General features: G+C 39.8%; 1 protein-coding gene across 1 annotated transcript; it reads right to left on the bottom strand.

Moving 5' to 3' along the window:
* Positions 1-5,890: 5,890 nt before the first annotated feature.
* On the bottom strand, positions 5,891-46,249 carry LOC140845297 (disintegrin and metalloproteinase domain-containing protein 18-like). The gene is given in 10 exon segments (XM_073219281.1): positions 5,891-6,481; positions 8,734-8,857; positions 13,656-13,743; positions 16,207-16,389; positions 17,332-17,437; positions 32,634-32,832; positions 35,900-35,998; positions 39,066-39,249; positions 45,414-45,550; positions 46,160-46,249. Coding segments are annotated over 10 exon segments (1,374 nt in total). The 3' UTR covers positions 5,891-6,317.
* Positions 46,250-66,638: the final 20,389 nt, after the last annotated feature.

Genomic DNA, 66,638 nt, shown 5'->3' with positions numbered 1-66,638 from the left:
ATAAGAATACATTATTAAACAACCAAAATCACAACCAAAATAACTTACATCAATGAATTTAATATCCTAATTAAGAGACAAGGATTCTGTAACTTAAGAAAAACATCATATGCACAATTTGATTAGAAGAGATTTACTTAAAAGAAATTAGGAAAGTTTTATATAACATAGAAATTAACTGGAAATAGTCGTGCAAAAACATTGTGTTTAAGCTAATGTGAAGCAGTTACGCTATGGTAGATAGAGCTTGTTTCATGGCTCTCTGCTTCCCTGCCTCCTCCGTCTCCACTAAAGATATATCAGAGCTGGGGTTTCCTTTTTATTGCCTTAATTACTCCGAAAGCAAATTTAAAACTGAACCTAATTTTTCTTGGGTCAATTATGAGATACCTGTTATTATAGGAAAAGGACGTGACTTCTACTTCTGGCCATTAAGAATTTAACTGTGCCACCCACTATAGAATTTATAAAACATCACACAACAGTTAAAAATTATATAAAATATTGAAATACACATAAACAGTCCACACTTTATATCTTTAAGTTAGAATTGTGATATTCCCGCAATGTTAATTAAAAACCAGTACTTTCTGATATAAATCTAGCTTTTATGTAATATGCATGTATAGAGTGAATTATCAAATCAGCTATTTGAGATTAAATTTCAAAATTGGGATATTGGTGTATTTTTATTTTCACATTATGCTAGACTTTACAGGATTTAAAACAGTTTGACACAGGCACTGGAAAAATTTTAAAAGCATAAGAAACGTTATTTGTTAGAACATATCTGGGAAGTATTTGGACATGGTGACTCAGTGAAGAGTAAATGGGAACTTTTCTGTTTTTGTTCTTCAAAAAGTTTATTTTTCTGTAATTATTAAATTCCTTGGATTTTTCTCCTTTTCCGAAATAAATTTATTTTTTAAAAGACGTTTGTTCATAACTTTCACAGTGCTGCAATAAACATAGAGGTGGGTATCTTTTCAAATTAGTGGGGGTTTTTTTCTTCAGGTAAATTCCCAGAAGTGGCATTTATGAGGTCATATGGTCTTTGTATTTTTAGTTTTATGACAAACTGTACTGTTTTCCGTAGTGGCTGCACTGATTTATACTCCCACCAACAGAGTACTTATTTCCTTATTCTTCACATCCTCGCCAGCACCTGCTAGTTCCTGTCTTTTTGGTACCAGCCATTCTAACAGGCGTGAGGCGCTGTCTCATCCGGGCTTGGGTTTGCATCTCCCGGAGGACCAGTGATGTGGAGCACCTCTTCCCGTGTCTGTTGGCCATCTTCTACGGGAAATGTCTGTTAGGTCCTTTGCCTGTTGTTTAACGTTAAGTCACTCTCACTTCTGAGCGTCCTTTGATCCTTTGTGACCTAGAGAAAATAGAATCTTCTCGGATGAGTTGCTTTTAGAATTTAAGATGATCTATATGAGAGATCTACATACTTCCCCTTGAAGCAATGAATGATTCAGCATTAGCTGACTCCGTGTGGTGGGACTTGATACAGAACCTACCTACCCCAAGAATCAAACGTGTTAGTATAATCTCACTTATGTAAGAGTATTTAAATTATACATTTTTTAGAGAGAGAAATTTTTGTCACTTTTTTTCCTGAGTCTGTATTTTAAAAATATTTCCACTACGTTTATATAGTACTTGGTAAAAATTAAATTACCAAAACGATTGCTCTCATTCATACAGCGTAACTCATTAACAAAGTAAATATGAACACAAACAATCTTAAAGAATGGATATGTATCCATTTATTTAAAATACACCGAAAATATACAGAATGTGTTCTTAATGGCATGCATGTAAGAAACATCACTGGTGTGTGTCTCGATCTTCTGTGATTCTGTAACTTGCAGAAGTGATGTTCCAGCGTCTGCAGTAAGGAAAACGTGTGTGAGCGTCCCCAGGGCCGGACAGCACCCTCCGAGGCTTCCCCAGAAGGGGCGTAGGTGAAGGGCTGGTCTCAGAAGCCCCCGACCGGGTCCCCCTCCGCAACTCCGCAGAGGGTGCGCGCCCTCTCCCGCGCAGGGTCAGGCCAGGGCAGGACACCGCGCCCAGGCCCGAGAGGAGCCCTCCGGCCGTCAGGCTCCGCAGACCCCGGCGAGCGGCTCTGCGCGGATGCGGAGCAACCCCGCCCGCCTGGAGGCCCCCCCCAGGAGCGGGCTCCTGTGCTCACGAGGGCCCAAGGGGGTCAGCCGGCCCAGGCCTGAGAGGGTCAGCAACACAGGAAGCACCGTGCGGCCGGCCAGCCCCGCCACTGTGCAGGCGGTTGTGGAAGAGGCAGGGTTGAGCTTCCCAGCGGAGTGCGGCGGAGGGACGTGGCCTGCACCCCGGGAAACGGGGCTCATACGGGGATACAGGTGAGGCGGCGTGGTTGCCCTTGGAGGCGGGGCATAGGGAGGGGCCTGCGTCCTGTGCCGGGGGAAGGGCTGTGCTCCAGAAGCTCTGAGGAGCCGGACACGCAGGTGCAGCCGCCGGCCCCTCCACCGTCCGCGGCAGGAGATAACCGCAGACCCGCTGTGCTCCTGCCCACGTGGTGTTTGGTTTCCAAACATTTGACGTTTTAATCGCATTCGGGGGTAACGCAAGGGTTATTGAGCTCACATTCTCTGGAAACAGGACATTCGCTGGTCAACTTCTTGGCATAGTCCAGGTCATGGTTTTCTGGCACAATGACTGAATTACTGTAGTGAAGGAGAACAGAAAATAGAAATTCACAGTATTTTTAGTGGCAGACCACTGCCTATGTCAATCAGCCTACTGCCAGAGTTCTAATTTAAGATGCAGCTCAAAACCACACTCACACTACAAGGATATCAAAAATCAATAGTATTTTAGATGTTTCTTAGAACAGTAAGTAGTCCAACTAAAATGCTAAACATTACATGATTTACTACTTTAGTACCGATTTATAATTTAAGTATGAGGCGAAATAATTTCACCCATGAAATGACTGGAAAACAATTGAAATCCACTTATTCAGTTTGGTATGCTTTTGTTTCTTAGAAAAACCTATGGCTTAGGGAGTCCATGTGAAAGGCTAAACGAATTTTTCCCAGTTAATATGGACTTCCACACTAAACGGCAAATAGAGTTAACTTGGAAAGAACTTAAATGTTTTAATATGCAGGTTGGTGGCTTACCTAGTTTCAGGTTTTTTTTTTCCAAAATATTTTTTAGTGTGGTTAAAATACACATATCCTAAAATTTACCATATTAATCACATTTAAGTGTATAGTTCATTGCTACCAAGTAAATTCACAGTTACCCAATCACCACCAACCAGCTCCAAAACTCATAAGGCTGAAACTATATACCCATTAAACAGGAGCCCCCATTCCCTCCTCCCCACAAGCCCTGGCAATCAACATTATACTAACTGTTTCTAGGAATGTTACTACTCTGGGTACCTCATGTAAGTGGAATCATACAGTGTTTGTCCTTTGTGACTGCCTTATTTCACTTAGCATGATGTCCTTAAAGTTTATCCATGTTGTAGCAGTTGTCAGAATTTCCTTCTTTTTATGGCTGGATATTGCACCCCCAAATTTCCAGTGTCTGTCTAGACCACCACATCTTGCTCATCCATTCATCTATCATGGACACTTGGGTTACTTCCACCTTTTAGCTATTGTGAGTAATGTTGTGATTAACACGGAGGTACAAATCTCTCTTCAAGACGCTACTTTCAATTATTTTGTACCTCAATAGAGTAAAAGGCAAATTTAAAAAATGGAAGAAAATTTCCCTTATAAGGGATTAATACCCAGAATATACAGAGAACTCCCAAAACTCAGCAACAAAATCAAAACTAAACAAACAAAAGAAAAACCCAACCTGATTGACCAGGATTTGAATAGACATTCCTCCAAAAGAAGATTTAGAAACGGCCTGTCACCACATTAAAGGATGCTCAAATCATTAATCATAGGGAAATATAAAAAACCACAATGAGCTACAACCTCACACGCATTAGGATGTTTAGCATTTTAGGTGGACTACTTACTCTTCTAAGAAACATCTAAGAATCATCCATCGTCCCACCAAAAGGGAAATCTATCTGATGATGATGGTTTGAACTGAGACTAGAGAAAAGGAGATACTCAGTCTTTTCTATTATTTTCAACCAAAATTATCCTAAATGTACCAGGCCATAAACCAGATATGGATTTTCTCAAAACTGATTAGCAAAGCATATAAAAAGCAAATTAATTAGGAATATTACATTGCTTATATATAAGGAAGTGTACATATATGTGTGTGTTTCTGTCTATCTATATATATAGTTAAATAATTCTTTATGTAGTTATATATATGGTTTTATAGATATGTAACTGGTGTGTGTGTGTATATATACACACATATATATAAAACAAAAGAGGGACATAATTTCTTGAACCCAAGTGGAGACCAACAGAACATGTTATGTATGAATGGAATTGTATTTCTCAGAAATTTCTTTCACTAATTATTTATTTACTTATTTTAAAGTACCCACCTGTCTATCTGTTACCACGTAACACTTTGTCGGTCACAGTCATCCATTATTTCCAGGTTGTGTGTGAAGCCAAAAAGATTAATGAGGATCTCCTAGTATCCTTCTTTAACTCTCCCAGCCCGGCTGGCCCTTTCCCCACTTTGTGATACCCAGTGTGCTCCTTTCTTAGTGTCTTCAGGGTTTCACTTAACATAAAATTTTCTTAGTGTGTTATAGTGTTAATTTCAATGACTGTTTTCGTGACAAGCAGAAAGACAAGTGAATTAGATTCGCATATTTTATAAGAAGGCCCAGTATTTTGTCTATTAATATTTTATGTTAAGTTCACTCAAATGAAAGATTGAGAGTGTTGTGAAGAGCAGGACTGAGAGGGTGTGTTTGCAGAGGCCATCCAAAATTATAACAAAAAGATGGATAAAAAGTTCCCTTGGAAAACTAAGAAAATAAAACAAAGGGGGAAAACCAGGTAATTCAGCTCTCATACACTCCATATATACAAAGTAGTGGTGGCAGTACTTCAGAGGTAAGATTGTCTTACCTGTAGCATCAAGTATCACAAAATTAAGTAAAGGGAGGGAAATAGGACTTTGTAAGGTTCCAGCCTAGTTGCCCTGCTAACTAAGTCCCTCATGACTCCAGACAGGACAGATGGTTCTATGCTAGCTATTCCAGAATCAGCTAAGCTTGAAGTCCTTTGTAAACTTAAGAAGGAAATACATGATGTAAATGAATATATTGCCGCAAGGTGAAATACTTTTATTTCCAGCTGGTTAAAATAACATTTTCAATGGCTCCAATATATATATATATATATATATATATTACTTGTAGAAGAAATAAAGATGCAAGGCCTGAAGGTGCACCTCCCAAGTCTGCTGGGAGAGGTCATAAGGGGGCATCACTAAGGCTCAGCAGGGGGAAGTTTTGGATTGGGGAGATGTACTAAGCATGGGCATTACTCAGATCCCCCCAGTGATATTACCCATGAGGCCATTCTTTGAATTTTCTTTTCTCTTTTTCTCTGCAAAGAATCATGACAGGCCAAAATTAAGTCACTTCTGCTTTCAGAGACTACGTACGGTCCATTACTTCCCTCAACAGTATACATGTAATGTGTGTACAAATGAAAGTTTTTTCATTAAGTGGACCACTTAATGGTGGTAGCTTTCAAGAAAACTGACATTTGTAAGGTTACTTTTAGGTACTTAAATGAGGGTTTCTTGCCTTCAGTGAGTTAAATGTTTGGTCAGAAGAGACACAGATGTAAGAATGGCAGGTATAAATTTGTAAGAAATAGTATCTAATTTTAAGGGAATACTGAAGAGAGATTTTTTTTACAGCATTTGAGAATACTAATAGGAAGTGTTACAGTGTTCTGAGACTTTAATAGAAAAATTGTGAGGTTCAAAGAATTTATTAATGAAAGTTTTCACACGGCTTCTAAATTAAAAAAAGGGTTTCCCTAAAGAAAACCAACGCCAAAACGTAATTTAGATCCCACTTGGAAAGGAACTTAAAATCATGCACCAAATAAATTCTTCTCTGATATACTAAGTCCCTAGCACAGTGTGGAACAGTCATCAGGAAAATAGCTCTAGGATAGTCCAGATTTTGACTTGCTCCAACATGCTAACAGCAAACGATTAGAAAACAAAATAGTAAAAATGGCATTTACACTAGATTAAAAATAGCACAGACTTAGGAATAAATATAACAAATGTACAGTACAACTATGAATTTATGACACTGGTCAGTGACCGGTGCAGTTTAAGATAATACATTATTTGTATATTTATATTTACCCTTCATATTCTGTGTTTTCTATTTTGCATACTTTTCTCATTTCATTTCGCTTCATAATCATAACGGTGAAAATTACACAAAAGGGCAGAAGAATGAGGAACCTCAGAATAAGCCAGTTGTTCTTTTGTGCATTGTAGCCTTTTTTAATAAAAATTGTATCTAGAAATGAAACATAGAATTCAGTGGATATTCACTGAGTATTTCAAGTGTGTTTCTTTTCATGTATTTGCATAAATACCCATAAAAACATAATCGAAACTTCAATATGCTGCAAACTCTTATGGGGGAGATAGAACCATACCTAAGCCCATGACCCAAAATGACCATGGTACGTTTTTCATAGATCTCCTGTTTGTCTTTTACGCATATTAATTTTATGGTATTGTATACATGTCTTGAGTTTTGCTTACCACATTCAGCTTATTTATAACATCAATATTTTGAAGGGTAATACATTAACAGGACTTAAGTTAAAAACTGAGAAGGGAATGGACTGTGGGAAAACCCCCATCCCTCTCCCGCCAAATTCACAGTTTCCCTCCTTAAAGGAAACCAACGGAGAGCGACGGCAAAGCTCGCGGCTTTCACCTCTTGCCGCGTCCTGGCTGACCTGCCGCGGTGACAGAGCTGGGCCTGCGGAGACGGGGCGGCCGCAGCGCAGGAAGCCACGGACTCACTCTTGCTAGCTGAAGTGGTTTTCATGAGGAAACAACTTTTTAGTGTGGTTTTGGTTAGTTTCCATAGAACTGAAGTGGTTCGTTTGACAGGTGGCCCGTCCTTTCGGCGGCTTTTGGAGGAGCGGTTTTCTTGATCTCCTCCCTCTACATTGCAGGACAACAGAAGTCCAGCTCAAGCTGCTCTAAAATTTTTTTCTACACCATTGGTTTTCAGAAGCCTGATTATGATTTTCTTAGGCGTAAAGTTCTTTATATCTATCCAGCTTGAGGTCCGCTTAGCTTCTTGTAACTGAACGTTGGTGTTTTCCATCTTGTTTAGGAAATTTGTGGTCATTATTTCTTCAAGTGTCTTTCCTGCGCATTCTTTGTCCTTTTCATCTGAATCACCCATTACACGGTAGGCAAGAATGGCTAATACTGTCTTAAAGACACAATGCTGAGTCTTATGCATGTCCCTTATCTCAAGGGTCATAGTCCTATACTATTTATTATCTGGTAACAAATACCTCATCTAATTCTCTAGCATTATTCTGTCATGGCCAGAAACAGAAGGCCTTGGGACTACTCCTTTTTATTATCTTTCTTTCAAGAATCAGCCAATAATCTAGAAATTATGTCCCTGAAATTATACCCAAATCTCTTATGCCACATAAAAAGGTACACATTTTTACCTTTACACATTATCTCACAAATTACTTTAATTAATTATAAGTGAATTATAATCTAAGGATTACCAATCCCTGACATCCCTACTTAGTTGAAACTATTATCAAACACCCGTGGATTCCTGTGGACATCTTCACGTGGGTTCTTCTACATGTGACCTAGACGCTGTCTATTCAAAGTCAAATTCATTAACTTCATGCTTTGTCTATCCTGATTCATTTATGAAAACATGGATAAACCATCATTATCCATTCTGGTGCTTGTGCCAGACACAACTGATCATCATGCCTTATTTCTTGTTGCTAACAAATATTTGATATTATGTGATGACTTATTTATCTTCTCTTTCAGTTTACTTCAAGCTTTTATAATCAAGCGTAGTGCTAAGTAATTTACCTTCATTCCTCACGTTATGAAAACTGCTCTTCACTTTTTTGCCTGAAGAGACTTTCTGAATTGTGGATATCAATATTATTGCCTTCCCTGACACTTAATAACATGTTGTGGAGGTAATGTATTAATGATGATTGAATGATTTAATTAGTGGATATGCTCTGGCACTTACCTTCATTCATGGGAACAAGAGAGAGTATAAACATGGACTTCATCAGTCAAAATATGATTTGCTACTCTTTCTATTTATACTTTGCCATGTCTTTTCCAAATTTCATTCAAAATGAACACTTTATCCTATAGTTGCTTCCTACAAGGTTTTTAATAATATGGGATGCAAATCACTTGTGTAGTGTCATTCTTCCATATTTGGATTTGTTTTGCATTCATGCTATTACCTTTATAATACTTACATATTTATATATAAAAATTTATAATTTTATATAAAAAATTTAAAGTTTTTGAGTACTCTAACTTGTTTAACTAAGCTGACTGAAACTGAATGTCTCAGGAAATCTCATCACAGATATTATATAACACTAATTTGATTGAGGCCACTATTCAAGATAACTTTTACAATTACACAGATCATAAAATTTGACTTGGCAGTATATTTCTTTAGTTATTTCATAAAATGACATTCTGTGTGGTTTAAAAAATTTAATTTCTTCTTACATTTCTTCTTAGATTTCTGAACATTTCCATCATCAATACATCCCCCTGGTTAACCAATCTGGAATTCACAGTCTGGAGGCCTATAGCCCGGAAAGCAATGACAATTAGCTAAGTTATTACAGATCTGAAACAGAAAAACACATAATTACTATAAATCATGTTAGTCTTTACCTCTTAGATATAAATACCTAAATTATAAAGAATAAAAATCACTATTTTTCTAGGTTTAATAATACTGTAAATATGAAAAGGGGTTAGAAAAATTAGTGGAAATTTTGATAACACAATAATGAATGACAAAAATCACTACATACATGATAGTATATTTCTGACCCCTATATATTGACTGTTTTTGATAATTACTTTGTCTTCCCCAATCATCTTTTAACAAATAGGAGTCATTAAATTATGACCATCATATTCACAGAGGAGAGCACGTCATTGGGTGAATTTAGAATTTTTCACAAATATCACACATTCTATATGATCTCACATGTGGAATTATAAAAAAAACATGCTCATAGATACAGAGAACAGATTGGTGGTTGCAGAGGCAGGAGATGGGGGTGGGCTAAATGGCTGAAGGGGGGGACAAAAAGTACAAACTTCCAATTATAAAATAAATAAGTCATGAGATGTAATGTACAGCATAGTGAGACTGTAGGTAATGATATTCTACTGCATTTTTGAAATTTGCTGAGAAAGTAGATCTTAAAAGTCCTCATCACAAGAAAAAAAAAGGTGTAACTATGTGTGGTGATGGATTTAACTAGACTTACTGTGGTGACCACTTTGTAATATATACAGATATTGCATCACTGTGTTGTACACCTGAAACGAATATTATGCTATGTGTCAATAACATCTCCATAAAAATGGAAAGGGCCGAGAAGGAGTAAAGCTAGGAATACAAAGAGAAGAGGGGGAAGCTGAAGGAGAAAAGGAAAAGCAAACGAAAGAGAGTAAAAAAGAGACAATGTTGAGGGAGAAAGAGGAAGAAGAGAACAAAGGGAAAGAAGAGAGTAAGTTGGGGGTTTAGAGACAAACAGGATTTATTTGTGAGTTTTTGCCTGTGTGTTGGGGGTAGAAGGTGGCAGATGAGAGGCTCCAGCATAAAATGACATGAAAGAAAATTGTGAAGAAGAGGAAAAAGGAATGTGGGAAGTGTTCCCTCGGTCGTGACATATATCCCCTTTCTTGGTTTCCAGGGACTGAATGTTTTTATTACTTTTGTTCATTTGAATACGACCCTCTCTAAGGTTTAGTTTTATTTTGAAATACACAGAAATTTCTGTCTTAGCTAGAAATGCACAAATTAACATGGCATACTACACTGGAGAAATATATTTAAAAAGGGTGAGGAGCTAAAAGTATTCCTGCTAAGATCAAGAACAAGGAAGCGATGTTTCCTCCTTCCGCTCCTGTTCGATATACTAGAAGTCCTAATTAATGCAATAAGGTAAGAGCAGGAAATAAAAGATGCAAAAGTTGGGAAGAAATAAAATTGTCTTTGTTCTCAGATGACATGAATTAGTCATGTCAATTATTTTAACTGAATAAGTACTGTCTTGCCAAAAAAAACTTCTGCAAATATTATACTAAAATGTGAAATGTTGAAAGCTATGTCTTTAACAATAGAGATCACACAGGAATCTCCACCACTTATAGTCAATCATGAAATAAATTTTCAATATACTCTGTTGTGCCTAACTTTCTGGTATTAATACTTAGATTATTAATTTTTGGATTACTAAAAAGATGATCAATTGCCAGGGAGACTGATGAAGAGAAAAATACACACACCCAAAAGAGTTGAAAATATGTCCACGCCAAAACCTGCACATGGAGCCCAGTTTGAAAAAGACAGATGCACCCCTATGTTTATTGCAGCACTATTTACAATAGCCAAGAAATGGAAGCAACCTAAGTGTCCATCAGTAGATGAATGGATAAGGAAGATGTGGTATATTTACACAATGGAATATTATTCAGCCATAGGAAGAAAACAAATCCTACCATTTGCAACAACATGGATGGAGCTAGATGGTATTATGCTCAGTGAAATAAGCCAGGCAGAGAAAGACAAGTATCAAATGATTTCACTCATATGTGGAGTATAAGAACAAAGAAAAACTGAAGGAACAAAACAGCAGCAGAATCACAGAACCCAAGAATGGACTAACAGTTACCAAAGGGAAAGGGACTAGGGAGGATGACTAGGATGGGTGGGAAGGGAGGGATAAGGGTGGGGAAAAATAAAGGGGCATTACGATTAGCATGTATAATGTTGGGGGAGGCATGGGGAGGACTGTGCAACACAGAGAAGACAAGTAGTGATTCTACAACATCTTACTATGCTGATGGACAGTACTGTAATGGGGTTTGTCGGGGGGACTTGGTGAAGGGGGGACCCTAGTAAACATAATGTTCTTCATGTAGTTGTAGATTAATGATAACAACAACAAAAAAAAAAACACCTGCACATGGGTATTTAAGAAACTTTACTGATAACAGCAAATACTTGATAGTAACCAAGATGTCTTTTAGTAGCTGAATGAATAAGCTGTGGTATATCTAGATAATGGAATATTAATTAGCACTAAAAAGAAATGAGCTACTGAACCATGAAAATGCATGAAGGAACGTTACATGCATGTTATTAAGGGAAAGAAACCACTCTGAATATGTGACATACTGCTTATTTTCAAGTCCATGACATTCTGGAAAAGGCAAAACTATGGACATGGTAAAAAGATCAGTGGTTGTCATAGGTTGAGGGAGGAGGGGGGATGAATGGAGAAGCACAAAGGATTTTTAGGCTGGGGGTTGTCATAGGTTGAGGGAGGAGGGGGGATGAATGGAGAAGCACAAAGGATTTTTAGGCTGGGAAAAATACTCTGTATGATATCATCATATGGATACATGTCACTATACATTTGTCCAAACCCATAGAATGTGCAACACCAAGAGTGACTCTAAGGTAAACTATGGACCTTGGGCCATAATGGTGCATCAGTGAAGGCTCATCATTTATAACAAATGTACCATTTTGGTCCAGGATGTTGGTAATGCTGTAGGTTATGCATATGTGGGAGCAAGAGAGATATATGGGAAGAATGGACTTCCCAATTTTGCTGTGAACCCAAAACTGTTCTAAAAAAATGGAAATCTTATTAATAAAGAAAAGTATATCATGAATAAAGAAAGAATACTTGAATAACTGCCAAAATTTCATAATGGAGATTTCTGAACAATTACATGCTCATAAAACTGAACTGGAATTGTAAATGAAGGAGTTATAAATAAATTCCATGCACTGTCAGCAATAGAGTTGCCTATCTGTTGAGATGTCACTGGGAAGAAAACAGAGATTCTCTTGGATTTAGTTAGATTTTACTTGATTAAGTACTTTATTTGTTTTTTATTTTTTATTTTGGTATAATTAATCTACAATGAGTGACATTATGGTTACTACACTCCTGCATCATCAAGTCCCCCCCCCCCACCCCATTACAGTCCCTGTCCATCAGTGTAGTGAGGTGCTATAGAATCACTACTTGTCTTCTCCTCCTCAGGCCCTCCACCCCCTACATTATGTCTGCTAATCATAATGCCCCTTTTTCCCCCTTGTCCCTCCCTTCCCACCCACCCTCCCCAGTCCCTTTCCCTTGGGTAACTGTTTGTCCATTCTTGGGTTCTGTGAGTCTGCTGCTGCTTTGTTTCTTCAGTTTTTTCTTTGTTCTTTTAAATAGTTTTCCTTCTTAAACATTTTAATCATGAAATGTAACATCATAGAGAAAATTTAAAAATGAATATAGAAGTTTTATTTATTTCTTTTATGTGTGTCATATTTCATGGTAAAAAGTTTTATCAAAAGGAAAAACATCCAAAAAGTCTTAAGTAAAAATAAAACAGGAATACAAATAGAAATAAATTAAGAAAACAAATTTGTATTCAATAAAGCAAAGTATCAATAATCTACAATCTCTAACTCTGAGATATTATAAAATACATTAAGGCTGAAGACTTAAAACAGATGATTGAACAAGAAAGAAAAAGACCAGGCCAATAACTGTTATAGAAAGTAAAAATAAAAAGTGTAGCTATTTTGTTTGCTGAATTTAAAGATGATAACATTGACGTTAAGGAACACATTAACATAAAGGATAACATCAGCGTGTTAATATTAAGATAAAGCCCACAGAACACTGAAGGCAATGCCGAGATATTTTACATAGTCTCGCTCCAATCAGTTTAAAAATTATAAAGTTGAATACTAGTAAATTTGGTGAATTTGGGATCAGTCTTATGTTGACTGCAGTATACACTGATTTTCTTTAAGGAAAATAAGAAAACAAAAAGCAAAATTATAAATGTGAAGATATGAAAATGACATGTAAAATAACAAAAAATTTGTATTACCAGACAAAAACACAGAAGCAGTTGAGAGGAAACAAAAAGTTCTTTCGCATGAGGATACACTGCCTATTAGAAACCTCTTCATAAGAACAATCGGAAAATTCTCTACCATGTCAACATTTTTTAAGTATACTCTCTGTAAATTATTATGTAGCCATACATTTTAATTATGAAGAATGTGAGGAGTGATAAAATATGTTCACAATCTAGGTAAAATGTGTGTTTATTGGCATAAGAAAAGAATAAGTGTTTTTCATTTAAACATGTACCTAATTGTAAGTTGTTCTAATTCATTTTTACAAATTTATAAATTCAACACATATAGTACAAGTCATTTAATAGCGTTTGAATTAGCTCAGCTGACTTTCTTTATATTAGCTATTTTTAGGCAAGATCAGTTTAAAGGTAACCTAGATTTGCAATTCTTCCAAACAGAATACATTTTTACTTTGAATTGCCCACAATATAACTTGCAATTTAGAGCTACAAAAAAAATTACTTACCCCATTCCCTTTGCATTTTGTAGTGGCATTACAGTTATATCCCATTAAATGAACTTCCTTACAGGTTTTATTTTGTGTAAATATAAAACTATAATAAAACAAACATAGTATTTCATAGTCATCCACAAATTTGATGTAATATAATAATTATGTTTTATATATGTAGATATGAGATTAGTCAAGTAGAGACTTTTGATTCCATATTACTCTGACTCTGCAAGTCCAATACAAAATTCTAAACAATAAATTTAAGAAAAAAATCTGAGGATGTTCGCCTTGACATAGTTTATGTAATGATATCATATAATTTGTTTTGACACCTACATTGGGAATTGAATTGAGAATGTCCATTGGGAGTTTTCTATAGTATGTTAATGTTCTGCTGTGAATAATTGGTTAGATTAATGTTAATTATTTGTTCCTTCAAAAATTAGAACATAATTCAGTAATTTTGTTTGGGTTTCAAATATAAGTAATATTTTGGATTGTAAATTGTCATGAATCTTTATTATGATATTGATCAAAATAATCCGGCAAGAGAAAAGTTAACTGGTCACATTGACCAATGGATTAGATTAGGGAGCCCAGGTATAAAGCCTTGTAAATATGGTCAAATGATTTTCAGTAAGGCTGCCAAGACTCTTCAACGGCATGGAACAGTCTCTTCAACAAATAGTACTGGGAAAACTAGATATCTAGTTTTGTTTGTTATATACAAAATAGTACTGGGAAAACAAGATATCAAAAGAATGAACTTAGACCCTTATCTTACACCATATACAAAAATTAACTCAAAGTGATCAAAGACCCAAGCATAAGAGTTAAAACTATGAAACTCTTAGCAGACACAGGAAAAAGGTTCCTAACATTAATTTGGGAATGCTTTTTTTATATGATACCAAAATCACAGGTAACAAAAAAGAACACATACTCTGGACTTAATCAAAATTAAAAAGACTTTCAGGTGTCAAAGGACACTATCAAGAGACTGAAAAGGCAACACACAGAATAGGATAAATGATTAACAAATCATATATCTCATAAGGGATTAATATCCAGAATATATATAGAATTCCTAAATCTCAATAACAAAAACCAACACTCAAAAATAATGGCCAAAGGAGACAAAAATAGATATTTCTCCAAGGAAGATATAGAGATGGTCAAAAAGCACATGAAAAGCAAACAGACAAAACAGAAATAGACTCATGAACACACAGAACAAGCTGGTGGTTGTACAGGGAGGAGTTGGGAGATGGGCAAAATAGGTGAAGGGGATAAGGAGGCATTTTTTTCTCATGTAAGGAGTGATGACAAGTTAATTAAAAAATCAAAGTTACTGGATAACGCAGGCTTCCAGTTTCATAAAAAAGAATGTATCTTGACATTTGTGACAACATGGATGGACCTTGAAGCTATTATGCTAGGTGACAATTCAGACAAAGACAGATGCCACGTGATTTCACTTATATGTGGAATCTAAAAAAACAAAACAAATCAAACAAAACACAGACTCATAGACACAGATGTTTTCTGTTTGATATGTGGTTGCCAAAGGTAAGCAGGGTTGAGGGGTACAAAATGGGTGAACAGGATCAAGAAGTACAAACTTCCAGTTATAAAATAAAGAAGGCACAGAGAGGTAATGTACAGCACAGGGAGTATAGTCAATAATATTGCATTCACTTTTACACTTACTTAATTACACTAAGATGTAATTATGCTTACTGGGGTGATCATTTTACAGTGTACACAAATGTTGAGTTATTATGTTGTATACTGGAAACTAATGTAATATTTATGTGAATTATACTTCAATAAAAAAGATAAAAATAACACACAGCGTGGCACTAAAAAAAAGCTGGCTAATTGAGTCATCATGTCTAGGTTTTATTTTTAATTCAGAAGTGCTGAGTGCCATATACACGAAATACTCTGTAAATCTCAGATGCCTTATGTTTTCTGTAATGTGTGCACTCATACTTCCAGATTGAATAAGCCTCTGAGCCATTTTTGTTCTCCCTTGATTTTGTGACTACATGAACGTCAATGTTCATATGTATAAATGCACATATCATAAGCTTGTACATCGCTGTAACCATGCTTTCCTATTACAGACTTCTTGTTTGATTCTTCCAAACTTCTCACCCTGACATTTTGATTTACACATAAGCATATAATTTAAATAAAATGAAAGCTCAATTATGTTTATTTGGGAAGCATGGAATATTGCAAACTCTAAATTAGAATTCTGTACTTTAAAGCTGTTATAACTCAAAGATCTAAAAATATCACCTGTTAGTGGTATCTTGTGCTTAAAACACAGGCATTTTTTCTCATGTAAGGAGTGATGACAAGTTAATTAAAAAATCAAAGTTACTGGATAACGGAGGCTTAGTTTATCTTTTTAATATCATATGGGAAATAAGCGGCAGCACCAGGTTCAAATCCACTCAGTGTAATTGTGATAGTCATCGTGAAATACATATCTGATAAAATTACATAATTTAACATAGCTAAATATAAATGAACATGTTTTGTTACCATTTGCGCACCACAGATAGTGCCATCAGCTACATAGGCATGATCTCTTCCATCTGATCTCACTAATGACCCTGTAGTTACAGAGAGACATTCGTGCCCTTGAATATATGAATAAACTGCAGATTGAACATCATTTTTGTAAGTATTCTTATGTGGCCATACACAAGCTAGTTTTCCACAGAGAACATCCCTGGAAATGGAAAGCAGAAAATTCCTCATTATTTTATTCTTAAATGATGCCTAATTCCAAGTAAGTATTATCTTAATAGATGGTAGCATAGATGTTGTTTCTCTGATGATATAAAACCAGAAAAATATGCCAAAATAATATTATCTTACAGTGCACAAAACTAAATGCAATCCAATTAATTAGCACTGTAGCAGAATTGAAAAATTCTGAGCTTTATTGCAGAGGACTTCATTTCCTGTTTCAGAGCTCAGCTTTGTTGCCTTGTCTCCAACGGTGTTAGAGAGGTCATCGTATCTTGCCCCTTCTTTGGGAAAATTCATCACCTAAGCCCACTTCGATACAGGTTAGCCAGTCTGGTCATTTGTTACCCACCATTTTCTGACAGTGGCTGATGGCATTTATTTCCTCTCCGTGCATCCTAGAGTCCCTTCTGATTATGCCCATGTCTCTGCCATAATCCCTTTATTCTATATAGTTGATAGAAAAACAGTGTTCCACTACTCCAAGGTTAGCTATCCATAGGTACTGTTTTACATAGCAGTGTTCTGGAAACAAACAACAAGAACAAAAACAAAATAAAACTCTGTTTCATCAGTGCTACATCTTAAAATTCAAAGCACTTGCTTTAGCATCATTATCAATCAACTTAATAAAAAAAACCTCAATTTAAAATTTCCATATAGAGCACAAATTTCTGATTTTTGGCAGTTTATGTGCACTTCCTCTCTCTGGTAATAAACACTAGCCTTTCTTTAGTCTAGTCTCATTATTAGAACAATACTGAGGAAAAAGCAAACTGAATTGCAGAGAAGGAAAATAAATGGAAAATGATAAGTGAAACTGTTTTTCTGGTATAAGATTTACTGTCCATTTCTATCTTGTCTCTGGACAAGAAACAGTAATTTTTATGACTCAATGAAACAATTACTTTTATATACATACTTCTGTTTGCAAGGCAATGGTTGTGAATTTTTAACACTGCACTTTCCGGGACTATCACGCAGAGAATTAACTTCTTCAAAACAGGCAAACGGAGCTCCTTGAGCACCTTAAAATGCAAACAGGTAGTCCAGATTAAAATTTTTGTCTATAAAAAGCTAATAAAAACTCATTGCATAAACAGAAAAATCATGAACTTGATCATTTTCTCTCTGTGTGTGTCTGTCAATGCAAGTAGAAGGTTAACAGTTGGCTTACTGAACAGAAAACAGAAAAGGATTGTATCTATTGCAGTAAATCATATTATTGTTGAAAACAATTTCCTACCCCTCCCAGTGAGAATGCATACTTCCTAGTCCAGTGGAGATTAAGACAGATATTGTAACCTGCTCTGCTTAATGGAATGAGAGAATTGACGCTTGTCATTTATGGGTGGAAACCTTCAGGACTAGTACAACGAGCAACATACTCTTTTTCTCTGATGAGGGATAAGCGGTATTGCAAGCACGGCCTTAGCTGCGAGTCTGGAGTCACAGCAAAGGCAGTGTGGGGGAGCAGAATAGCTGTGGTGGACATGTGAGCCTCAGGATTTTAAGGTTATTTCCATTTCCTTAAACACAGGAACTGGTACATTGAATAGAGTTCTATTACAAACCATACCTAAATTATGTGGTGCTGTAACTGAAGCCTGGCAGTAGGTGTGAAGAAAACTATCGTCAGAGGCTGAAAGGAGAGGAATACATGCTTTGTGAGAATGAAACATTTGGAGGAACCATTTTCTCAGTCATTTAAAAGGAGATAATGTCCTTCAGGTACCTGTTGCCTTAAGTGAAGAGGCAAGGAACCAAAATATGTCTTGACGGCTGCACTGGACCAGACGGGGCAAGTGCCAAGGCAGAGAGGAGCTCACCTCAGGGATGATGCAGTTATCTCAGAAGAAGTAATAGTAATAATAAAAAAAGACAAAGCCCAGAAATGTGTCCACCCTCCAGGCGCCAGGGCGGATGGTGACGGGGCTGGTCGACGTAATCGCCCAAGTCATTGTGTCCCTTGGGTGGTTTTCTCTCTTTCCCGTGGTGGGCGCTCTTTGGCGGCTGCTAACCTGGTGGAATGAGATCTTCACATCTCCTGTTTATTCCCACGTGTCTATCCACACAGCTCCGTCACAGAACTCCGGGCTCTAGCCTTCCCAGGGTCCCGCATCCGGGCACCCCGCTGACCAGCTGGGCCCTCATTCATTGTCCGTGAGGCCATCTGTGACCTAACTTCAGACCTTGTCTCCTTCCACAGGAAATGGTGGACCAGGCATCCCCCCCAAGTGAGGCTATGCTATGGCTACTGTCCTATTTCAGCTCATAACCGATTTAATGAGCCGACACATCTACAGCAAGAGCCGAGGCTTGTTCCTCCTCTGCCAGCTGGTCATAGTGAGGCCTCACGTGTCCACAGGTATGAACCGATGGAGAAGCCAAGGGGGAAGGCAGAGAAAGATGTACAGTTCTGGACTTCCCGCTCATGGGTTGCTCTTCTGCGACCTCTTTGTGCATGAATCCAGATGAATGAGTGACTCCCGTCTATCTAGTCATCTAACTCAGTGGCTCTGACATAACTAAGCTTATAATGCACAGTCCTGAACACATGGTCACTTGGTGTATGAAAGTCAGCTTCGCCATCTTCATGAGGAGCAATAGTGTGCCCAGTTTTTTTGTCAAAGTGGTATCATTCTCTGGTTCAAAGTGCACAGCCTCGGTCTAGAACCCCAGGGAACTTCACTGTCACTCTCCCAAGGAAGCCCAGTACAAGCCCCACATGGCATTTTTCCCCTCACAACCTACGCCTCTAATATTATTGGATCAGTGATGTTTTATGATTCGAAATTCAGGGATGCTCGCCTGGCAGCTTGGACGTGCTGCAGAGCCCTTTCCTGCTCTTCACGTCACTCAACATCAGCCGCGTTTCATGCCACCTGGTAAATGGAGCTGAGCAGTCCTTCTCCATGGGGAGTCTGCTGCCTCTGGGACCCAAAGGCCCACCAGCGTTATCCTTCTTTGTCATACGAGATGCAAGGTGCATATAGTGAATTTTTAACTTTCTATGGAGCATCAGGTCATGCTTCTGACCACCGGACTCCTAGAAATTTTACTGATGTGACAGGTTCCTGAGCATTTTGAGGGTCTATTTCCTGCCCTTTGCAACACATGTGTTTACTTAGACCCCCACCATTCTACCTATGCTTCGCTTATTTAGCTGGATAAGTACAAAATCACTAATGGAGTGGATCAATGTGATATTTTCTGGGATGTCTACATCTCTGCAGCTACATGATGCCTGGGGGAAGGAGCGTAAACATAGCTCTGAAGCAAAACTGGAAATTAACGGCATCGTCCCTTCCACGTGATTGCAAACTGTTTCTAGTTTTCTTTTTTCAAATAGGAATAGAAAAGACTATATTTGCCAAACCAGTGGCTACACTCCTACCATATATCTGAGGCCATGCTCATCTGCTCGAGCAGAGACCTCAGGAGATGCAATTACTTAACCTACCACTTGGCTGCATTTGCAGTAGATTACTATTATCTTCTGGGGACCATCTGGCTTCCGCAGGGATCAGACTGAGTAACTACATGTAGATGTTACACAGCCAACCACCCTTTGAGGGGAGCACCAGTATTTGGAAACCCCCGACAGTTATAGACATGTTGTCCATGGCCTCACCACACAGGACAAGGACCTAGTAATGGTACTGCACAAACCACTTATGGGCCAGCCCCAAGGATGCCCTTTGGGACTGAGAAATGACTACCAGTGGACTTGGATCTAGTGGACCCCTTGTAAACTGAAACTTGGGAAGGACTATATTCATTCCCTGGATTTCCAGGTAGTTACATCAATTCAGACTCTGTCCACCAGTTTTCAAAATGCTTAGATATTTCCCCAGTGAACAGATAACTGATTAAATGGTTTAATGTCCATCTGGGGGTGTTTTAGAGGAATTGTTCACATGTACATTTGCCAAGGTGTGGTGTTTTCCTTCTGGACACTTAACCCTGCTTTACGTCAATGAGTTTTGCTTCTGAAAATTGGCTTAGATTCAGAATTGGACATGGGATTATGCCATTCATTAAGGCAACTCTCCTCAGTTTAATAGTCACCCATTTTTTATTTCTTTTGATAGCACAATCTGGGTAATACCCTTGCTGACTGCCCAAAGAACACAACAGAATAGAAGTCCTATTCTACTAACCATGTCCCTGACTATGTATAGATCAGCTTCCCGTGTCTGCCACTCTGTCCCTATTACTTACAATAATTTTATCCATCTGGTTTCTGGCAGTCAGGCACTGCTATCTGGCCTGGATTTTTCAAGATCTTATCACACCCATTGCTCTCAATGAGCCTGCTTCTTTAGTAGCATCTCCTACCATCAGCCCTGGCCGACAGAGAAAGCCACTGTAGAAATGTCTAGTGAGTCTGGCCTTCCTCTGAGCAGCCTATTCCCTATGTCTTGGGCCTTCCTGTTGGGCCTAATTATTTGGCCATACATATACAGTATATGCAGTCAAGCATCTCCACTTCTCTGAGCCTTATAATCCTTTCCTGTAACAATTCTGCCACTTAAACTTTGAGTGAGCCATCGTGCTTTTTTCCATGCTTCTGGAAATAATCCCAATGGAAATGTTTGTTATCTTCTAGGATCCTTGCCAGGATGTTAAATCCCATATCTTGGGATAGTGCTCCCAAATCAACAAACTCTCTCCTATCCACTCTTAATGTTCCCCTGTCCAGTCTTATGACTGAGCACTCGCAGAATCCAGGCCCCTGTGCCCTCCCTTGATACTGGTAGGAACGGCTGTGTAGGACCTGCACTACGTTGGGGAGTAGTCCCCGTACTCCCGGGTAAGTTCCAGCACAGCCCGGCTCCCTGCTGCTCTGCCTTCCCTCTGTTTTCAGCTAGCAGCCAGGGTGGGGAGGGGCAGGATCGAATAAGGATGTAGTTTGCGCTGTGAGTGACAGGCTTCTGCATTATCTTTAAGCAAGGGGAAGATACTTTCACCATTCTTACTAGGGAACAGCGGCGGTGTGAAGGAACAGGGCTGTATCATTCTACAGATTCAGGAATTTCAGAGAAGTGTGGAGGCTCAAAATTTGGGGGGCTAATTTTTCATCTGTTCCCATCCCAAATGCAGGTCCCATTCTTTTTCCCACCAGAACCTAACCCTGGCCAAACAGGCTTGATTGAGAATTGAACGTTCTCTGGAGTTCCACCAACTTTTTCTAACCTCTGATTGTAAGAGATGGGAGCCTCTTTATACCTTTACAGGAAAAGCCTTCCAGCTCACACTTTGATTTCAAATGCACACCTTTCTGTTACCTTTTCCTAGATTTCAGTGTTGCTGAGTAATAGCCATCCCATGCCATTTTCTGTACAGTTGCTATTTCCCGCCTACACCCCAGCAGTACTGCCTAATGCATGCTCCTTCACGGGTACACCATCTCAGGTCACTCAGTGAGTGTATTCTCAAATTCCACCAGTGTTGGGGTGCTCACCGATGGCCTGGAAGCAAGTGATTTACTTTTGAAATTTTATCTCATAGACTTTTTCCTCACATCACTGTGAGTACCAACTGTTAGTGGTTAGAGTCTCCAGAAGCCAGCATCTAGGTGAGATACGACATGCGAGCCATTTATTAGTGATCCGAACATCTGGAAGTGAGAGGGAGGAAGCGGGACGGAGCAGAGACGGCAAGTGAGATGCCGGCCCACAGGTGGCATGAATAGCCCGCCAGAGTACATGCCTGACAGGTGCCTATCGGGCCACCTGCCCAGGCCTTTATATCCTACCTTCATTAATATGACCGCATAACCGGATGTGTGCTGCGGTGGGAAGTGGGCACCCTTGGGTAAGGTGCGTCTGTGCAGTTGAGACAGATTCTGCAGGAGCAAGCTGGTAGCTCGACACCGTCTGATGGCAGCAGGCAGTATTGTTCTTGTCCACTACACCTCATGTTCCTTTCTGCATCCTATCATCTTTTCATTAGCTGCACTTAACCCAGTGCGAGGCCTCCTGCTTCTTTTGTGTCTATGTACTTGCTGTCTTTGTCTCCTGATCACGTGCTCCATGAGTCTAATAACCACGTGGCTATGCCTGTTTTATTGAATACTTTCATCTCTATGCACATACTCAGTAAATATATTTTTCATGGGAAAATATGACCAATCTGGTTAAACTTCTACAGTTGCTTTAAAAGTTTAACTTTACTTAAAGAAATAATGCAAAATATAAGCAACTGTTTGTTCATTCACAGGTCTCATATAGCAGACTACCTTAAAAGCAGACGTTTGCCTTCTAGTTTTTAGTAACATAAAAACAAGAAGAAATACCTGCTCCAGATGGGAGATGAATAAATGAATAAAAGGGGAATGAATGAATTGAATCAAAAGATCAAACTATTGATCCATTTGGCTCAGCTTTGTGGGGACATTAGAGTATATATTAGAAGAGGAAATACACGAATGGTCAAGTCTGAGCTAGACATGTTCTTATTTATTAGAACTCGGAAAGACGTCAAATGTCAAGTAACTCAATTGTGGTTAAAAGTTTTACTTAATCTTAAAAAGGAGCGTGTCTTCGAGGCTCCTGAAAATATGCCTGATCGTGGATCTTCAAATGCAAGTAAGCCCTGAAGGAAAACAGCAAGTGAAAAGGGGCGCCCTGGAGCCACAGCGCCCAGAAGGGGCGGCGGCTGCGGCCCAGACGTCCAGGGCTCTGTGGCCACTGCACGGTGGTGAAGGTGCCTGATCTGCAACGGGATCCTAAAGACAACTTTTGAGTGGTTAGGAAGACCGTATGGACCACATACCACGTCCTTCGGTACGAACTGTATTTATGTTACTTCTGGGCAGATCACTGAATCTCGATGGTATACATTTACTTTGCTCAATGAGCGAATGACTGTGAGGGCATTTCCCTGGGTGATTTTGATTTATTCAAGTTTAACTTAATTTCTAAAAATACAAAATCATATTGGGGTATTGTTAATAATTACTGCGTCAAGGCAAGCATATCTGCGTGAGTCTTAGTTGAAGTACTCACAAAACCTGTTTAAAAAGCTAAATATAGAGGCGGGAGCCAAGATGGCGGCGTGAGTAGAGCAGTGGAAATCTCCTCCCAAAAACACATAGAGCTATGAAAATATAGCAAAGAAAAATCTTCCTAAAATAGAGACCACAGGACACAGGACAACATCCAGACCACATCCACACCTGCAAGAACCCAGCGCCTTGTGAAGGGGGTAAGATACAAGCCCCAGCCCGGCGGGACCCGAGCGCCCCTCCCCCCGGCTCCCGGCGGGTGGAGAGAAACCGGAGCAGTTTTTTTTTTTTGGCGAGCGCTTTTTGGAAGCCTTAGAGGGACGGGCCCCCGTTGCTGGGGAGGCAGGGTGGCGGGACCGGTGAGGAGGTGCCTGGGAACGGCGCCGGAGGACAAAGAATATCCCGCGTTTCTCCCTGCGAGACCTGGGGGCGGGTGCCTGGGACCGGTGCCTGAGGACGGAGGAGGTCGCGCGTTTTTCCCCTTTTTTTTTTTTTTCTCTTTTTGGCAAGCGCTTTTTGGAAGCCTTGAAGGGACGGGGACCCCAGTGCTAGGGAGGCACGGTGGCGGGACTGGTGAGCGGGTGGCTGGGACCGGCGCCTGAGGACAAAGAATATCCCCCGTTTTTCCCTGCGGGACCGGTGGGCGGGTGCCTGAGACCGGCACTTGAGGACAGAGGAAATCGCGCGTTTTTCCCCTTTTTTTTTTCTCTTTTCTGCGAGTGCTTTTTGGAAGCCTAAAAGGGACAGGGACCCCGGTGCTAGGGAGGCAGGGCGGCGGGACTGGTGAGCGGGTGCCTGGGACCGGCACCTGAGGACAAAGAATATCCCGCATTTTTCCCTGTGGGACCGGTGGGTGGGTGCCTGAGACCAGCACCTGAGGACGGAAGAAATCGCGCGTTTTTCCCCTTTTTTTTTCTCTCTTTTTGCCAAGTGCTTTTTGGAAGCCTTGAAGGGACAGGGACCCCGGTGCTAGGGAGGCAGGGCGGCGGGACTGGTGAGCGGGTGCGTGGGACCAGTGCCTGAGGACCAAGAATATTGAGCGTTCCTTCCCTGCGGGACCGGTGGGTGGGTGCTTTTTGGAAGCCTTGAAAGGACAGGGACCCTGGTGCTAGGGAGACAGGGCAGCAGGACCAGTGCGCGGGTGCCTGGGACCGGCACCTGAGGAAAAAAAAAAAAAAAATCGCGTGTTTTTTCTTTTTTTTTTCCTTTCTGTTCCCTCTCTCATTGTTGCTGTTGTTGTTTTGGTTTGGAGAGTGCTTTTTGGAAATCTTAAAGGGGCAGGACAGGTCACTTAGACCAGAAGCAGGGAATCTGGGGATCTCTGGGCACTCTAACCCCCTGGGCAGCAGGGAGCACAGAGGCCCCTTACGGAGATAAATAGTCTCCTGGCTGCTCCCCCTCTAACGGGGCTCCACCATTTTGGAGGAACAGCCCCAGCCAGGCCAAGCCCACAGCAACAGTGGAGATAAACCCCAAAGCAACTGGGCAGGAAGCAGAAGCCCTGTCTGCGCACAGCTGCCCAGCACAAGCCACTAGAGGTCGCTATTCTCCCAGGAAAAGGCTACAAACCAACAAGAAGGGAAGCTCTTCCAGCGGTCACTTGTACCAGCTCTGCAGACTATCTCTATCACCATGAAAAGGCAAAACTACAGGCAGACAAAGATCACAGAGACAACACCTGAGAAGGAGACAGACCTAACTAGTCCTCCTGAAAAAGAATTCAAAATAAAAATCATGAACATGCTGACAGAGATGCAGAAAAAAATGCAAGAGCAATGGGATGAGATGCAGAGAAAAATGCAAGAGCAGTGGGATGAGATGCAGAGAAAAATGCAAGAGCAGTGGGATGAAGTCCGGAAGGAGATCACAGATGTCAGGAAAGAGATCACAGAAGTGAAACAATCCCTGGAAGGATTTATAAGCAGAATGGATAAGATGCAAGAGGCCATTGAAGGAATAGAAGCCAGAGAACAGGAACGCATAGAAGCTGACATAGAGAGAGATAAAAGGATCTCCAGGAATGAAACAACACTAAGAGAAATATGTGACCAATACAAAAGGAAAAACATTCGTATTATAGGGATACCAGAAGAGGAAGAAAGAGGAAAAGGGATAGAAAGTGTCTTTGAAGAAATAATTGCTGAAAACTTCCCCAAACTGGGGGAGGAAATAATCGAACAGACCATGGAATTATACAGAACCCCCAACAGAAAGGATCCAAGGAGGACAACACCAAGACACATAATAATTAAAATGGCAAGGATCAAGGACAAGGAAAGAGTTTTAAAGGCAGCTAGAGAGAAAAAGGTCACCTATAAAGGAAAACCAATCAGGCTAACATCAGACTTCTCAACAGAAACCCTACAGGCCAGAAGAGAATGGCATGATATACTTAATGCAATGAAACAGAAGGGCCTTGAACCAAGGATACTGTATCCAGCACGACTATCATTTAAATATGATGGTGGGATCAAACAATTCCCAGACAAGCAAAAGCTGAGGGAATTTGCTTCCCACAAACCACCTCTACAGGGCATCCTACAGGGACTGCTCTAGATGGGAGCACCCCTAAAAAGAGCACAGAACAAAACACACAACATATGAAGAAGGGAGGAGGAGGAATAAGAAGGGAGAGAAGAAAAGACTCTCCAGACAGTGTATATAACAGCTCAATAAGTGAGCTAAGTTAGGCAGTAAGATACTAAAGAAGCTAACCTTGAACCTTTGGTAACCACGAATCTAAAGCCTGCAATGGCAATAAGTACATATCTTTCAATAGTCACCCTAAATGTAAATGGACTTAATGCACCAATCAAAAGACATAGAGTAATAGAATGGATAAAAAAGCAAGACCCATCTATATGCTGCTTACAAGAAACTCACCTTAAACCCAAAGATAAGCATAGACTAAAAGTCAAGGGATGGAAAAACATATTTCAGGCAAACAACAGTGAGAAGAAAGCAGGGGTTGCAGTACTAATATCAGACAAAATAGACTTCAAAACAAAGAAAGTAACAAGAGATAAAGAAGGCCACTACATAATGATAAAGGGCTTAGTCCAACAAGAGGATATAACCATTCTAAATATATATGCACCCAATACAGGAGCACCAGCATATGTGAAGCAAATACTAACAGAACTAAAGAGGGAAATAGACTGCAATGCATTCATTGTAGGAGACTTCAACACACCACTCACCCCAAAGGATAGATCCACCGGGAAGAAAATAAGTAAAGACACACAGGCACTGAACAACACACTAGAACAGATGGACCTAATAGACATCTATAGAACTTTACATCCAAAAGCAACAGGATATACATTCTTCTCAAGTGCACATGGAACATTCTCCAGAATAGACCACATACTAGCTCACAAAAAGAGCCTCAGTAAATTCCACAATATTGAAATTCTACCAACCAATTTTTCAGACCACAAAGGTATGAAAGTAGAAATAAATTCTACAAAGAAAACAAAAAGGGTCACAAACACATGGAGGCTTAACAACATGCTACTAAATAATCAATGGATCAATGAACAAATCAAAATAGAGATCAAGGAATATATAGAAACAAATGACAACAACAACACTAAGCCCCAACTTCTGTGGGATGCAGCGAAAGCAGTCTTAAGAGGAAAGTATATAGCAATCCAGGCACACTTGAAGAAGGAAGAACAATCCCAAATGAATAGTCTAACATCACAATTATTAAAACTGGAAAAAGAAGAACAAATGAGGCCTAAAGTCAGCAGAAGGAGGGACATAATAAAGATTAGAGAAGAAATAAACAAAATTGAGAAGAATAAAACAATAGCAAAAATCAACGAAACCAAGAGCTGGTTCTTTGAGAAAATAAACAAAATAGATAAGCCTCTAGCCCAACTTATTAAGAGAAAAAGAGAGTCAACACAAATCAACATAATCAGAAATGAGAATGGAAAAATCACGACAGACTCCACAGAAATACAAAGAATTATTAAAGACTACTATGAAAACCTATATGCCAACAAGCTGGAAAACCTAGAAGAAATGGACAACTTCCTAGAAAAATACAACCTCCCAAGACTGACCAAGGAAGAAACACAAAAGTTAAACAAACCAATTACAAGCAAAGAAATTGAAACAGTAATCAAAAAACTACCCAAGAACAAAACCCCGGGGCCGGACGGATTTACCTCGGAATTTTATCAGACACACAGAGAAGACATAATACCCATTCTCCTTAAAGTGTTCCACAAAATAGAAGAAGAGGGAATACTCCCAAACTCATTCTATGAAGCCAACATCACCCTAATACCAAAACCAGGCAAAGACCCCACCAAAAAAGAAAATTACAGACCAATATCCCTGATGAACGTAGATGCAAAAATACTCAATAAAATATTAGCAAACAGAATTCAACAGTATATCAAAAGGATCATACACCATGACCAAGTGGGGTTCATCCCAGGGATGCAAGGATGGTACAACATTCGAAAATCCATCAACATCATCCACCACATCAACAAAAAGAAAGACAAAAACCACATGATCATCTCCATAGATGCTGAAAAAGCATTTGACAAAATTCAACATCCATTCATGATAAAAACTCTCAGCAAAATGGGAATAGAGGGCAAGTACCTCAACATAATAAAGGCCATATATGATAAACCCACAGCCAGCATTATACTGAACAGCGAGAAGCTGAAAGCATTTCCACTGAGATCGGGAACCAGACAGGGATGCCCACTCTCCCCACTGTTATTTAACATAGTACTGGAGGTCCTAGCCACGGCAATCAGACAAAACAAAGAAATACAAGGAATCCAGATTGGTAAAGAAGAAGTTAAACTGTCACTATTTGCAGATGATATGATACTGTACATAAAAAACCCTAAAGACTCCACTCCAAAACTACTAGAACTGATATCGGAATACAGCAAAGTTGCAGGATACAAAATCAACACACAGAAATCTCTAGCTTTCCTATACACTAACAACGAATCAATAGAAAGAGAAATCAGGAAAACAATTCCATTCACCATTGCATCAAAAAGAATAAAATACCTAGGAATAAACCTAACCAAGGAAGTGAAAGACTTATACTCTGAAAACTACAAGTCACTCTTAAGAGAAATTAAAGGGGACACTAATAAATGGAAACTCATCCCATGCTCATGGCTAGGAAGAATTAATATCGTCAAAATGGCCATCCTGCCGAAAGCAATATACAAATTTGATGCAATCCCTCTCAAATTACCAGCAACATTCTTCAATGAATTGGAACAAATAATTCAAAAATTCATATGGAAACACCAAAGACCCCGAATAGCCAAAGCAATCCTGAAAAAGAAGAATAAAGTAGGGGGGATCTCACTCCCCAACTTCAAGCTCTACTACAAAGCCATAGTAATCAAGACAATTTGGTACTGGCACAAGAACAGAGCCACAGACCAGTGGAACAGATTAGAGACCCCAGAAATTAACCCAAACATATATGGTCAATTAATATTTGATAAAGGAGCCATGGACATACAATGGCAAAATGACAGTCTCTTCAACAGATGGTGCTGGCAAAACTGGACAGCTACATGTAGGAGAATGAAACTGGACCATTGTCTAACCCCATATACAAAGGTAAACTCAAAATGGATCAAAGACCTGAATGTAAGTCACGAAACCATTAAACTCTTGGAAAAAAACATAGGCAAAAACCTCTTAGACATAAACATGAGTGATCTCTTCTTGAACATATCTCCCCGGGCAAGGAAAACAACAGCAAAAATGAGCAAGTGGGACTACATTAAGCTGAAAAGCTTCTGTACAGCGAAAGACACCATCAATAGAACAAAAAGGAACCCTACAGTATGGGAGAATATATTTGAAAATGACAGATCTGATAAAGGCTTGACGTCCAGAATATATAAAGAGCTCACACGCCTCAACAAACAAAAAACAAATAACCCAATTAAAAAATGGGCAGAGGAACTGAACAGACAGTTCTCCAAAAAAGAAATACAGATGGCCAAGAGACACATGAAAAGATGCTCCACATCGCTAATTATCAGAGAAATGCAAATTAAAACTACAATGAGGTATCACCTCACACCAGTAAGGATAGCTGCCATCCAAAAGACAAACAACAACAAATGTTGGCGAGGCTGTGGAGAAAGGGGAACCCTCCTACACTGCTGGTGGGAATGTAAATTAGTTCAACCATTGTGGAAAGCAGTATGGAGGTGCATCAAAATGCTCAAAACAGACCTACCATTTGACCCAGGAATTCCACTCCTAGGAATTTACCCTAAGAACGCAGCAATCAAGTTTGAGAAAGACAGATGCACTCCTATGTTTATCGCAGCACTATTTACAATAGCCAAGAATTGGAAGCAACCTAAATGTCCATCTGTAGATGAATGGATAAAGAAGATGTGGTACATATACACAATGGAATACTACTCAGCCATAAGAAGTGGAAAAATCCAACCATTTGCAGCAACATGGATGGAGCTGGAGAGTATTATGCTCAGTGAAATAAGCCAAGCGGAGAAAGAGAAATACCAAATGATTTCACTCATCTGAGGAGTATAGGAACAAAGGAAAAACTGAAGGAACAAAACAGCAGCAGAATTACAGAACCCAAAAATGGACTAACAGGTACCAAAGGGAAAGGAACTGGGGAGGATGGGTGGGCAGGGAGGGATAAGGGGGGGGAAGAAGAAGGGGGGTATTAAGATTAGCATGCATGGGGGGGAGGGAGAAAGGGGAGGGTGGGCTGCACAACACAGAGAGGACAAGTAGTGACTCTACAACATTTTGCTAAGCTGATGGACAGTAACCGTAATGTGGTTGTTAGGGGGGACCTGATATAGGGGAGAGCATAGTAAACATAGTATTCTTCAGGTAAGTGTAGATTAAAAATTTAAAAAAAAAAAAAGAAAGAAAGAAAGAAAAGGGGGATTACTCCTTAACAGGATAAAACTATTGGTAAATCAAAGATCAACGCATGCTTTAAATATCCTTAATGTTGATCACTTAAAGGGTGTCAGATGATCAGCTATGGAGGTACTCTTTTCTGATAATATTCCTTTCTCTTAATTAAAAAAAAAAAAAAAAAGCAGTTACTGTGTGCTGACCTCCAATGAGTTCTGCACAGTGGTATAGAGGGCATGTCAAAGTGTGGGCAAAGGGTCTGTTTGTTTCTACGCAGAAGATCAAGGCCTAGCTTGGATACCCAGAAAATGAACTAAGATACGATATGAGGAGGAGCTTCCGGCATCAGCACTCTCTGGAGGACTCGTGCCGGGGGATGATCATCAAAAAGCCTCCACAGGGATCCGGACGATGCTGCGGTTGTGGCTGCATCCAGCCCACCATCTCCTGGACTTGCCATAAGAAGGAGGAGGGAGATGTCTAGGCTGGCATGTGCATACAGTGAGACAACGAATTTGACTGGATCTGAACTGTTGGAACTCAACCAGGAGTTGGGAGGGGTGCAAGTTGTAGCACCCCAAAATCTCATGACTATAGACTATCTATGGTTAAAAGAACATATGGGATGTGAACAGATCCCAGAAATGGGCTGCTTTAATTTGTCTGATGGTTCAAGTACAGTTGGAAAATATCCATCATATCATAGATAAATTTTCACAAATGCCTAGGGTGCCTAAATGGTTTTCTTGGCTTCACTGGAGATGGCTGGTAATTATAGATTTGCTTTGTTTATGTCACCGTATTCCTATTATGTCAATATGTGTGTGCAAATTAGTTAGTAGTTTAAAACCTATACATACTTAAGGTACTATACAAGAAGATATGTCAAAGAAATAATCAATCCTCCCAAGTTTCCTTCATATGCTACATCTATAGCTTTTCTTCTTCCTTCCTAATTACAAACTTTAAATAGAATTTGTGCCTCATATCGAATTTACCGAGTATCATAATTCCTCCAGGTGGTAAAGATACCTCGAGACAAGTGCTGGGCATAGAAGCCACAGTGCATAAATCTGCAAAGAAGTAAAAAGCTAACCTTTGCAAACAATATGGCTTCTCTCTCACTTACCAACTTTACATTTCCCTGTATGGCCCCGGAAGATGACTGGTTAGCCAGAGACGGGTAAGATTCCTCAAGGGAGGAACAACCTAAGACAGGCACAGTCGCAGGGGGGCCATCAGGTGAGAATTTGGGGATCAACAGAGGTGAGGTTCAGAACCTCACCCCCCCTGCTTTGAGAGAAATCTTCTGCATCCGTGGATGTCTTGCTGCCCTTGTCTAGCCTGGATTAATACTTAGTCCATAGGCACACACCTGATCATCTGATCATCTACATTTGCCTTCTTACAGCACTAAACTATGTTTTCTACCTTTATCTTGCATCTACCTACCACTTCAGCATTTTATTAAAAATAAAAATAATAATAATAATAGGAGAAATGGGGGATCAACATATAAATCAAGTACAAAAATCAAATGAATATTCATATTTGACCTGATGGTTTATAGGTCATATTGCATGATCAAAACCGAAAGTTTCTGTGATGACTGCCCTTGTACTGTTCACCATGTAAGAATTTATTCACTCTGTAAGAATTCGTTCACCATGTAAGAACTTGTTCGTTATGCTTCAGAAGATTGGAGACTGACGAGAATTAGGCTTGAGATGGATTAATGATTGTACATTGAGCATTGACCCCCCTATACTGAATTTTATTGTTGTTAACAACCATTTGATCAATAAATATGAGAGATGCCCTCTCAAAAAAAAAAAAAAAAAAAAAAAAAAAAAGCTAAATATAAAATGAATTGTCATCAGTGACCTATGACTACTGTTACTCTAGCAGTTCTTCAGCGAGGAAATATGATCATACTTGAACGAAATTCACTCTGAACCTTTCAAATTAAAAGACCATGAACATAAAAGGAATCTAAGGAAATTTCAGAAGCTACTGACTTGCCATTTCAATCTCTCTGTAAATCATGAGCCATCCTGTGGATTTCTGCCTAGGTAGCTAATGACTGAAAACCAGACCAAACCATGAGGAAAGGAATGTGCAAGACTATTCTGGAAAATTTCAAACACTCCTACAAAAACAAACCTTCTTTAATTGAAATTTGATCTTTCTTGACCTTGTGCTTCAGGTTCCTCCACTCTAGAGGTGTGATAAGTAGTATATCCTCTGGAGGGTCCCAGTTTGAGGTAAAAGAAACACATGAGCTAGAGCAGTACCTTTTCCAAATACCTGGGCACACTGTTTATCAGCAGTTTGGCACCGTCCGTCATAGCAGAACGCGGTCTCCGACCTGCACAGCCGGCCATTGAGCGCGTAGGTGTCCGGGATGCAAGTACTGGAGGTCCCATTGCAATACTCTGTGAAATCACACTCTCGATAAACACTCTTTCTGCATGGAGTGCCCGCCACTGATATCTACGAGGGAAAAAGAGAAAGAAAATCATGTCCTGCGAATGACCACCCTCAGTTACCTACCCAAGAGAATTTTCAAATAAAATACACCTGATCGTGGATACTTGAGGGAATCCCAGAGTTCCCACGGCTCTGAGTTTTTTGAAGGAAAAATCAGGTACAGTGTTCATTATGCAGCCTGAAGAAAAGTAACTCTCTCAGAGATACGAAAGGATCCTTTCCAACAGAGGATTTGCAACTGCTTTGTGTTCTCCTCTCAGGAGGAGGCCATCCAACTCTACTGGCTTTTGGAGGGGGACAGATTAGTTTAAACACACCTGTCCCTCAAAACTGGAGGAACATTGCCTCTGTCTTTTTGTTCTTGGAGAGACCCAGGAGCCAAACAGCCCTAAAATCCCTTGCTTGGATTTTTACTAGCTTATTTGTGGCTGAGGTACATAATCTGTTTTGCAGTTTCTTCATTTGTAAACGAGATAATAATCATTCTGTCAGAGGATTGTTAGTATTAAATAGAATTAATATTTAAAAAGTGCTTAGAATAACACATGGAATCAATGTATGAAATAGGTTATGACCATCATCATCATATTTAATTATCTGAGAGCAGAAGGGCCTTCTTGCATAGCTCAGGTAAAGAGTAGAGCAGCTGTCAAATATTATGGCCTGTTGATTCAATCAGTCATCCATTGCCTTCCACAATGAAATTCACAAGTCCAAATGCTGACCCACTATATATGCTCTCATACACTCAGAGACATTCTACAATCCAGTCTGACTGAATTAGCACTTCACAGATTGAGACAAAGATGGGTAAGGAATGAAGTGGCATCTTCAAAATGACAAGATAAAAAGGAACTTCCAAGCTAGAATGCCATACCTGAGAAATCCATATTTCAAAAATGTATGAGAGATAAAGACTTTCATAGGCCAATAATAATTGAGAGAATTCATTTTCAGCAGACCTAAATTACAGGAAAGAGTAAAGGGAGGTCTTTAGGCACAAGCAATATGACAGTAAACAGAAATCTACAAAAGGAAAAAGAGAGCTGGAAATGGAATTAATGATGTTAATAATAAAGTTTTTTTTACTTTCCTTATTTTACTGGCTCTAAAAGATAAAAGACTATATAAAGCAAAAATAGTAACAGTATATTTTGTGTTTCTAGTATATGGGAGTGCTCTGAGATTAATTCACTACACATGAAGTGGTGTATTATATGAAATCAGACTAATTAATCAAAGAATTGTAAACTCAAGACAACCAGTAAAATGAGTTTTAAAGTATAAACAATACACCAGTAGCAAACATAAAATGAAACCCTATGTCTTATGGTTTTAGAGTTTACATTTAGTTTGCAGAGCAACTGCATGTCTCATCAATGCTACGGGTACTCAAAATAGGTTGGCCACTTTGAAAAATAGATTTTCAGTGTCCTATGAAATTCAATATACATTTACAGCATGACCCAGCAATCTCCCTTATAGATATTTAAGTAAAATGGAACTATGTTCATACAAAATTTGCTTATGAAGACTTTATAGCGGCTGTATCTGCATCCCCAAAAACTGAAAACCCGGGTGTTCCTCAGCTGGGGGAAGGATTAACACACTGTGGTGCATGCTTACAATACTATTCAGCAACACAAAAAGAAAAAAGTAAGAAACACCACCACATGAGTGAATCTCAAATGCATTATGCTAAGATGCCTAATCATAATGTTTACCCATATAATTATTCAGTTTATATTACATTTCGCAAAAGTAAAATTACAGATGCAGGAGACAGACCTGTGGTTGCCAGGGCCCGTGGGTGGAAGTGTGGACAGCCTGCAGTGGGGAACAGGGGCATTTCTGGGGGAGTGGTAGTGAGACCGCCTATCCCTTGGTTGTGGTGTAAAGTTATAAGACTGAATATGCTTGCCATAATATTCAAAAGTGTTCATTGAAATAATTTTACTATAATAAATTATAAGTTATTGAAGAATTGGGCAAAAAGAATATAGGGAGTATTTATGCATATATACTATATCAGTACTGGAATTATGAAATCTTTGTATCATGCCACTTGCTTTCTTATCCCTACTTATTTGAAGATAATATTGTATTAGCATATGTATGTTTAGCCTGCATTTGTTAAATACCTCTTATACAATGTACATTTATGTGCCATCCAATACCAATAAATATTGTTTGCCTTTATGATTTGCTTTTACAAACAATTCTATAATTAATATTCTTTACTGAATTTTCCATACATGTGCATGTTTCTAAGGTATATACATGAAAGAACTGGTCATAATCAATTAACTTGATAATTTATACTCAGCTCAGAGATACACAAATATTTTTCACCAGAGGGATTATAGTTAATTCAAAATTCCACAACACTGTCCAAGCATGATCTCCATTCCCACTCCTTGGCCAATATCTGATATTGTGTTTAAAATTGCCATTTGGATGACTGCTTTAGGATATTGAATTATTATTTTTATTTGTGTTTATTTTAATACTGCAGACGATCAGTGTATTCATTGAATAATTCTATTTTCATTGTTGAAAATATCCTGGGGGCTCCCTTCGCCTATGTTTGTGTGTGTGTGTGTGTGTGTGTGTGTGTGTGTGTGTGTGTGTGTGTGTGATTTGTCTTTTACTTATCAGTGTGTGAGAATTCTTTGCATATTCTATATCTGACATGTTTAGTCTGCTACACATTTTGTCTGCTATTCGTGTTAGAATTTTTATCCCACAATTGGTCATACACCATTTATTTGACTTCACAATTTCCTCCAGAGTTAATATATCTTGATATAATAATGTGTATGTTTATCCAGCACTTTATCTGATAATTTAGAAGACGGTAAGCTATGGTTTCAACACAGCAGAATGATTAGTACCAATATAAGATGCCTTCTTATTTATAGTTGCTTTCCTATCCACCTGTGGTCATGTTTGTGCTCACTTCTTTGGTCCTTTCCATTATTTCTATATTCTTTTTACTGATTTCACATTAATTCAATTAATATAGCCTTTTATTATGATAGTTCAAACCCCTTTTCTAAATTTCAGAAACCTACCTACAGCTTGAGGTACAGCATGGTCCAGAACCACATTTTGCTGAGTTTTTCAGTTTACATGTTTTGTAATCACAGCACTCCTTAAACAGACATTCCTAAAATTTCATAAGAAGAAATACCATTCTGGTTCAACCACTTAACAGCTGTTTCTGAATCAACTTTTTAAATCCTCACTTGTATTCAACTTTTCAATTATACATTCTAGTTATATTCAATGAAGCTTTACTATTCACTATTTCAATACTATCCAAAAGCATGTGCAAGAACTAAAAACATCTAAAATATCATTTCATCATTAAATTACCTGAAATATTTGGTAATTAATATTTTTGTTATATATGTCAGGTAATAATTTATTACCTGAAATATTTGGTAATGAATAGCAAGAACAAAATCTTGGGAGGAAAAGTATGAATTCCCAAGAGAAAACTCTCCCCAATTTCTTTTTAGCAATTTGTTTACTAAAGTTTTCCGTTGTGACTAGGGTTAGAGTTAGGCAATATAATAAAAATACATTTAGAACAGAAAAAGATATGTCAGTACATATAACTTTTACAAGGTAAATGACAGTCAACTATTATTCAAATTAGGTGATAAATAATGTCAACAAACCAAATATTGTTTCCATGTAAATACATTGTAGTGATATAATTCTTTAATATTTTTATATTCTTTTTTTAATCAAACATTTTCCATTTGTCTCAAAAATCTAGTTTCAAAGATCTTGCCAGTTAGAATGAAGGCAGGATTCTTTAATTTTCCATTTGTTTGTTTCTGCTTTTTCATGTGTTTATGTGAATCAATATGTATTTATAAATATTCCCATCCTAGAATATAGAAAGTTTAGAGTAAAAGCTATAGTTATTTCATAAGAAGAAATGTGTTGGATATTACTCAGCCATAAGTAGGATGGCCTTAGTGATGAATAAACACATATTGCCCAGATTTTCTAGGGGTAATCACTTGATATATTTCAGTGTTCATGTTCCAAAGTTCAGTACCATTACATGAGTGTACGTATGTATATGAGCAGTGAACGAGGATGCTCTGCCAACCGTGGTCATCCATACTGATTACAACCTATCAGCTTAACTTATAACAAGCTAATGAGGAGACGGTGCCTCACTGTTCATTGTCATTATCACTCTGCTTATTAGTGAGTTTGAGCATGAATTTGAATTTTGTACAATTTTATTTGTGAATTAAATACATTCTTTTTCCCTGTCTTTTCCCCACTAAATAGTAGGAACAGCTTTTATATATTATCCAGTTATCCTTTCTCCTTTTTATATGTTTATAACATTTCTTTGCAGTCTATTGTTTGACTTTTTAATGGTGTCTGCCATTTGGGATAATTTACAATGTTCTCTTTATGCACATTGGGTTTTTTGTCTCCTTACCAAGACTTCCATTATGCCAAGATGATAAAATATTATCAATGCTTTCTTCTGATATTTTGTTTTTTAAAAACTTTAGATTAATTTTTTTCTGAAATGTATCTCTATATTTTGTGGAATAATTGTTCAAATATTTATTACTAGTTATTACATTTGTGAATACAGGAACAAATAAATACACCTGCATGTGTGTGGGAGGGTGCATAAAAAGAGCTGTATTTGTGTCAAATGGGGGATATTTATGAAGATATAGGTGTCAACGTCATTTTCCTAAGGACCATCTAGAATACATCTATAAGCTGAACAAATTGGATTTATTGCTAGTTTTAGCAAAAAATACACACCATGATAACTGTGGACACCTCATAAGAAGGTATAATTATAGAATATGGGCTCATGTTAGGTGATTTGGGGAAAGGTTTAAGGAATCTGGACTTTGCTAGCCTAGAGGCTATTAGAAAACAGGGGTACATCTATTACTGGATTCTTCTCTTGAAGAAGAAAGACTATTCCAATGCTGACATTGAAACCAGTAAAGAAGCAGGAATTACTCCTGTTAGCCAGGACAGGAGCGTGTTTGACCATTTTTGTGACTTGGACAATTTTCAAGGTTTCCCTGTTAGACATAATTAGAGTGACTTTGCTTTTTTTCTTCACCCATCATGATCACAGGTGCCTAAGTCCTGAGCATGTTAAGCCCATCCTACCTGTGGCTGAGCATGTTACTGAGGGCAGGAGAAGCCAACAGGGAGACCGGATACTTAGAGCAAAAACATTCTGCAGAGACAGTCAGTGCCTAGGAGGAACTGGTGGGGCACTGACAGTATTTGCTGTGAGCTGGTCTGCCTGGAGCTGTGGAATCTCACAATGCGCAGACCTTATCCCAGATTACATTGTTTTATTCTATTCTTCTTGAAAAATAACTGGATTTTTTGGCAGGTAATTGGCACCATATTTAAGGATAGATGAATTGCAAGATGACAGTGGAAGGTCTGAGATAATTGGAAAACCTATATACATATATACAGAGGCATGCACACACACATTCTTTACTTTGGGGAATGGTGGATGATTAAGATAACTTGTAGGGGTTTAATTTTATGTAAACTAGTGGTGGCCAGCTGTTTCTGTAGATGGATAAGAAATTCATGTAACTGCTGGAGGAGTAATTATGAAGAAACTTTTATTTAAATAGAGGGCAATTGTTAAATATTATACAATAATGATGTTTAATACACTAAATGTTGGTCCTGTCTGCTGAGAATAGTATGCATTGAACTTTTAGTTGATGGACCTGTGGTAGACTGCATATCTATATTTAGAAGTGAGCAAATAGAACAAATTTCACACATCTTGAAACAGAAATGCAAAAATGTTTGGAAATGATTAAGAAACAAGCATTATAATGTTTTGACATTCTTGCAACCACAAGACAATGAAATTCCAGAGAAGTCTACAGAGAAAACAGACACTGAGGGCATCTGAGTTAGGAAAGAAGTGGAAAAAAAGGCATTCATTAAGCCTATATAGTCAAAAATCTCTCTGCTGGCATAATCGGGAAGAGTGTGTGCAAACCAAATTTTCATGATTCATTTGTCTTCTCTACTGAAGAGGGGTGGGAAAGTGACTGACATATCTCATCCTCATTTTCATATCTAAGTTCTATGTGGGGGACATAGCTGCATATCATTCTGCATATACCATGACAACAACTTACTGAAAACACAAAAAATTGTGCTCATATTTCAGTCTGTATATTACTCACCGCTTCACTGCCACAGTCACATTCTTCGTCAGGTTCCAGAATCCCATTAAAACACACTGATTGATTTTGATATGATGGTTGCAACTTTGGTAAGTTCTGAAGACATTTAGCCTCAAGTTTTGAAATAAAATATCTATAGTCTTGCATGCTACAGTTGCTAAAAATCTTTATACCACTGGATCCCCTAAAATAAAATAACATTCCTCAGGTAAATCAATCAGGCAAATAAAACCACATCTAAATAATGTTCCACATGTGACAGTACGAATTTTAAGATGGCTCAAATGAAACCCTTGTACTTTAGCAGAGGTGAAGTCAGCCATGGTTAAATTTTCATTTATCATTGCTAATCTTTAACATTATGTTAACATTTAATATTCTTTTTAAATAAATATATAGATGTGGAGGAGGAAGAAAATGGAGGGTAAAAAAAAACCTTTATGTTTGTAATAGCATACTAAGTGAGTTAAATTAGACTGTTAAATAGTAAGGGAATTACCCTTGAACCTTTGGTACCCACAAATCTAAAGCCTGCAATAGCAATAAGTACATATCTATCAATAACCACCCTAAATGTAAATGGTCTGAATGCACCAATCAAAAAACATAAGATCACTGAATGGATTAAAAACAAGACCCATCTACATGCTGCCTATAAGAGACTCACTTCAAACACAAACACATACACAGACTAAAAGTGAAGGGATGGAAAAAGATATATCATGCAACTAATAGGGAGAAAAATTCAGGGGTTGCAGTACTTGTATCAGACAAAATAGACTTCAAATCAAAGAAAGTCACAAGAAGCAAAAAAGAACATTACATAATGATAAAGGGGTCCATCCAACAAGAGGATATAACCATTATAAATATCTATGCACGCAACACAGGAGCACCTACATATGTGAAATAAATACTAACAGAATTAAAAGGGGAAATAGAATGCAATGCATTCATTCTAGGAGACTTTAACACACCACTCACTCCAAAGGACAGATCAACCAGACAGAAATTAAGTAAGGAGACAGAGGCACTGAACAACATATTAGAACAGGTGGACATAACATACATCTACAGAACACTCCACCCAAAAGCAGCAGGATACACATTCTTCTCAGGTGCACATGGAACATTTTCAAGAATAGATCATATAGCAGGCCACATAAAGAGCCTCAGTAAATTCAAAAAGATTGAAATTGTACCAACCAGCTTCTCAGACCACAAAGGAATGAAACCAGAAATAAATTACGTAAAGAAAATGAAAAATCTCACTAACATGTGGAGGCTTCACAACATGCTCCTAATAACCAATGGATCAATGACCAAATAAAAACAGAGATCAAGAAATATATGGAGACAAATGACAACAATGATTCAACACCACAAAATCTGTGGGACGCAGCGCAGGCTGTGCTAAGAGGGAAGTATATTGCAATACAGACCTACTTCAGGAAAGAAGGACAATCCCATATGAACAGTTTAGTTTAAACTCACAATTAACAAAACTAGAAAAAGAAGAACAAGCAAGGCCTAATGTCAGTAAAAGGAGGGACATAATAAAGATTAGAGCATAAATAAATAAATAAAATTGAGAAGAATAAAACAATAGAAAGAATCAATGAAAGCAGGAGCTGGTTCTTCAAGAAAATAAACAAAATAGATAACCCCCTAGCCAGACTTACCAAGAAAAATAGAGAGCCTACACACATAAACAGAATTAGAAATGAGAAAGGAAAAATCACTACAGACATCACAGAAATACAAAGAATTATGAGAGAATACTTTGAAAAACTACATGCTAACAAACTGGATAACCTAGAAGAAATGGACAACTTTCTAGAAAAATACAATCTTCCAAGGCTGACCCAGGAAGAAACAGAAAATCTGAATAGACCAATTACCAGCAATGAAATTGAATTGATATTCAAAAATCTACCCTGGAACAGATGGTTTCACTGATGAATTTTATCAAATATTTAGTGAAGACCTAATACCCATTATCCTTAAAGTTTTCTAAAAAGTACAAGAGGAAGGAATATTCCCAAACTCATTCTATGAGGCCAGCATCACTCTAATACCAAAACCAGGCAAAGACACCACAAAAAAAGAAAACCACAGACTAAAAGTGAATATCCCTGAGGAGCATAGATGCAAATATACTCAACAAAATATTGGCAAACCAAATTAAAAAAATACATCAAAAAGATCACCCATCATGATCAAGTAGGATTAATTCCAGGGATGCAAGGATGGTACAACATTCTAAAATCATCAACATCATTCACCACATCAATTAAAAGAAGGACAAAAACCACATGTCATCTCCATAGATGCTGAAAAAGCACTCAACAAAATTCGACATCCATTCATGATAAAAACTCTCAACAAAATGGGTATACAGGGCAAGTAACTCAAAATAAGAAAGGCCATATATGACAAATCCATAGCCATCATCATACTTAACAGTGAAAAGCTGAAAATTTTTCCTTTAAGATCAGAAACAAGACAAGGATGCCCACTCTCCCCACTTTTATTCAACATAGTTCTGGAGGTCCTAGCCACAGCAATCAGACAACACAAAGAAATAAAAGACATTCAGACAGGCAAAGAAGAAGTTAAACAGTCCCTGTTTGCAGATGACATGATATTGTACATAAAAACCCTAAAGAATCCACTCCAAAACTACTAGATCTAATATCAAAATTCAGCCAAGTTGCAGGATACAAAGTAATACACAGAAATCTGTTGCATTCCTATACACTCACAATGAACTTGCAGAAAGAGAAATCAGGAAACAATTCCATTCACAATTGCATCAAAAAGAATAAATTACCTAGTAATACACCTAAACAAGCAAATGAAAGACCTATACTCTGAAAATTACAAAACACTCATGAAAGAAATTAGATTCCAATGAATGGAAACACATCTCGTGTTCATGGGTAGGAGGAATTAATATTGTCAAAATGGCCATCCTGCCTAAGGCAACCTACAGATTCAATGCAATCCCTATCAAAATACCAACAGCATTCTTCAACAAACTTGAACAAATAGTTCTAAAATTCATATGGAGCCACAAAAGACCCCGAATAGCCAAAGCAATCCTGAGAAGGAAGAATAAAGTGGATGAATTATGCTCCTTAAACTTCAAGCTCTACTACAAAGCCAGAGTAATCAAGATAATTTGGTACTGGCACAAGAATAGGCCAATAGATGAATGGAACAGACTAGAGAGCCCAGAAATAAACCCAAACATATATGGTCAATTTATATACGTTAGGAAGCCATGGACATTCAATAGGGAAATTACAGTCTCCTCAACAGCTGGTGTTGGCAAAACTGAACAGCTATATGCAAGGGAATGTAACTGGATTATTGTCTAACCCCATACATAAAAGTAAACTGAAAATGGATCGAAGACCTGAATATAAATCATGAAACCATAAAGCTCTTAGAAGAAAACAGGTAAAAATCTCTTGAATATAAACATGAAGATCTTTTTCCTGAATGCATCTCCTTGGGCAAGGGAAACAAAAGCAAAAATGAACACACATGGGACCACATCAAGCTAAAAAGCTTCTGTACAGTAAAGGACACAACCAGCAGAACAGGAAAACAATTCCATTAACAATTGCATCAAAAAGGTATCCTATAGTATGGGAGAATATCTTTGTAAATGACATATCTAACAAGGGGTTAAAAAAGGCAACCTACAGTATGGGAGAATATATTTATAAATGACATATCTGACAAGGGGTAAACATCCAAAATATATAAATAACTCACATGCCTCAACACTCAAAAAGCAAATAACCCTATTTAAAAATGGGCAGAGGATATGAACAGACAATCCTCCAAAGAAGAAATTCAGATGGCCAACAGGCACAAGAAAAGATGCTCCACATCACTAATTATCAGGGAAATGCAAATTAAAACCACAATGAGATATCACCTCACATCAGTTAGGACAGCCAACATAGAAAAGACTAGGAACAACAAATGCTGGTGAGGATGTTGAGAAAGAGGAACCCTCCTACACTGCTGGTGAGAATGTAAGCTAGTTCAACTATTGTAAAAAGAAGTATGGAAGTTCCTCAAAAAATTATAAATAGAAATACCATTTGACCCAGGAATTCCACTCCTAGCAATTTACCCAAAGAAAACAAGTTCTGAGATTCAAAAAGACATATGCATCCCTATGTTTATTGCAGCACTATTTACAATAGCCAAGATATGAAAGCAACCTAAGTGTCCATCAGTAGATGAATGGATAAAGAAGACAAGGTACATATACATAGTGGAATACTATTCAGCCATAAGAAAGAAACAAATCCTACCATTTGCAAAAGCATGGATGGGGCTAGAGGGTATTATGCTCAGTGAAATAAGTCAGGCAGAGAAAGACAAATACCAAATGATTTCCCTCATTTGTGGAGTATAACAATGAAGCAAAACTGAAGGAACAAAATAGCAGCAGACTCACAGACTCCAAGAAGGGACTAGTGATTACCAAAAGGGAGGGGTGAGGGAGGGCAGGTTTGGAGGGAGGGAGAAGGGGACTGTGCGGTATCATGATTGGTGCACATGGTGTGTGTGGGGTCACAGGGAAGACAGTGTACCTCAGAGAAGACATGTAGTGACTCTGTGGCATCTTACTACACTGATGGACAGTGACTGCGGTGGGGTACGGGGGGGACCCAGTAAGGGTGAATGTAATAACCATATTGTTTTTCTTGTGAAACCTTCGTAAGAGTGTATATCAATGATACCTTAATAAGAAAAAGAATATATAGATATAACACATATATATTATATATATAAATGACTAAGTATATAGAATTTTAATAGACATAAGACATTTCAAAGTAAATATTAATTGATTGGCTATCTGTGGGGAAGATTACCATCCAGGCCTAAAGACAATTATAAAATAAGGTGAGCTAAGGCAGTTGTCTCAAAATACTTTAATTTCTTTCCAAAGCTCCCACTGTGGGGTAGGAAAAAGCTGAAGTAATTATATCAGGGGAACACAGCTTCTCCTGCAGCCCTAACTCTTTCTGAATCCATGGAAGTTAACTTAGCAAAAGATCAACTATTCATTCTTTACATATGCACTTCAGTAGCTGAAATTAAATGGACCAATATAAAAAAAATGCAGCATTTGATTTCATACTCAATTTGTACTTACAAATTCTAAGGGTGTCTTCAAAAGGCCCAGCAATCCTATCGCACTTCCTAAATCATTTCTATTTTCTAGTCTCCAAGAGCAAGTGTTCTATGTCTTCTAACAAAGCTCTTATATTCCTTGCCTTCAGCTCCCTATCAGAAGAGACTGTCCTCATCTTTGCACCTCCATCAACTAAATTACATACATCTTTATCTATTTACTCTCCCCAGACCTTATCACAATAATTGAATATACCCCGCTTTAATTAAAGCCAGACCCTCAACACTTATGCACTAGGTTCTATCCTGCTTTACTCAATGATTTTGCTTTTTAAGTCTTCTTTATATCCAGCATCATCTTTTCCTACTTTTCTCTTCATTTCTATCAGTCTGATGTAGAGTTTACTATAAAGATGATATATAGTGTTTCCCATCCATACGAGCTCTCTTTTGATCATAAATTCCACTTCATACTCCCCAAAAGTTTGTATTTATCATCTCCATTATTTTGCAGCCCATATAGTTTATCAAGCTCCTAAAAACAGTTTAAATATTTTTGGGATTGTGCTGAATTTATAAGCCTCTTCTGGAAATATCAGCCATTTTATAGTAGGTTTACCTATATCCTTAGTGCTGGTATACATATGCTGTTTTTCTAGAATGATCATCCTAATGAGTTTTTGATATTGTTATAGTTCTAACTGTATACTGATTCTGTTGATTTAAGTAGGTAGTCAATTATAATGCCAGCAAATAAAGACAATGTTTGTCCTCTTCAAATCTTTCCTCCTTTTTCTTTCCTTTAAAATACTAGCTAAAACTGCCAGTACTATGTTATATCATTCAGGTTGATGTTAGACATCTTTGCCTTGAGCAGCAACTTACTACAAGAGTCAAACAGTGGCATCATATGTTTACACAATATTTCATAGTCTTCATAAATCTTAAAGTTTTCCCTCTAATTCTTTTGAGTGAATATTTCTCAATAGTGGGATTTACTGCTTTCTGTAGTTTTATGTCACTTAAACAGATTTGTTAATGTGAATCTCATTGTGCAAAACATACCTTTCCAATTTTTGATGTGGAGTTGACTATAAGGAGTATAAGGAATAAATTCATTACGTGTTGTAAACAACCTCATAAATATATGTAAAGTTAATTATGAGTAAAAAGAAGCCTTACAATGCTTCATGATTCATTATACACGTAGCTCTTGGACAAGAACACTTATTGATGTCATCATATGTTAATCCAATTTTAAGGCCAAGTAGTTGAGCTATAATAACTGAAAATCCCTCTAAAGTTATTGCATCTGGATACTAAAGAGAATCAAAGGGAAAACAATCATATAAGAAGAAAACACATCAAGAAATAAATTAAACCATTTTTATTCCTGTAAAATTTTTGTATTTTAATATTGTCTATGTTAAGCTATTTTACATCTTATTTTGATATGTCATTGATATGCATACCCATACTAGTTAATAGATTAAGAAGCACAAAATGTAAAAAGTAATGAAACTACCAACAGTCTCTTGTTTAAAATTTGGCATGCCTGGCTTCTATAGCCCTAAACACATTTAGTATTTCCAATGGAATCAATATGAAACACATTTATTTAACTTTCCATTAAATCAGCCCCTCCCATTAACACATTTTAATTCAATATGCACATGTGTCAGGCCCTACAATAAATAGGAATATAGTGGCGCGCATGCAAGAAATGGATGTTGTCTACACCTGGAACTTATATTAAAGAAAGGAATAAAGAAAATGCACAGGAAATTGACAACCAACTTCCCAAACAGAGAGAGGTCATGTAAAGTGCTCTGAAGAAAATGAAGTGCTCCAGTAAAGAATTTTGAGGTGGATATAGATAAGGTGGTTAGAACAACCTATTTGTGGAATTGATATTTCAGCTGAGCTACAGAGTCTGGGGAATGATCCAGCAGCATGGTGACACGTGAGGCGGCTGTGTGGGACCCCGGCCAGCGCTGGGAGCACATGGGTGAAGACATAACCCGGTAGGAGTCAGAGACAGAGACAAAGCAATGATGAGGAAATTTGGAATGAGGAGGTATGAAAAAAAGTTTAGCAGCAGTGTAAAGTGGCATTTCACATTAACGTTGATAAATTGAGAAATTTTTTTTGATATGTCATTGATATGCATCATCTCTTTAATCTGTTATAAGCAAAATTCCTAGAACTTCTCTAATTTGTCTACATCAATTGAAACTTATAGTGAGTAAAATTTAAGTAATTCATACCTAAAGAGAAAAAAGATTGTGTATGTGTGTGAATGAAAATACGGAATATTATGGAGTAACATGGAAATATCAGTTAATAGGCACCCTCTCCTATTGTTCTACAAGAGCTAAGGTTAAAAGAAAGGGAAAATCCTACTATCAGAATTTGAATGGAGGTTTAAGACAGAGTACGAACATGAGAGATGATATTTGGCTGGCTGTCATTTTTTAGGGCGAGATGTAGGAAACAGAAGCTGAACTTTTAATGCCAACTCAGAGGACTGAAAGTGTAAAACATAAAACAAATACTAAAATGACAGACTGGGATAGAAACATGTCAACAATTAGATTTAATGCAAACTGTCTAAACATACCCATTAAAAGCCACAGATTAGCAAAATTCAGGGGAAAAAATGACCCAACTATATGCTGTTTATATAAACTCACATAAGATAAAAGTAAGTTAAGAAAAAATATATGTCAATATTTATCACAAGAAAGCCAGAGAGGCTTTACTAATAACAGTTGCAAGTTAATGTCAAAGAAAAAATTATCAAGGACAAAGGGCATTATAACATAATAAAAAGGTTCACTTCACCAATAAAACATAATAATCTTAAATCAGGCACCAAACAACAGAACTGCAAAACTTATGAAGCAAAAACTGACACAGTGAAAAGAACACATATACAAATATACAGTCAGTTGGAGACTTCAACAACACTCTCACAATAAGTGATAAAAAATAGATAAAAAATTGTTTAGAAGACATGAACACCACCATCAAACAATATCTATAAACTGGCATTTATAGAACACTTAACCACAGCATGATACACATTTTTTCATACACACATTGAGTATTCACTGAGACCACATCCCATTTAATAAAACAAAACAACTGTAAAAGAACTTAAAGAATACAATATGCATTCTCTGAGTATAAAATAATTTTTAGAACAAATAAGTTTGACAGGAAAATCTCCAAACTCATGACACACAGATACTGCACAACACATTTTTAAACAATTTACGTCAAAAAAGTATCTTTCTATTTATCTCTTTATATATATGTATGTATCTATCACATCCACTCTTACCACTCCTATTGACCATAGTGTTAGAAGTACTAGCCAATACAGTAAGTCACTAAAAGCACACAGATTAGAAAGAAAAAAAAAACCAAACTGTCCCTAGTTGTGGAAGACATAATTATCTATGTAATATATGAAAATCTCAAGTGATATTAAAAATAAAAGCTCAGAAAACTAAAAATGAGAGCTTAGAAAGTGAGCAGTAAAATGATAAAATGCTGATACACAGTCAAATGGAACTTGACACAAGTTGAACTTGGATACAAGTTCAACAAACACAAATCCATCATATTTATATTAGCACAGAACAAATAAAACAAAAATTGAAAACAATACCATTTATAATTTCTCTAAAAAAGTGAAAATATTTAGGCATATCAGTTTACTAGGGCTTTCATAACAAAGTACCACAGGGTAGGTGGTTTAAACAATAGTAATTTATTTTCTCATAATTCTGAAGGCTAGAAGTCCCAGATCAAGTTGACAGGGCTGGTTACATCTAAGGCCTTTCTCTCTGGCTTACAGATGACCGGTGTCTGTGGTCACGTGGTCCATTCTCAGAGTGTGTCTGTGTCCTAATCTCTTTTGTAAGAACAGCAGTCACATTGGATTAGTAACCTCCATATAACTTCATTTTACATTCATTACCTCTTTAAAGGCCCTGTCTCCAATTCAGTCACATTCTTAGGTACTAGGGGTGGAATTTTAATATATTATTTTGGGAAGATATAATTCAGCCCCATAATAATATAAAGAAAACAAAACATGCATAGGAACTATATGCTTAAAATCAGAAAATGCTGAACAAGTAAGTCCAAAGCATGTTCATGACTTAAAAATTACCACAGAGTAAAGAGGTCAATTCTCCCCAAATTGATCTATAGGTTTAATGAACGCCTATCAAATCATTGCCATGTTTTTTTAAAAAATGATTCTAAAATTTAAATAGAAAGGCTCAGTAATTAGAATAGTGAAAACAATTTTGAAATAGAATCAATTTGCCCAATTTTAAGTCTTACCATATATTTAGAATAATCAAAACAATGTAACATCAGAAAGATAGACAAATAGTTCAATGAAACAGATAAGAGATTCCAGAAATAGACCCAGACAAATATACTCAAGTGATTTTTGACAATGGTGCAAAATCAATGTAATGTCTCCTCTTTCAATTCTGATTTTATTTATTTAAATCTTCTCTTTTTGATGCTTAGTATGTTTAGATAATTTTATCTTTTTTAAAAACTAGTTTTGTCAATTTTTCTATAGTTTTTCTGTTCTCTATGCTGTACATAAACTCAAGAAAAAAAGACAAAAATAGAGAAAATGCACTAATTTTATATAAGCATGATTACCCTGATATCAAATAAAAAAATACTCCTTATGAAAAAGACAACTTCAGTTTAATACACCTCATCAACATAAATGCAAAATTTCTTAACAAATTTTACCAAATCTAATCCAACATAAAAAAAAGAATGTATTACGACCAAGTGAGGTCTATTCTAGTAATGCAAAGCTGGTTCAACAAATGAAAAATCCATCACTAATATACTCACCATATCAACAGACTAAAGAATAAAAACCATTGAGTGTATAAATGCAAAAAAAGGCATTTGACAAATTCAACATCCATTTCTGGTAAACCAAATAACCAAATAAAAAAACCTATCATTAAAGTGAGTATCGAAGGGAGCTTCCTTACTCTAGTAAAGGGCCTCTACCAAAAACCTACAGCCAGCATCATACGAAACTGTGAAAGAATGAAAATACATTCCCTTCAAGATTGGGAACACAGCAAGGATTAGGACTCACCTCTTCTATTCAATAAGAGGATTCTGGCCAGTGGAATATGTCAAAGGAAATAAGAGGCAGGCAGATTGGAATGGAATAAATAACATTATCTCCATCTGATGACCTAATTATCTATACAGAGAACCCCATAGTGTACCAAACAACTCATATAACTGTCTCTCCCCGCCTACAGAGGACTGTGACCACAAGCAGCACAGTCAAGGGCGAGTGTAATGAGCATCATAAATACACTCCCATAGCACCTTGTGTATAGGCCTGTGAATTCCTTTCTTTTTATTATGCCAACTTCATTGCAAATACACCACCACTGATCACATGTTTCAGTCAATCAGTGTAACTGTTACAGCCACTCCCAAATGTTAGAGAGAACACACTAAATCCAAAATCTCAAGTATTTTCACCTCTGCTAATTAATTTGAACCAAAGATCATCCCATACTTCTTTGTCTAGAACCTTTAGTATCTATTTCCTTCCATGTTCCCCGGAATGTATCAATATAAATTAGCAAAATCTCATAAATTGTTTTGGCTTATAAACTACCACCTTCCAGGGAAGCTCTTACAACTTTTATTATTAATCTGTGAGCTTAAGGGTTGATGGGCATAGGGTAGAGGTGGGGAAATTATGGTTCATAGACCAAACCAAGCCTGTGACCAGTACAGTCTGCCAATAAGAATGTATTTAAAATTTTTATATTTTTGAACAGCTGAAAAAAATCAAAAGAAAAATGATATTTTGTAACAGGTGAAAATTATATGAGATTCAGATTTCAGTTTTCATCAATAATATTTGCTGGAACATGGTCATGCTCATAAATTTATACCCTTCCTATATTGGCTTTTGTACCACAATGGCAGAGCTGAGTAGCTGTGACACAGTTTATATGGCCCAGGAAGCCTAAAGCATTCACCATCTGGCCCTTTAGATAAAAACTTTGCCAACTGAGAGATTACAGTGAATAGATGTCATGATAAGGCATCCAACTCAAATGAGGTCATTGCAGGATTTCTAAATAAGAGAAGCAAGAAGGCCCATCTCACCACACAGAGGAGGATCAGCTGCTTCAGTGGACAAAATTTTTAGCAGGGCTTGGGGGTTTAAGACTTACGAGATGCATCTTAGTTCGTCCAATGTTACCATCCCAAATCTAAGGTCTCACTCCCTTCCAGTTAATGCCCTAATTATAGAATAACAGGTGTGGAGCCAAGTTGATTTGTGATTCTGTGACATGGCTAATTCATTTGGGACATGATTCTCAGCTGTATTGGCCTAGACGTTAACAAAAAGAGGAAGAAAGAGAGAGATAAAGTGAGACAGACTACTTTAAAATCAGCACAGAATCCAAGAAGAAATAGTTTAATGAAAGCACCTGGTTGACAGGTAACAAAATATAGATGAAGCAACAGAAGATGAGGAGGCAACTCTGAGATCTGGAAAGCAGAATGTTGCCACCAACACCAGGACAGGATGTATGAATGAGGAGCTATGGACAGAATCCACAAATAAGTGCTGTTCAGCAGGAGGTGAGCCCACAGAGCTGCTTCACAGGACCAGGAAGCAGTAGCTCTGAGACACTTCCAAGCAGGGACAGAATCCATACGGAGAATCCTATAGTGTATCACACAACTCATGTAACTGTCTCTCCCAGCCTAGAGGACAGTGATCACAAGAAGCACAGTCAAGGGCGAGTGTAATGAGCATAATAAATACACTCCCACACCACCATGTGTATAGGGCCAGTACGTAGAGATACCATGACATTTCTGCCCTCTAATCATCCACATTGCTGAACATACTTAATAGCCAAATAGCAATGCAGCTGGGGAATGTATAGTTCCCTGTGAGACAGAGCAGGGCAGGGATAAGCAGGAAATAGGTCTGAGAGGATGTGGTGAGTGACTGATCCAAAATATGAAGATTAAGAAATATTACAGGATATATAAAGAAAAAAATTTGAGAAAACAAATGACATGACAAGTCAAATGCTCTAATACATAACTCACAAAGGTCCAAAATGAAAGAGAAAAGGAAAAATTATCAAATATATAATATAGTAAAGTTTCTCAAGTCAAAAGTAAATTAGCATCCAGATTGAAAGGGCTTCAACATTACCAGCATATTGGATCATAAAAGACACCAAGTCAATGTTTCCACAGAGAAAACAAGCAGGCCACATACACAATGAATGAGACTAAGAATGACACTGGATTTCTAAATAGAAGCTAAGAGACAAAGGAGAAGACCTTTAAAATTCTGAGGTACAATTGTTTTAAAACTAAAATTAACTGAACAATCTTTTAAAATAATTAAATACATTTTCAATAATGCAACTCCCCAACAATTTAATACCTATTTACTTTTTCAGTAAATTATAGGAGTATGTATTCTACCAATAGAGCAGGTCATGAAAGAAGAATGTACATATTACAAAGGAGACAAGAGAGAGATTCTTGAACACCAGCTATGCCAAAAGTCTAACAAAGATTGGTGAAAAAAAAAAGAAATGTCTTGGGTTAAAGAGAGGAATGTCTGAAATGTAGAAAATTAGAGGCAATTTTTAATTTTATTCAAGATTTTGGGCAAAAACCTTATGATGCAATTACTTATTTGGGAACAACCAAAAGTTATGTAATAAAAGCAATTTAATCTCAATTCATTTTTTGGCTTCTCAGAAAATAAAAAGCAATTCTAATAAGCTATATAACTATAGAGGAAGAATGGAAGAGGCAGAATGTAGATATGATGAGCTGTTAGGATGTTAAATTCTCACTTTGATAATAGGAAGACAGTAGATAATGTCTATCTCCTGGACTTGATATAATTTTATTATCTCTAATTCTCCTCAGTTTCCCTTACTCTGCATTCACTGTTAAACTAAAAGTTAAAACAAAAGGGATTTTGAATTATTGGAAAAAGACATCCTGCCTGTCCTAAAGATAAGCACTTGTTAAAATTAAATATAATGAAAAAATCCAAGCCCCTCTTCATGTCAAACAGTAGACATGAAATGTATTAATATATATAGGCAATACTAACAGAAGAGTGTCAATTTTTACATCATTAATAAGATATGCATTATATTTTTTCTGTAGTATAATTCATATAATGAAAGTCCATGAAACATAGATGTTTTCACATAAATTATGCTCCGAAATACACTGTTAGAGAAATGATTCATGTTGTTTTTATTTTTATCATATTTCCAACTACACTATCACAACTATGACAAAGGCTAAGTTTAATTTAACATTTCCAAAGGGCCTACAGAAAGCTGACATCCATGATAGATGCATTAAATTATCAAATTAATAGAATTATTTATGTATAGTTCTTACATAAGCAAGAATGCTGTGTCGTGGGGCCGTAGGGTAAGAGAGCCTTGTTTCCATATCACAAATCTTTGTAATAAATCATCAGCATCCCCACTGGTAGGAATTTGGTTTTTATCTCTCCACAGTTCCAAAGAAGACAATATCACAGTCAGTTTGAACTGAGAAAACATCTAAAGATAAGATTTATGGTATATTTATTCAAGTAACATAAATTATTACATCAAAACAGTGCATAATGAATGAAGAAAAAGTTCAGTTGACTATTTTGGATATGAAACTAATTAAGGGCCTTTAAGTCGTTAATTAGTCACGATATAATGGGAATTATTTTTAATGAATTTTCATAAATTATCAATGTAAAAGTCTTAAAACTTACAGTGTTGACAAGGCCAATAATCTGGATAATTTTCTGTTACAGCCTTCATTTCTGATCCCATATAATCATACTGAAAAACAAATTTTTTATGATTCTTTTAAAATGTGAATGACAGAAATTGTTGTGTATAGTGAATATATCTTGATGATAACAGGCAGGAAAACCAAACCATAGGATCTGTCAAACAATTTGAAGTATGTTACTATGAAGACGATTACACTTACAATAAAAGAAAACAACAAAAAGAAAAAATCATAAGTGAGCATTCAAAACAGATTCTCACTTTTTAATATTTTAAACACTCTTGTGCAAAAACAATCTAAATCAAGTGGTATGAAAATGATTTTCCACATTCTGCTCTATGGTAAAGGCTTCCTTCAGCTAGAAATTTTCTAGCTGACACAGTATCTGGGCATTCTTAGGAAATTAAGGAGAGCAAATGAAGAAAACATTAAAAAATATATACCTATAGGCAAAAAGGAAGAAATCCCAGTGATGTAAAGTAAAAATTACGTGGAATAAGTGATTTTAAAAGGTTTGATAAAAAATAAGATGAAATAATGTAAATGGAAGGAGAAAGGAAACGTTGGTCTCTGAAACTGGTAAATTCTGGAGAAGATACGGACTCATGTTATTTGGGAGCTTAATGAGAACATCTGTTCTTTGGAGTCATATTTTGAAAATGCTTAAAACCTCTGCAGAAGTTGCCAATTCTACAAACTGAAAATAAGGACTCCTACCAAATCTTAGAAATCTGTATAGCTTGTTCACTCACAGTTGCAATAGAATTGAAATGGATGGACTGCTTATGAGTGTTGATAAAAGAAGTAATGTAAAACTATGTACTTCTATTGGATGAATTAAAAATTAGATATATTCCAGACAAAATGATGTCTTCCTGGTAATACAAAAGGCACTGAATTAGGCAGCTTATATATAATTTTCCTAAATAATATATAATATTCCTATACAACACACAAATAAGAAAAATCCTATTTATGAAAACTGAAGATCATCAAAGAGTGGAATATATAATTTCCTATACGAAGTGTCATGACACTTTGGAAGATATCATTAGCTTTGAAGGTTTTATTTCACAAGGCCAAAATTCTTGATATATAAAGAACACACAGCAATGCTTAATTAGTAGAAGTAATACAGATGATCAAATGTGGAAAACAAAATTGACACAATTAAAATAATTTAAGAAACCCACAATAACAGTTCAAGATATTAACTCTTTCAAGAACTGATAGGACAAAAGGACTCAGTGAACACAGAGGGTGTGAATAGCACAGTTAAAATATTTGCTTCATTAGTATGTACAGCAGTACAACCAACAATGCAGGATATATAAACCCTTTCCAAATGCAAACAGACCATGTACAAAATTGATCATATACTGGGCTAAAAAGGGAGTCACAATACATATCAAAGATTTTACATCATTCAGATCATGCTCTTTCACTTATATGGAATAAAACTAAATATGAACAACAAAAATATAACTTGGAAACCCCCAAATAACTTGAATCTAACCAATACAACTCTAAATTACTCAAGGGTCAAACACTTACATCCACACGTACAAATGAATAAGAAAATGACTTAAAAAAAAACTAAATCTTGACGGAAATCAGGCATATCAAAATTTGTTTTACTAGAAACAACAAAAAAACCCTGTATTGTATATCTGCTCTTTGAGTAAAGATAAAATTTTAACCAGGAATACATTAGAAAATAAGTAATGGATGAAATCAGTGATCCAATCTAAATCAGAGCGGCAGGGAGGGAATAACAAAGAAAAGAGGAAAGCAATAAACTGAGAAATGAACATTAAAAAATCAAGAAATCCAAACACAGTTTCTGTGAAAAGATGAGTACAGTTGATAAACCCTTGGTAAGTACTACAAAGAAAATACCATGTGAATTTTTACCACTGTCAGGAGGGCGATCTGCACTTCCCAGTTCACTGCAGCCTTTTTCACACTTGCCTATGGATGGAAATAATCTAAGTGTCCAACAGTGGATGAACAGACAAGGAAAGGTATACATACAGTCATAAAAAAGGAGAAAATCCTCCCATTTGCAATGACATGATGCACCCAGAGGGTGTAAGGCTCCGTGCAGTAGGCCAGACAGAGAAAGGCGAAAGTGCATGGTATCACTTGCACACAGAATCTAAAAAACAAAAAAGCTGGTATCATAGAAATAGAATGGCAGTGACTGGAGGGAGGAGAAATGAGAAGGGTAGGTCAAAGTTATAAGAAGTTCTGTTATAAGAAGTTCTGAACTACAAGTTCTGAAGCTCCCATGGACTGCATGGTGACTACAGTTAGTAATAGTGTTGTATACTTAAAGGTTGCTGTGAGTAGATCTTAAGTGTTCTCAACATGCGCACACATGTGCACACACACACACACACACACACAGGGAAGAGAGAATGAACTATGTGAAGTGATGGATGTATTAATTATCTTGATCCTGGCTATCAATGCACAATGTATACATAGATAAATCATCACATTGTGTGCTTTAAATATATACCATTATATTTGTCCTTTAATTATGCCAGGAAGTTGGAAAAATATATTAAATGAATTAGTAAGCTGATCACTGTCAGGTATGCTCAAAGAAAACAATGTGGCCTGAGAGGCTAGAGCAGGTTAAGGGCAGCGCAAGGCTGCTAGGCAGTGCGGTCAAGGCTGAGGACGGGGAGCGAGGGAGACAGTGTAGGGCAATCTAGGCTAGTTGTGGCTGAGTAACACCTAAAATAATATATCTTTATTTGGAAATTAAAAAGTCAATGAAATTTTTGAAATTAAGGAAAAGTTTTCATTAAGTTTAAAGAAAGAGACAGAAAGGAAGAGGAAAGGAGCCTTGGAAAGGCAGATAGGAGCAGGAAATTTCACCACCAAAGCTTTTTCCACTATGATAAACATTATTAGATGTTGAGGTAATAGTTTTGAGAGAATTTTTTCCTGAAAAAAAAAAAGGATATGGGATTTTTCAAATGTTAACCAGGTGTTGAATTTCTTAAGTGCAAAGAGTGACACGTAAAGAAGGTAAAAAAGGTCGCATATAATACCATCATGAGGACTTAAGTAATTTCCAATCAGAGAATTGCACTTGGAAACATATTCCAATTTTAAATGGACGCAGTGAGCCTGCTAGAGTAATGTAGGAATCAGTACTCCCTATTAATACTGAATAAGAAAGTGAATATAAACATACACATTCTTTTGTCTTCATCTCATGACCAATGTATACCAGTTCACACTAGAGAACTGGACTGTTGTCTTCCTTTCATTCAGCAGAAAATAACAGGAAATGTTTGAGAACTCATAGTCTACCCAGAAATTCAGACAAACAGTGTAACTTGTATTAACTTTATGTGCATACAGGAAAGAACAGAGAGCAAAATATCAGAAATAATTCCTTATCTCTGGGGCATCAGCCATGTGTGCCATTTGATGGGATGAATAATCCTGGATTGTGCCAAGTCAGTGAGCTATAAATCAATTTACTACATCATTGTGTAGCACTTATAATGGCAATTTTTATGTGAACTAATTTTCTAACACACTGAAATGTTATTTCACATAGAAAAATTGTAAAGAAAAAAAAATTTCTTCCTTGATCCTAATACATTGATCCCTAAATGTAAGAGTAAGAGGGGTGCAAAGGTTGGGTGTATCATAAAATAGGTTGAGTTAAAATAAACAAGCAAATAAACTGGACTCAATTGGTAAAGCCTTGGTTTAAATAAGTTCATTTATATTTCCATAGGGAAGTGCAGTATGCCTCCACCCCACGCATCTAATATTGTTATTATCTGTCTGTCTGACTACATGCACACAGGGAATTTTGTAGGAAAGGAAGTGCTCTTAACTCTCACTGTCCCTCATAAGATTTTGAGTTTGGTTTCAAGCACTTTTTTATCACCTTCTGTGCAATTTTTCAACACTTACTAGTTCTTTATAACAATGGTGACCAAATAATGTATTGCTCAGACTGAAATAATGTGGAGTGGGAAGGGTGTTCACAAGAAATTTAAATTATATAATTATTGGAATTGAGATTTAGTTCAATTTTATTACTTTGGTAGACCTAGAAGTATTTCTACTCAGAAGTCATTTTCAAGAGTAGGTTTCTTCTAACTGTATACATACATGTATCTGAGTATATACAAAGCCAAAAATTTTTCGAAGTTTTTTAGTGATAAAAAATAGTGTAAGCAAAACCCTAGTTCTTGATAAATACTTACGTACTTCAGTTTCTTGCCTGTATCTCCCTATAATATTTCTGATATTTTGGAACAATAACATCTTTCATTACCATCTTAACATTTTCACTACAATGTCTGACTTTGTTCAAGGTTGATTATATGGGTAATACATTTAAAACTGTTTTGCTGAATTTCTGAAGGCCAAGCCCAGGCTGGCTGGCATCAAAGGGCGAAATCTCTGGGAGCCATAAAAATAGTTGATTTTGTAACCACTCCTGAGGGAGTTATGAGCTGGGGTCTGGCTCCTTGCAGGCTGCCAGGAACAAGGTAAGAATGACTGCATAGACGTGGAAACTGTCCCTGTGGGTCTGTTTTGTTCCTGGAGTTTACAGATAGAAACAGCACAAAGGCAAACCAAGCAGTGGAACTGAAAATTGCCACAAAACCCTTAACTGACACTCCCTTTTAGATTTGCAAAAAACCTGCAGGCCTGCAGGTAGGCTTGTTAAGAGCTCTGCCTACAGCTAGAGATCAGCAAACACCCCTTGCCCGAGGCTTGTGTCTCCCCAAAAGATAAGAAAATATGTACAAAATAATGATTGTTTCATCAAGGATTTGTAGAAACACCATGACCACCTGTGCTGGCGGGAGTCAGCCGACGCGGGGAATTTCACGACCTCCCTCGGCCCTCACTGGCGCTCCAATGTCCGCAGTTGTCCATCATCTCCTGCTCCCCTCCTGCTGCCCCTTCCCCAGCATAAAGGGAGCTTGAAACCAACCCTGAATGAAGATGGGCCTTCAGGACACACTAATCCTCCCATCTTCCAACTGGCCAGCTTGTTGAAAAAACTCTTTCTCTACCCAACACTCTCTGGGTATTGGCTGGATGGGGTGGCAGAGAACCGAATGTTCATGCTTACAGTTTCATAGCTTCCTCCAGGAACCCCACAAGCTACACACAATGAAGACCGTGGAATACACTGGGCAAGAGTCCCTCATGGTGCTGGCTGGCAGGGAAGAACAGCGGCCCCTGCAGAAACTCTCCCCAAACTCATCTCTGCCTCCTTTATGATAGAAAAGCCTTGATTTACTGAGGGCTGCAGCCTGGGGCACTGGTGAAAACACCCACAGCTGAGAGAGGAGGAGGGAAGGAAGCTCTAGTTCTGGAGGGAGAGGAAGAGATACTTGCTGGGCCCGGTGTGACTTCTGGAGGATGGACGTAGGGACATTTGTGGAGACTATATCCCCAACTCCAGGCGAGTGCCTTCCTAACACTGAGTCTCATCCTAAACTTCCCAGAATTCCTCGGTTCTCTGCTCCATGCCAAGCCCTCATCCTGTGCTACAATGTGTCAAGAAAAAATTACAGTAAAGAGAGCAGGGGAATCGGGAAGAGACAGACTTTATCAATAAAGACACAAAACAAAGCCAAGTGGAGAAATCCAAAGCCAAGCAGAGAACAGGCATCCCTCTTGCAAATTATCATTCCCAATAAACATAAGATATCACTAAAGGGAACTGACGATCCCCCTCTGGCTGGTACACTAAGGGTAGCCATGGCCACAATGCACAGAAACAGACCTACATCTGACTACATTAACACACACTTTCAAACTAAAGACACAGCAGAAAGAAAGGTGTGCTCATCTCCAAGCCAAAAAAATAGTAATAATTAATTCAATTCAGCGGCTACTGCCTTTTGTAACATGTTTAGCTTTCATGAAAAAAAAAAGTGAGAAGGAATACAGACAGGAAGAAATGTGATATGAAAGCTATAGCTCATAAGAGTCAGACTGATAAATGACAAGGTGCTGAAACTATCAGGAAAAAGATTTAAAGCAACTTTAATTAATACCTTAAAGGCACTAAGGGAAAATATTAATCAAGCAAGGTCATGCCACATGTAATTCAGCATCATGAATTAACTTACATGCCGGTCGGCACTGTAGGAGGGTTTCCCTTTCTCCACATCCTTGCGAACATTTGTTGTTCATAGTCTTTTCGATACTGGCCATCCTAGCTGGTGTGAGGTGATATCTCATTGTGGTTTTTATTTGCATTTCCCTGATAATTAGTGATGTGGAGTATGTTTTCATGTGCCTGTTGGCCATCTGAATTTCTTCTTTGCAGAATTATCTGTTCATATCCTCCGCCCATTTTTTTAATCGGGTTATTTGCTTTTTGGGTGTTGAGACGTGTGAGTTCTTTATATATTTTGGATGTTTACCTGTTGTCGAATGTGTCATTTACAAATATATACTCCAATACTGTAGGATGCCTTTTTGTTCTGTTGATGGTGTCCTTTGCTGTACAGCAGCTTTTAAGTTTGATGTAGTCCCATCGGTTCATTTGTGCTTTTGTTTCCCTTGCTCGAGGAGATGCATTCAGAAAAAAGTTGCTCATGCTGATATTTAGGGGATTTTTGCCTATGTTGTCTTCTAAGAGTTCTATAGTTTCATGGCTTATATTCAAGTCTTTAATCTATTTTGAGTTTACTTTTGTTTATGGGGATAGACAATAATTCAGTTTCATTTTCCTGCACGTAGCTGTCCAATTTGCGGACACCAGCTGTTGAAGAGGCTGTCATTTCCCCATTGTATGTCCATGGCTCCTTTATCATGTATGAATTGACCATATATATACTTGGATGTATATCTGGGCTCTCCAGTCTGTTCCATTGGCTGCAGCTACGTACGGGTCCCTGAGCCTGCAGCAGCAGCCTGGGAAGCTGCCCAAGTCTGCTGATGGAAGAGGTGCAAGAGCACCTGCCCCAGCAGAGGCTCAGGATGAGCAGCGGGAGGAAGAGGAGCAGGAAGCAGACTAGGGTCCTGGGGCGCCGGGTGCCTCCTGTCCAAAGGGGAAGCTCTCCTCCGCACACAGCCAGGGTACCAGCTGGGTCGTGGGCCTGATGACAGCAGCTACAGGGCCACGCAGGTGAACAGAAGAGGCAGGTTATGCCAGGTTCCCCCCGTTATCCTGCTTCCACCCTGTCCTCACTACCCTCTTTGCTCCTGGCCCTGTGCAGAGGGTCCTGTCAATCACCGTCACCCATGGGGTCCCTGTCACGGGGAGGCTCATGAGCCTCACCCACTCACAGAGGAGGAAACTGGGTCCCAGAGAGGGAGGGGAATCACCCTTGAGCCTGACAGGACTGTTCCGCAGTGGAGCAGAGTCCCAGCCCAACCTGTCTTTAGTACTTCCCCACACCCAACATGGCCCGAAGCTTCCCTGAGGCTGCGGAGCAGCCCACCCCTTGCGAATGGCCCCAGGCCAGAAACTTACCTGGCTCTGGCCGCCAAGTTTAAATGTTATGGGACCTGAAGAACAAGAGTCCCTTTGTGCCGGCCCTCTGTCCTGGGGCCTCCAGCTGACAGGACAGGGTGTAGCTGCAGGACAGAGGGGCACCTGTGAGTCCCTGGAGCCACATGTCAGGGGCCCTTCTCCCAGAGCCTGCCAGCAGGTGGAACCCACACGTGATTCCTGCCCAGCCTCACCTCTCCTGCTCATCCAGGGTCTCCACGGCCTGGAAGAAGGACCTGAAGTGCTCCTCGGGTTCCAGGTGATGCATCTTGGCCATGTGCTTGTATGTCATGATCTCACGTACGATGGAACATTCCTGGGGCAGAGGAAGGACAGGATGTGGACAAGGAAGGGCGTGAGGAGTGGGGCAGTGGGATGGTCCTGGAACTTTGCTCATGTGGAAACCCACCTTCCCTCCAATGCCATCCAGCCCTGCCTGTTCCCACTGTTGGGTCTCTAGCTGCTCCTCCAGGAAGGCTGTCTTGATGCCACCGTCACCCCCCACCTGACAAAGCCTTAAGTGTCCTCAGCCCTGGGTGTGTTAACTTTCTCAAGACATGTTATACCCAGGAGTTGGGCCGGACAGGGTCCTGCCCAAGGGCCCTGCACCACACCTCCCTTTCTGTGGCGGGGTGGTACAGTAGCGCAACTCTGCCTCTCTCATCCCATCAGCCTGGAAGGCAGCAAGGCAGCCAAAGTGCATCAGAAACAGCCCCCTGCACCCAGAACAAGGCCCAAACCTCCCCACCCTTTCTCAAGTTGGAGGAGCACTGGGGCCCTCCAAGCGGCAGGCCTGCCAGAAACAGCACCCAGACCTAGGCCAGGATCTGGGGTACCGAGGAGGGGGGACTGGACTGGGGAGCTGAGGCCACGCATCCCACTCAACTCTCTCTGATGACACAGGGAGACTTAGGCCTCAGGCAGGAAGGCATGGCCAGCACCCCCCATGTGCTTCCTGTCTTGAAGGAGCAACATCCCTCCCCCTGGGCAGGGCCTGGGGGAGAGGCCAGTCCTGCTCAGAGGCTGCCCCCTGTAGCCCTCAGCCCCATCTGCCCTGGGGCCAGGACCAGGACTTAGGGGGTCCCTCTGGCAGTCCTCTCCAAACAGCCCAGCTCCTGGGCTGTAAGGGAGAACCCCCAGGAGGCGGGAATGCCTGGTGCTGAGAGGTCCGGCTCACTAGGGTCTCTCTCCTCTTCAAAGCTCACCATCCTGACCCCTGTGCCCCTCTGGGCTCACTCACATCATTATGTTCCAGGGGTTTGTCTAAAACCAGCAGGACGGCCGTGAGAAATCTGAAGAAGGGGACCATGCCCTGTGCCACTGGGGTGGGGAGGTGATGAGTCCCCACCTGTTTCAGGGGCGGGCTCCCATAGAGTCTTCCCTGAACCCCTCACTCGCAGCCCCTAGCTCCACTTGGACCACCCTGTGCTGCCTCCCACCCCTCCCTTCACCTTGCTCTCCCCTCCTGTCCCGCCAAGGCCTGGCTTTTGGCCAATCCCGAGACCTGTGGTCCCTGCACCTGTGCTCCAACTCCTCCCTGTAGCCAACTGTTCTCGCCCTCCTGGTCACCCCAGTGCTGGCAGTTCACGGCTGGTGGCAGCAGGAGCAAGTGCAGGGTCGCCCCACCACCCGCAACCCTGGGCAGGTCATTTTCACCTGCTCCTCCCTATGCCAGAGTTCCCAGGGGTCCCTCAGCCATTGCCTCAACATGGAGGTCACCTCCTGCAAGGTCCAGGACACTCAGGTGCTCATGCTCCCCTCCTACATGGCCTCCCACAAACCAGAGCTTGGTTGGTGGATGCCTCGCCCAAGTCTCCTGGTACTATGCTGTCCCCACCTCCAGCAGGCTCTCAGCCCAGGGCGATCGCAGCTCCAGCACACACTCACACTCATGGGTGTCCTTGGGCTGCGGCCGGCTGGCCTGAGAGGCTTCCTCACCCGCAGAGTGTCAGGGGAGTTCTGTCTGCCTCCCAGCATGCTCTGAGCACTCACTGTCACCTGGCTATCACCACGGCTCCCCTCACACGACCAGGTGGGATGGGCATAAAGCTGAAGGCCATCTTGTGCTCCCTGGACCTTGCTCACCTGGGAGGCCCACACCCCAGGGTGACAACCCTCCATGACCAGATGAGCCTGAGTCCTCAGAGGGGCAGTGATGGGCTCAGGGGGCCCTGGGGAGGGGTCGACCTTGCTCAGCCATAGGCCCCACCCCTGTTGCCAACCCAGCGCCAGCCCCAGCCCTGACCAGGAGCCTGTCCTTTGGGTCCTTACTGAATGTCAGGCTCCCAGTCAAGTGGAGGCATGGAGGGAGACACACAGGACACCTTGGGGGCCAGGTGGAGCCTACTTCTCCCATCAGCTGCCCCCTCCCACCATGCACACCTCAAGTCATCCCCAAGGCTTGGCCACAGCACAGGAGAGGACTTGCCCCAAGGATCCCCTCTGTTCAGACCTCTAGCTTCCATTTACCATAAAGAGCCACTTCCGGTTAAGCCACTTCTCCTGCATAAGCCTCTTATGCATCCTGGAGATCTTCCTAAGGGGAGGAGAGAGGAGACAGACATGTGGCCAACAGGTGGGCCAACAGGTTGGACCCCTTTTCCACTAGCCTGCATGAGCCTTTCCTCCATGGCTCTTAGACCTGGGGAATCTGAGGCCTGCAGTTCTCCTGGGGGCGGATCTGCTTTGGGGACAGGTGGCTGTCCTTGGGGCAGAGACCTCCTGCTACAGAACACATGCTGAACATCTCCCATTTGCTTCAACCCACACCTGACAAAGAAACCCGATTCCTGAGGGGGAACCGCTGGCCTAACCCACAGGGGCTCTGAGAGCCCGCCATCCTGTAAGCCCCTGTCCCCAGGGTCTGCAGCCTCCCAGGAGCCCCAGCCGACTGAGGGGACACTGCCAGACCTAGGGGTGGTGTCTCTGGTCCACTCAGGTGGCCTGGTCCCAGGGACAGGAGTACCTACTAGGAAACATGACCCCAGATGCATTTGAGACGACCCACAGCAGGGCTCTGCAAGGCCAAGAGGATGGCATGGAGGGATGCAAAAGTCTTGAGGTCCAGACACTCCTGGGTAGGAAGACTGAGCTGAGAACACAGCCTCCTTCTGTGCTTGTGTCCCCCTATGAACCCCTGTCCTTAAGGAGACAAACACCCAGGACCTGTTGAGCAGCCCTCTTGGGTGGAGGACTGTATCTCAACCCAAGGAAGGGGCCAGGGATGGCTGTCCCACTCCCGGGGCCTGCAAGTCCAGGTCAGCACGCCCCTGGCAGGAGGGGCCCAGGGTCCGTGCAGGGTCAGAACTCAGGAATCCATTCTGAGAGTTGGCCAAGGAGGGGAGCAGGTCCCAAGAGGCAGAATGGACCCTGGGGGCTGTCCCATGGCACACCTTGGCCACCCGGATCCAGAACTCCACCACTTGGGCCCTGTCCTGGGCCGTCATGCTCAGGGCCCCGAGGCAGGAGGAGATGACGAAGTTAGCCACGTCATCAAATTTTCTGAAGATCTTATAGACGGTGGGAGCCAGGTGCAGAATGTTTCCGTTGTATGACTGGCACCCAAAGTAGGTCATGCAGTTGGTCACTGCCCTCTTGGTGAGCAGCTCCTGGGGATGGCAAGGAGGGTCATTCAGCTGTGTCCACGTTGCCCCTGGCCCCAGGCAGTTACTGGTCAGATCTGGAGCCCAGGCCAATGAGGTTGTGGTGTGAACCTTATGGCAGTCCAGGCTTTGGACCCCATCCACTGAGGCACCCAGGAGTGGGTGCACTGGACGCCACAGTGGTGGGAAACAGAGGGGCTTTGCGCACAGGCATCCTCACTCACCTCCTCCCTGCAGCACAAGGCAGCACAAGGCAGCTCACGCCTGCCCATCCTGGGGCATCTGCCTCCCATTCTGTCACCCCGTGTATCCCACTACCCACTCAGGTGCAGTTTCCTCCCAAACAACTCCAACCAGGCCCATGTAGTCAGGTACATGGCAGGGGCCTCTGAAGTGTGGAGGCTGTGGAGCCTGCCAGGCCAGTGGCCCGAGGACCTAAGGCCCTGGCAGCACTTCCCTGAGCACCTCTCCACTACCCTGCCCCTCCTACCCCTGCCAGGCCCTGCCCACCTTCCCTCCGCTATTCCTCATTGGTCTGCAAGGATCCCTATATGCCAGCCCTACTGTCCCTGTGGTCAGTGAAGCCTTGGGGGTGAGGAGAGTTTCTAAGGGCACATGGTAGGAAGCCGGGATGTGGGCCCAGATCACAGGAGTGCACATCAGGGGACAGCAGGTCTGGGGCAGCCCATGGCACAGGAAAGGCCCACCCCCACTTCGAGCCCGCTGTGCTCACCGCATACATCAGGGTCAGCTGCTCAGCCACCAGGCGGTGGGGGAATGCCAGGATGGTGGGCTCCTTTTCCCCTGACACAACGTGGGTGCTCACAGCACAGGGCCTGGTGGGCTCTGGAGCTGGCTCTGGCACTGCCAGGCCCGATGCCATTCTGGCAGGCTCCAGCTCAGGGCCTGTCACCAGAGCTGAGGTCACTGCTGGGACATCCTCCAGCTCTGCAGGGTCTGGAGCAGGTGACACCAGCCGTAGCTCCAGAACAGGGGTCTCAGGGTGCTCCTGAACTGGCTCTAGCCACGAAGCCGGCCCTCCCCATGTCTCTGGAGCCAGCTGCATCTGCCGTGGTTCTGGAGCAGGCAGGACACAGAGAAAGGGTCACCCCAGGGCTGATTCCCCACACCTTAACAATGACAGAAAAGCCCTCACTGCCTTGAAGGCAACCCCAGTCCAGGAAGCCCACCCTAGACGGTCCCCTGGCTGCAGCCCCTCACCTTCCAGCTCTGCCACAGTGGGCCCCAGGTGCTCCTCCTGGACAAAGCAGTGGAGGGCTTGGCCCTCTGGGATGGATGAAAGCTGGGTGCCTTGTACAACGCTGGTCACATCATTGGGCTCCCAGGCTTGGCGCCTAGCCCGGCCCATCTCATGGCTGAGGGAAGGCCTGGGGTGGAAGAGTGAGAAGCCTGGTCTTCCCAGCCACACTGCCCTCCTGGCCCACCCTTGTGTGGGCCTGGCCGCTGTGTAGTTCCCTGCCTGTCCAGGCATCTGCCCCTCCCCCTTCCTGACCCTGTGTGTCTATCCTGGGACCCCATCCTTTCCCATCCTCCCAAATAGGAAGTCCCCAGTCATCAGCCTGCCTTTGGGAATCCAAAGATCAGTGACCTGCTGGTTTCTGCTGTGCTCCCCCTGCCCCAAGCCCCTAACTCCTGCCCCCCATTCTGTGCAGATGGGCAGTGCCCCCTCTGGGCCCAGTGAGTGCTCACATTTCCAGTTCCTCATCTGGCCCCTTGTCATCCCCTGTGTTGCACGAGGAGGCCGTGAGAGCATCTCCCGTGATGCACCCCGGCCGTGACCTGTGGTTGATACCTGAAGTGACTGTCCAACTCCACCCGGGACAGGGTCCCAGTATTGTGTCTGCTTCCTTCACTCAGTTATGCTAATAGTCCCCAAAGGGCCTGCACAAAGTGAGTGCTTCCTACCTATTGTTGCTGAAGGAAGTCCTACCAGAACCTTCCCAGGTACCCCTCTGCTGCCCCCAGAGGTCCCTCATGTGGCCACGGTGAGGAAAGGGACTGGTCCCAGCCACAGGGAATTGCAAGTCTCTATTCCAAAGGCTGTTTTCCATGTGCTTTTCCAAATTGAGTCCCCTGACGGGTGAAGCCAAAGGCTTTTCATCGGGTATAGAGAAGTAATAGCCCCAAAGTGGCCCTGCTTGGCAGGTAGTCCTTTCTACACTGCCAGGCGCCAGGGGATCCCCTTTAGGGCTCCTCCCGTGTTCCCCATGGGTACCCTAACAGGTTGATCACCAGCCACCCTGCCTGTCAGAGGAGCACGCTGCAGCTCAGACACATGTGGGGACACTCAAGACACACAGAGGGCTGTGGGCAGAGGCCCGACTTGGCCGAGGAGGGGATGGAGGATCACCTGGTGGCCTGCTGGCCTGTGCTGGACTGGTCAGTGTCTTCAGG

The sequence above is a fragment of the Manis javanica genome, chromosome 12, assembly GCF_040802235.1.
Source record: "Manis javanica isolate MJ-LG chromosome 12, MJ_LKY, whole genome shotgun sequence".
Taxonomy (NCBI): domain Eukaryota; kingdom Metazoa; phylum Chordata; class Mammalia; order Pholidota; family Manidae; genus Manis; species Manis javanica.
This window is presented reverse-complemented; position numbering and strand designations above follow the sequence as displayed.